Raw genomic sequence first — 72,089 nt, 5'->3', positions numbered from 1 at the left:
GTCCCGGATCAGGGTGGGGGTCCCCACTGGGGTGCCTGGCTAGCCTGGATGAGGGGATGATGGCTGTTTGCAGCTGGTCACACCCCCTTCAGGGTGGGGGTCCCCACTGGGGTGCCTGGCCAGTCTGTGTGAGGGGCTGAAGGCTGTTTTCAGAATGGGACTGGAGCTCCCAACTGCTCCTTTCTTTCTTTTATCTTTTCTTTTTTTTTATTCTGAGCCAGCTTTAGCTCTGAGGCTCCAGCTCTGAGGCCTCCGCTCCTGAAAGCAGGTATCTGGTTTGTTTCGGTTCTACAATCGAAACTCTGTATCAACTCCAGCTCTGAGATCCCAGCTTGCTGAAAGCAGGTTTCTGGGGTTTTGTTTAGCATCGATATTTGTTACAATGTTTCAAACTGCAGGCTCAGAGGCCAGCAAGGCAGGCGGGGAACGTTGCAGTCCTCCGTCACTGAAGCAAGCAAGCCTCATGTTAGTTTCAAGCTGCCTGGCTGCTGGCTGCCATCTTGGCTGGCAGTTAATTTGCATATCTCACTGATTAGCCAATGGGAAGGGTAGCGGTCGTATGCCAATTACCATGTTTCTCTTTTATTAGATAGGATTATATGGGCTTTTTATTTTTTCTTGTAGATAAAGTTTTATCCATTATCAATTCCCTTAAGATTTAGAGAATTTCCTTTAATATATTTTGTACTGTATTTTAGCTGGAAATAAATTCTCTCAGCTTCTTTTTAATCTGAAAATGCTTTGTATTTTGTACGAATTTTTAAAATGGTGTCTTCATTAGGTAAAGAATTCTTGGTGGACATATTTTTCTTTTTCACCATAAGTTTTGACTTCTATTTTTATCTATGGAATTCATAATACTGGTTTTAAGATTAACTTTTTTTAACATATGTCCCTATTATTCCCCCATTGACCACCTCCAGCCCACCCCCACACCCTGAGCCAGCCTCTGCACCTTATTTTCTGTGTCCATGGGTTATGCACATAGCATACAAAGTCTTTGGCTGATTACCTCCCACCCACCCATGCTTCCCCCACTTCCCTCCGAGATTCTGAACTCTGTTCTATGCTTCCATGTCTCTGGATCCATTCCGTTCATCAGTTTATTTGGTTAATTAGACTCCACATATGAATGAGATCATGTGGTGCTTGTCTCTGTCTTACTGACTTATTTCACTTAGCATGATACTCTCCAGGTCCCTCCATGCTGTCTCAAAGGATAAGAGATTCTACTTTTTTACTGCTGCATGGAATAGCTTTTTACCACTCATCTGATGTACCACTCATCTACAGATTGGCACTTGGACTGTTTCCAGATCTTAGCTATTGCAAATTGTGCTGCTATGAACATAGAGGTGCATACATTCTTTCTGATTGGTGTTTCAGGTTTCTTAGGATAAATTCCTAGAAGTGGAATCACTGGGTCAAATGGCAGTTCCATATATATATATTTTTTTTAAGGAAATTCTGTACTGTTTCACATAATGGCTGCACCAGTCTGCATTCCCACTAGAAGTGTATTAGGGCTCCTTTTTCTCCACATCCTCCCCAGCACTTGTCATTTGTTGATTTCATGATGGTAGTTGTTAACAAGTGTGAGGTGATACCTCATTGTCGTTTTAATTTGCATCTCTCTTATGATCAGTGACTTTGAGCATTTTTCATATGTCTCTTGCTATCTGTATGTCCACTTTGGAGAAGTGTCTATTTAGGTCCTTTGCCCATTTTTTAATTGGGTTGTTTGTCTTTATCTTGTTAAGTTGTATGAGTTACCTATATATTTTGGATATTAACCCTTTATCAGATGTATCATTGCCAAATATGTTCTCCCATATAGTGGGCTCCCTTTTCATTTTGTTGATGGTTTCTTTTGCTGTGCAGAAGCTTTTTATTTTGATGTAGTCCCATTTATTTTCTACTGTTTCCTTTGCCCTTGGAGATGTATTGGTAAATATATTGCTCCAGAGATGTCTGAGATTTTGCTGCCTATGGTTTCATATAGGATTTTTATGGTTTCAAGACTTACATTTAAGTCTTTTATGCATTTTGAGTTTATTTTTGTGTATAGTGTAAGTTGGTGGTCTAGTTTCATTTTTTGTTTGCATGTATCTGTCCAATTTTCCCAATATCATTTATTGAAGAGACTGTTTTGACTCCATTGTGTGCTCTTGCCTCCTTTGTCAAATATTAATTGAGAGTAATGGCTTGGGTCAATTTCTGGGTCTCTGTTCTGTTTCATTAATCTCTATGCCTGTTGTGCCACTACTAGGCTGTTTTGATTTTGTTGGCTTTGTAGTATCTTGATACTACAAACTTGATATCTGGTATTTTTATTCCTCCAATTTTGTTCTTCTTTCTCAAGATTGCTACAGCTATTTGGAGTCCTTTTTGGTCCAAAATATATTTTTGAAGTATTTGTTCTAGTTCTGTGAAATATGCTGTTGTTATTTTAATAGGGTTTGCATTGAATCTGTAGATTGCCTTGGGTAGTATGGACATTTTAATGATGTTGATTCTACCAATCCATGAACACGGAATATTCTTCCACTTTTATATCTTCCTCTATCTCTTTTCCCAATGTCCTGTAGTTTTCTGAGTACAAGTGTTTTACCTCCTTGATTAAGTTTATTCCTAAGTATCTTAATTTTTTGTTGCAATGGTAAATAGGATTGTATTTTTAATACATCTTTTTTTAATTGAATCTTTATTGTTCAGATTATTACATTTGTTCCTCTTCCCCCCACCCCATCCTCCCAGCTCCCACCCCACTCTCTGCCCTCACTCCCCACCCACTGTCCTCATCCATAGGTGCACAATTATTGTCCAGTCTCTTTTTGCATCTCCCACACCCCTTTCCCCCCCAAGAATAGTCAGTCCATTCCCTTTCTATGTCCCTGATTCTATTATGATCACCAGATTATTTATTCACTTGATTCTTAGATTCACTTGTTGATAGATGCATATTTGTTGTTCATAATTTTTATCTTTACCTTTTTCTTCTTCCTCTTCTTAAAGGATACCTTTCAGGATTTCATATAATGCTGGTTTGGTGGTGATGAACTCCTTTAGCTTTTTCTTATCTGTGAAGCTCTTTATCTGACCTTCCGTTCTGAATGATAGCTTTGCTGGATAAAGTAATCTTGGTTGTAGGTTCTTGCTATTCATCACTTTGAATATTTCTTGCCACTCCCTTCTGGCCTGCAAAGTTTCTGTTGAGAAATCAGCTGACAGTCGTATGGGTATTCCCTTGTAGGTAACTGAGTTTCTTTCTCTTGCTGCTTTTAAGATTCTCTCTTTGTCTTTTGCTCTTGGCATTTTAATTATGATGTGTCTTGGTGGGGTCCTCTTTGGATTCCTTTTGTTTGGGGTTCTCTGCGCTTCCTGGACCTGTAAGTCTATTTCTTTCACCAGGTGGGGGAAGTTTTCTGTCATTATTTCTTCAAATAGGTTTTCAATATCTTGCTCTCTCTCATCTTCTGGCACCCCTATAATTCTGATGTTGGTGCGCTTGAAGCTGTCCCAGAGGCTCCTTACACTATCTTTGTATTTTCGGATTCTTTTTTCATTTTGCTTTTCCGGTTGGGTGTTTTTTGCTTCTTCGAATTTCGAATCTTTGACTTGATTCTTGCGCTCCTCTGGTCTGCTGTTGGGTGTCTGTATAATATTCTTTATTTCAGTCAGTGTATGCTTAATTTCTAGTTGGTTCTTTATCACAACATCGAGGGTCTCATTAGATTTCTTGAGGATCTCACTACATTTATCGGCGGCTTCTAGACAGTTCTTAAGAGACCTTAAAAGTGTGGTTCTGAACTCAATATCCTCCAGTGACAGTTTTGTCCTGTTTCTTTGTCTCCGCATTTTTTATGCTTTCTTGGTACACCCCCAAGTGGTCTTTGTGCGCAGTCTTGTTGCCTTTAAACCTTGATTGATGTCGGCAATACCGGGGGTGATTTGACCTCCGGGCTAACTGGCTATGAGAGTCAGCTGTGTCAGTAGTGGGAGAGCTTCTGTGCTGGATCTCTCGGGCGGTGCTAATCTAGCCTTTGCCTGAGGCTATCCGGCAAATGGTTCTGCGCCAGGCTTGGGCGGGGCGGGTCCCCGGGGATCTACAGGGCGGGCGGAGCAAGCAGTTATGCCTGCTCTCAGTTCATTCCCCAGGGGCTCTGCCTCTCAGAGTCCCAGCAATGGCTGCAAACCTCGGAGAGAAAGCTGCCTTCGAGTTCCGACCGAAGCCAGACAGTCCCACTTCTCCTGTTTGAGTCTGGGTCCCCAGAGACTTGCCGGATCTGGAGCTCAGAGTCTGAAACTCCCTCCCGATTGAAAACAACAACCACGCCCTCCGCCACCAGCCCGCTCCACGCACGCACTCCGCACCTCAGTATTTCACTTCAGCACTGCGCCTCCTCTGAGTCTGGGTATGATATTCTCTTTCCTCCTAGTTGTAGAATTTCCACTCAGCCAGCCTTCCTGTGGTTCTGGATGCTGTCTGTTCTGTCCTTTAGTTATATCTCTGAAGTGGTTGTTTGAGGGCAGCAATCTCCAGCGTTAACCTATGCCGCCATCTTGGTTTCTCCAGGAAGAGTATTCTTTACAGAGCCAAGCGAAATGGTGGTAGGTGGAAGGGACTGGAACATCCTAGCAGAGTTAATTAGGACCTGAATTAAGGCAGTGATAGTGGGTTTGGACTTAATATATCTTTATGGGAATTCATTATTGGTGTATAAAAATGACATTGATATCTCGGTGTTGATTTTGGATTTTGCTTCATTACCAAATTCATTTATTAAATCTAGTAGTTTTTTTTGGCTGGAGTCTTTAGTGTTTTCTATGTACAATACCATGTCATTTGTGAAATAATGAGAGTTTTACTTCTTCCTTTTTAATTTGGATGCCTTTTATTCTTCTTCTTGTCTGATCACTGTGGTTAGAACTTCCAATACTATGTGTAATAAGAGTAGTAAAAGCAGACATCCCTGTCTTGTTCCTGTTTTTAGGGGAAAAACTTTTAGTTTTTTCCCATTGAATATGATGTTCACTGTAGATTTGTCATATATGGCCTTTATCATGTTGAGATATACTCCCTCTCTTCCCACTTTGCTGAGAGTTTTTATCAAAAATGAATGTTGGGGTTTTTTAATGCTTTTCTGCATCTAATGATATGATCATGTGATTTTTGCCTTTCAATTTGGTTATGTGATGTATCACATTTATTGATTTGCAAATATTGTACCAGCCTTGCATCTCTGGAATAAATCTCACTTGGTCATGGTGTATTATCTCTTTAATATATTGTTGGATCTGATTTGGTAATATTCTGCTGAGGATTTTAGCATCTGTTTTCATCAGGGTTATTGGCCTGTAATTTTCTTTCTTTGTAGTGCCTTTTTCTGGTTTTGGAATTAGGATATTGCTGCCCTTGGAAAATGAGCTTGGAAGTGTTTCTTCCTCTTGCATTTTTTGGAATCGTTGGAGGAGGATAGGTTTAAATTATTCTTTGAAGGTTTAGTAAAACTCACCTGTGAAGCCATATAGACCAGGGCATTTGTTTGCTGGGAGTATTTTAATTACTGCTTCAATTTCATCAGTTGTTATTGACCTATTCACATTTTTTGATTCTTTCTGATTCAATTTTGGGAGATTGTAGTTTTCTAGGAATTTTTTCATTTCATCCACATTGTCCAGCTTATTGGCATATAGTTGTTCATAGTATTTCCTTACAATCTTTTCTATTTCTGTGGTGTCAGTGGTTACTGCTCCACTTTCCTTTCTGATTTTATTTTTGGGGGCATCCTCTCTCTTTGTTTCTTTTTTCTTTTATTTTTAAAATATATTTTATTGATTTTTTACAGAGAGGAAGGGATAGAGATAGAGAGTTAGAAACATCGATGAGAGAGAAACATCGATCAGCTGCCTCCTGCACACCCATACTGGGGATGTGCCCGCAACCCAGGTACATGCCCTTGACCGGAATCGAACCTGGGACCTTTCAGTCCGCAAGCTGACGCTCTATCCACTGAGCCAAACCGGCTTTGGCTCTCTTTGTTTCTTGATTAGCATGCTATAGTTCATCAATCTTGTTTATCCTTTCAAAGATCTATCTCTTGGTTTCATTGATTTTTTTGTATTGCTTTTTTAGTCTCCATGTCATTTATTTCTGCCATGATCTTTATTATTTCCTTCCTTCTACTTACTCTGGGCTTTTCTTGTTGCTCTCTAATTCTTTAAGTTTTCAGATTAAATGCTTTATTTTTAATTTTTCTTGTTGTTTTGTTTGTTTCTTTGTTTTTTGAGGTAGGCCTGTAGTGTTATGAACTCCCCTTTCAGGACTGCTTTTGTTGTTCCATAGATTTGGGGATGTTGTATATTCATTTTCATTTGTTTCTAGGAAGTTTTTTATTTCTTTCTTGATCTCATTGGTAACCCATTCATTGTTTAATAACATGCTATTTAGCCTTCATGTGTTTGATTATTTTGTGGTGTTTTTACTGTCATTGATTGCTAATTTCATTCCACTGTGATCTGAGAAGATACGTGGTATGATTTCAATCTTCTTGAACTTGTAGAGACTTGATTTTTGTCCTAACATGTAGTCTGTCTTTGTGAAGGACCTATGTGAACTTGAGAAGAATGTCTATTCTCCATCTTTGGGGTAAAATGTTCTATAAATGTCTACAATATATATCTGATCTAGTATGTCCTTTATAGTCATTGTTTCCCTGTTAACTTTTTGTCTGAAAGATCTACCCAGTGAAGTTAGCAAGGTGTTAAAGTCCCCTAATATGATTGCATTGTTGTCAATCAGTCTTCTAGAAGGATATATATATATATATATATATATATATATATATATATATATTTTATATATATATATATATAAAATAATAAAGAAGGTAAGAAGGTTATATATATATATACATTATATATACATTATATATATATTTATATATACATAATACATTATATAATAATATGCAAATTGACTGTCATGGCCTTGCACAAGATGGCCGCCCCCATGTGGTCACAAGATGGCTGCCACAAGATGGCTGGCAGAGGAGGGAAGTTGGGGGCGACCAGACCTGCAAGGGAGGGAGGGCAGTTGGGGGGTAACAGGCTTGCAGGGGAAGGTAGTTGGGGGGTACCAGACCTGCAGGGGAGGGCAGTTGGGGGCTACTGGGCCAGCAGGGGAGCAGTTTGGGGTCGATCAGGCTGGAAGGGGAGTGGTTAGGGTGTGATCAGGCTGGCAGGCAGAAGCAGTTAGGGGCAATCAGGCAGGCAGGCAGGTGAGCAGTTAGGAGCCAACAGTCCCAGATTGTGAGGGATGTCTGACTGCCGGTTTAGGCCTGACAGGGATCGGGAGTAAACTCACAGTCAGACATCCCCCGAGGAGTCCCAGATTGGAGAGGGTGCAGGCTGGGATAAGGGACACCCCTCCCCCAGTGCCAAATTTTGTGCACCAGGCTCTAAAATACATATATATATATATATATATATATTAGAGGCCTGGTGCACAAAAATTTGTGCACTCAGGGGGCATCCCTCAGCCCAGCCTGCCCCCTCTAACAGTCTGGGAGCCCTCACAGGATGTCCTACTGATGTCCCTGTGGGAAGCAAGCCTAAGCCGCAGTCTGGCCTCCCTCTGTGGAAGGCAACTGGCCGATCAGGTATATAGATACTTTCTGAAGGCAGCACAGACTTCTTCCTTATTTCTTTCCTCTGTGGTTGGAGAATAGGGGACCAAAAGGTGGAGACAGAACTGTGGCCGGGCCTGAGGCTCTTGTAGGCAGCAGAAAGAAGGAGAGGGCTGGGGAAAGTCTAGACACGGTTTTCTTCAATTGTCCTCCCTTCCTCCGGTCCCCTCGCTCTGTTCTTTCCTTGTCGTGGTGGATGCTTGGGCCTCGGACTGACAGGAGCCCAGCAATGTTGGAGTTCAGCCCCCTCACTTCTCAGCTGAACATACAACCACCTCACATTCCGAAGTGGAGCTGTTTTCAAGTGGCTAAAGTTCTGGCAATTCATGCCTCCCAGCCTTTCCCCTCTCGGGTTTCCTCCTTGGGTCAGTTGCAAACTTCACCGAGACACCGAAGCAACTCTGCCCTGGTAGTTCTGTACCGGCCTCTGCCCAGGCCAGGCTGGGCACTCTTCCTTGAGGTCTCTGGGTCCACAGTCTGAGCTCAGGGAGGTCACCCAGAGCCCATTCCCCCATTCAGGTGGGGCAGGGGGGCTAACTTGAAGAGCTGGAGGAAGATGGCAGAGTAAGAGTTGGTATGAACCAGCGCCTGCTTAGCCAGACTTCCTAAGCTCCCCACCAGGCCCAGGCTGGGCCCCTTCCCCACACCAGAAGTATCCCACCTGAGATACCCTCCCTGCACCCAGTGCTCTCCTCCCTGTTCTACCACTGGGGGAAGGGAGCAGCTCACCTGCTCTAGACCCTGCCAATCTGGCAGGCTGAGGCACAGGCGGTGCAGCCTAGGGTGCTGGTGGCTGCGAGCCTTCTTCCCATCCCTGAAGCATGGGGTGGGGCTGTAGCAGCTCATAGCCACCCCTGGGCACCATGCATGGAGACACCGGTCTCCACTGAGCCACCGTCCGCCCAGGACCTGTGGGGTTTGGGGTGGCCTCGGGCTCCCACTGGCCCCACTGAAGCCAGACTCGGCTTGGCCAGCCACCCCCGCTGCCCGAGGGCTGTGCATGCCCCACAGGCCTCATTGCCCTCATGAATCGCCGTGGTCTGGCCATCCCATCCCAGGAAGTGGCCATCCCAATCACCATGGCTCACTCCCTGGTACAGTTGGGCCTGCCCAGAAAGCATGTAGGCAGGAGCTGGGCCTCTGATGGGAAGGAGGAGGGATGCAGGCCAGGACAGAAGTGGGGAACTTGGCGGTGTAAATACAGTGCCCCCCACGTCGTGCCCGCCACTCATGCTGCATTCCCGAACCCCTAGGTGCCCCTGCCCAGCACTGTGCTCTCGGGCCTGGGGTGGGGGTGAGGGACCTGAAGCTGCGGCCTGCAGGCAGCCCTAGCTGGCTTGGAATTGCAGTGGTCGATTAGGGAGGGATGCGGGGTGCCAAATTCTCTCTCTCTCTCTCTCTCTCTCTCTCTCTCTCTCTCTCTCTCAGAGGGCCCCATATCCCTGGTGGTTGGGCAGGGGCTCAGGTGAAGGCAAGAAATGCCGATCACCTCGCCTGAGCACCCGCCCACCCCCGGGTCACACACGGGAGTGGGCCCCATGTCTCTGGCGGGAGGGCGGGGGTCAGGCCAAGGCAAGCTATGCTGATCGCCTGGCCTGAGCCACCGCCCGCCCCCGTGGTCCTGGATGGAGATGCCCCACTCGCCATTGTATTTGCTGCCCACTCTGTTGCTGCTGAGGCAGTGATGGCAGGGGCTGCTGACCTGGCCCGGGCCCCTGCCCTGCCACCTGCGCCTGGACCCCAAGCAGCAGCGGAGCTTCCAGCAGCCAAAGCAGCAGCAGTAGCCAGCGAGCCAAGCACCCGGAGGCAGCTGGGGGGCTGCGGCAGCAGTGGCCAGAGTCCCAGCTCCCCTCTGCCACCAGCCCTGCCGGGAGTGCCCCAGCACAAAGTTCCCAGCTCCTGCCACCGGAGCCAGGGACTTCTTAGGTGCCTCTTCTTCAGCCATACTTTTTCAGCTCCTTTCTTGGGGCCGCTCATCTGGGGTGGGTGGTGGCATGGCAGGCGGAAGCTCCCCCAGCCATTGGTGCCCTCCTTCGAGTCCAAGCCACACTCGGCCCACTCCCCCTCCCACTCTGCATCCCCCGGCCACCACCTCCGCATAAACTTGTGATTCATGAAGCACGGGCAGGGGACAGGGAGAGCCCAGGTGGCTCCAGTGCTCCTGGGTCGCGTCCCGCCTTCCTGGCCCTTGGCTGGCTGGCTCCTGGTGGGTGGGCGGGGCTCATGTGAAGGCAAGTGATGCTGATCACCTCACCTGAGCCCCCGTGCCCCCCTGTGGAAGGGCCGGATGGAGGCCGGGCAGTGGCGGATTGCTGCAGTGCCACCCAGCCGCCCCCCGGGTTAACCGTGGGAGGGCCAGATGGAGGCCGTGCTGATGCCGGATCTCTGCGGTCCCACCTGGCCACCCACAGGTCCCCTGTGGGAAGGCTGGATGGAGGCCGGGTGGGCCACCTGATTGCTACTGCACCACCGGGCTGCCCCGGGTCGGGTGGCACACGGGATGCGCACTGCCTCAGGTTGCAGATAGCAGGCCCGGATGGTGGCGGAGCAGGCGGGATGGTGCTGTTCGGCCCTGCCTGCAGTATGCAAATTAGCCGCCATCTTTGTTGGCAGTAAATTTGCATATCATGCTGATTAGCCAATGGGAGGTGTAGCGAAGGTACGGTCAATTACCATGTTTGTCTATTATTAGATAGGACTAGAGGCCCGAGGCAGGAAGATTCCTGCAAGAATAGAGCTTCCTCAGGCCTATTCCTGCAAGAATAAGGCTTCCTGAGACTGGAGCGAAGCAGGAAGGGAGCGAGGCCCACTGAGGCAGGCTTCGCTCCCTTCTCCGCTGCCTTGCTCCCTCTCTTCACTGCTTAACCCTTGGCTCCCTCCCTTCTCTGCTACCTGGGCTCTCTCCCTTCTCCACCACTTTGCTCCCTCGCCAGGTCACGGATCCAAGGCCCGGATCCCCTGGGCAGCATCAGGCGCTACCGGCCCTGCCTCGCCGGGTCATAGATCCTGGGCCCGAGTCCTGCGGGCAGTGTCGCGTGCTGCCGGCCCCACCTGAAGTATGCAAATTTACTGGCCATCTTTGTTGGGATAATTTGCATACTCTTCGGATTGGCTAATGGGTGTAGTGAAGGTACAGTCAATTAGCATCTTTGTTTTTTATTAGTATACTAGAGGCCCGGTGCACAAAAATTTGTGCACTCAGGTGGGTCACTCAGCCCACCCTGTGCCCTCTCGCAATCTGGGGCCCCTTGGGAGCCCCTTCCCCTGGCTGCTGGCACCAGTTTTCCTCCAGTGCCCGGAACCCAGGCCTTCGCTCTTCGCTGGGAGGGGCCCACACGGTGGGCGAGGGGCTTAGCTCTTTTAAAAATACTTCTGAATGTTTGGTAAATAACCCTGTAGGAATCTACTTTCTGAAACATGCTGGTTGTTAAGGGCTGATTTGGGTAATCAACAAAATGTGTGTTAAAATCCTAATCCCCAGAACCTCAGAATGTACCTGTATATGGAGATAAGATCTTTAAAGAGGGGATTACATTAAATTGTGGCAGTTCCAGTGGGACCCTTAGCCCATCTCACTGAAGTCCTTATAAGAAGAGGAATGTTGGGGTCCAGCCCCAGCAGGTCCAGGGGTTCCCAAAGTAGGAATGACACAGAGGCAGCATTCAGGTTATCATCATAGCCAGGTTCTCTTTTTATTGTCCTGTTACATCTATATTTATACTATTTGATCCTATAAACATGCCTCTATAAGCTTTTTTTTTTTTTTTGCATCGGGTCCATTTATTGGGGGGTCAGTCAAAGGGGGAGCTGGCTAGGGTGGGGTAGGGCAGCAGCTTGTCTGGCCCCCGAGAAACCCAACTTAAGTCCAGAGCCTCGAGGGCTTAGAAGCCAAAGTCTTCCTCCACCTTTATCTGCACGGGGGCCAGCTCCGGAGTCAGCGGGACTCCTGCCCAGTGCCCTTCCTATGGCACTCGCCACCTCTTCCAACTGCTGGGCCCCTCGCCAGGGGCCGGGCTGCTGGCTTCTGTGGGCGCTGGCGTCCTCCTGGGCGGGGACAGCCCCTCTTCCTCTGGAGGCTCGTTCTCAGCGTTGCCTGGGTTGGGGGCGTCTCTGCCCTGGCTGCCCTCGTCCTCCAGTAAGATGGTGAACTGGCTGGCCCGGAAGTTGTCACCGTAGGGGTCCAGCACCTTCATGAGGAACCTCCGCTCCTGCTGGAGTCTCCATGTTATCCTCTATATCTGATGGAGCCTGTTCAGGACCCACTCCTTCACCTGCTCAATCTCCCTGCAGCGCCGATCCAGCGCCTGGTACTTCCTGAGATTGAGTTCCTGTTGGCGCCGCCCTTGCTGGCCTCAGGCTGCCTTCTCCTCTTCGTCTCGCTCCTGGAGGCTGGAGCTGCCCAGACCCCCAGACACGAACTCCACTTTGGTCTCAAGCTCGCTTTCCAGGATGTGACCACCTTCAGTGGAGGCAGCGCCAGCTCCCAGCCGGGAGGTGCTGAGAACTCCTCAAAGCCCACAGCTGCCATGCACCCCTCTCTCTGCTCCAGCTCCATTTCTCCCTGGCTCCCGACACAGAACTTCCAACCTTGCAAGCCTCTAGTTTAAAGCGGCTTGCGAAACTACAGCCCATCACAGCCAGGCACCCAGGCCCTGGCCGCTAAGCCTCCTGGGAGTTGTAGTTCTCTATTTCCGGCTTGCCTCCCTCGCCCCACCCCCACCCCAGTCCCAACTGAAAGGCCCTGCTGGCTGGTCTAACCCTGTGGCCAGGCATCTGAGTCACCTCGGGTCTTTATTCCTGTCCCGACACCACGCCATCTGACCATGGAGACTCTCCTCTTGCTAGGCCCCTGCGTCTCCTTCTGGGTCTCCTCAGCCCAGGTACTGGATCGCGTGCCCCAGCTGCGACGCAGCCCCAGGGCCTGGGTCTCCTCAGCCCGGGCACCGGATTGCGTGCCCCAGCGGCAAAAATAGCCCCGGCGCCTGGGTCTCCTTCTGGGTCTCCTCAGCCCAGGCACTGGATTGCGTACCACAGCTGCAACTCAGCCCCGGGCCCTGGGTCTACTTCTAGGGCCTGGCTGCGTGGCCCCCGGGGGACCGGATCGCGTGCCCCAGCGGCAACGCAGCCCCAGCGCCTGGGTCACCTTCTGGGTCTCCTTCTGGGGCCTGGCTGCGTCGCCCCTGGGGTCCAGATGGTGTCCCCAGGCAGCTATGCAGCCTGGCCTCTGGCCCCACCTCTGGGTGTTCTCCCATCACTGGTGATCAGTGATCTGAGAAGCCAGGCAGACATCCGCCTCTTCCCTGCCCCACCCAGCTTCTCCCATTACTGGCCCAGGGCCGGCAAAGGCGGCCAGGTTCTCTTATCACAGAAGCCAGCAAAGGAGGCCTGGCTTCTCCGAGCAAAGACAGCTCGGTTCTCTGGCTCTTGGCTGCCGCCTGGGTTTCCGATTGCAGTCAGCGGCAGGCAGCTTCTTCCCTCCTTCCCCTTTCGCCTCCCAGCATTGCGCCTATGTTGGCAGTTAACCGCCATCTTGGCTGACAGTTAATTTGCATATAGCCCTGATTAGCCAATGAAAAGGGTATCGTCGTACACCAATTACCATTTTTCTCTTTTATTAGATAGGACTAGAGGCCCAGTGCATGAAATTCATGCACAGGGGTTTCCCCTCAGCCCAGCCTGCACCCTCTCACAATCCGGCACCACTGCCAACCAAGATGGCAGCTGGCAGCCAGGCAGCTGAAGCGAACAGGAGGCTTGCTTACTCCAGTGATGGAGGAAGCCAAGGTTCCCTGCCTGGCGTGGCCCGGCTCTGAGCCTGAAAGCAACAATGTTTCAATTATAGAAGCTAAACAAACCCCAGATACCTGCTTTCAGCTGGCTGTGGCCTCAGAACTGGGAGCGCCAGTGATAGCAACAGTGTTTCAATTATAGAAGGTAAATAAATCCCAGAATAAAAAAAGAAAAAAGGAGAGGCTGGGAGCTTCAGTCGCTGGCCAGCCTGAAAACGGCCCTCAGCCCCTCACCCAGACTGGCCAGGCACCCCAGTGGGGACCCCCACCCTGAAGGGGGTGTGACCAGCTGCAAACAGCCATCAGCCCCTCACCCAGGCTGGCCAGGCACTCAAGCGGGACCCCCACCCTGATCTGGGACACCCTTTAGGTCAAACCAGCCAACCCCCACCAGTGCACCAGGCCTCTATCCCATATAGTAAAAGGGTAATATGCAAACTGTCCCTAACAGCAGAAACACTGGGAATGACTGGTCACTATGACACACACTCAATGCCCTCTGGTGGTCAGTGTGCTCCCACATGGGGGAGCTCTGCTCAGCCACAAGCCAGGCTGATTGCTGCAAGTACAGAAGTGGTGGTGGGAGCCTCTCCTGCTCCTCAGCAGCGCTAAGGATGTCTGACTGCAGCTTAGGTGTGCTCCCCTTTGGCAAGTGGACATCCCCCGAGGGCTGCTGGGCTGCCAGAGGGATGTCTGATTGTCATGTTAAGCCCAATTCCAGTGCACAAATTTTTGTGCACCGGGCCTCTAGTATATATATATTTATTCCCATATTTGGTGCTTATATGTTTACCAGGGTCATATCCCCTTGTTGGATCAATCCCTTTACTATTATGTAGTGACCTTTGTTGTCTCTTTTTATGGCCTTCATTTTGAAGTCTATTTTTTCACATATGAGTATTGTTACTCAAGCTTTTTTTTCCCCCCATTTGCATGGAAATTTTTTCCTCATCTCTTCACTCTCATCCTGTGTGAGTCTTTTGTTCTGAAGTGGGTTTATTATAGACAACATATAATTGGGTCATGTTTTTGTATCCATTCAGCTACACTGTCTTTTGATTGGAGCATTTAATCTGTTTACATTTAAAGTTATTAATAGGTACTCATTTATTCCCATTTTAATTCTGTATGCCTAGATTTATCTATTTCTTCTTCTCATTTTAGCAGTTCTTTTAACATTTCTTGTAATGCTGGCTGGGTGGTGATGAACTTCTTTGATCGTTTTTATTTTGGAAGCAAGCTCTTTATTTCACTGTCTATTTTGAATTATAGTCTTGCTGGATATAGTAATCTTGGTTTCAGATACTTGTGTTACATTAACTTGAGTACCATTCCCATTCATGCCATTCCCTTCTGACCTGTATGAATTTTGATGCCAAATCAGGTGTCAACCTTATGGGAGCTCCTTTGTAGGTAACAGTTTGTTGTTGTTTTTTCTCTTGCTGCCTTTAAGATTTTCTTTTGTCTTTAATTTTTGGCATTTTAATTATGATGTGTCTGGTTGTGAGCCTGTTTAGGTTCTTCTGGCTTGGAATACTCTGTTCCTCCTGAACTTGTGTGACTTTTTCCTTCACTAGGTTAGGGAAGTTTTCTGCCATTATTTCTCTATCCCTTCCTCCCTTTCTACTTCTTCTGGCACACTTACTATTTGAATATTGTTACATTTCATGTTGTTCCCACAGCTCCCTTAAGCTGTCCTCCTGTTTCTTAATTGTTTTTATTGTCTTTGGTTCTCTGACCAACTGACTTTTTTCAACCCTGTCTTCTAATTCACGGATCTGATCCTCAGCTTCCCCCAATCTGCTGTGTATTCCTTCCAATGTTTTCTTTATTTGTGCTATGTCATTCTTTTACCCGAATGTTCTTTTTTCATAGTTACTCTATTTTTTCTCATGCTGTTGAGCATCTTTACCATCATTATTCTGAACTCCATATCAGATAAATTTCTTATCTCCATTTCACTTATTTCTTCTTCTGGAGAATTCTCTTGTTCTTTCATTTGGGGGTTGTTTCTTTGTCTCCTCATTTTGGTTGCCTGTTTGGGTTTGTGACTGTTTATTAGGTTGATCTGCTATGCCTCTCAATCTCTATTGCAGGGAATTGTCAAATGCTGTTTCTCAGTAATTAGATCAGGCAAAGACTCAAAGCCTCCAGAGACTGTCTCTGTTTGCAGACTGATTAAATTCAGCCTTGAGTAGCCCTCAGGAAATCATCTGCAGGTGTGGGGAGATTTTCCAACAGGGTGGGGCTATAGCTTCTGCCTGGAAGCTAGTTACTATTCTTAGTCTCTTAATGGGCCTCAGAAATTGCACACTATGTATGAAGGTGTTTTCCAATAGCGTGAGTCAACTGTTTTCACCCCAGGTAATATTGCCTGGATAGCTATTGTCTGTCTGAGAAAGATAACCTCTGCAGTATGAAGGAATGACTCAGCACAGGAAACTGGGGTATCTGCCTTCTGAGCTCTAACCCTTGAGTCCTCAACCCTTGCTTCTGCTCACACAGGTCAAATTTACTCTGCCCTCTCTGCCAGAGCCCAAGGTGAGTCAGTGCACACAGAATTTTGTACATTGGGCTCTTACAAGGGTGCCTGGGTTTCTAGGCGTCATTCCCTGGCATTTAGCAACCCTGTTGATTTTCACAGTCAGATGTTATGTGGGCACCTTTCTCAGTCCTGGTGCTCTCTGCTGGGGAGCCAGAGTTCTCAGTGGCACCCCCCCCATAGCTGAGATATCTCTCAAATCTTCAGCTACTGTTTGTGGGAGCCCCTCCAGCACTTTCTCACCTGCAGCCTTCCTACCAGTCTCTATGAGGTCTCCACTTTCCATCCTTGATTATCAGGGTTCTCTCCAGCTAGTCTTCAGTTGATTATTCAGGATGTTTTTCTTTTCTTTTTTAAAAAATATATTTTATTGATTTTTTACAGAGAGGAAGGGAGAGGGATAGAGAGTTAGAAACATCGATGAGAGAGAAACATCTATCAGCTGCCTCCTGCACGCCCCCCACTGGGGATGTGCCCGCAACCAAGGTACATGCCTTTGACCAGAACCGAACCTGGGACCCTTCAGTCCGCAGGCCGACGCTCTATCCACTGAACCATACTGGCCAGGGCAGGACATTTTTCTATTTGAGTTGTAATTCCAGTTTGGGCCTGGGAGCATGTCTGTATAGCATCCACTTACTCTACCACCATTTTTAATCTCGATATCAAGATTTTTTTTAAAAAAGTCAGTAAAATTGCATTTTTATGTATTTAAAAAGTTCTGAAAAAGTAATATGAATATTTAAATTCCAGTTTACTCTAAACACTGCATTGAATCATTATTCTTATCTATTGCTGACATAATAATGTTTTTCAAAGAATCTTTGTAAAGCTTAAAAGAGAAAAAGCTAAGCCCCATCTTGGCAGCATTTTCAAATCTGTGTGCAGAGATTAGTACAGTCCTGGCACAGTAGGTGGTTAATAATTACTTGCTGAATATCAGAATTGAATCATTATTTAAATGAAGGCTGTTTATAATAACGTTGGAAAGAACACTTCTCTTTTGGGTCTTCCTAGTTTGCCATTTTGGTTGTTTCCCTCCTCTCTCCTGCCCCTCCAGTGTGATTATTTTTGTGTTAGACTTATTTAAACTGTTAGGTTGCCATTTTGAGGTAATAGAATTAATTTCTACAAAATTTTTTAACACAATACTTTTCCTCCAATGGGACAAATAGTACATAAAACCTTCCTTTGCTTACCAATTTTGGACAAGTTCTAGGCTTTTTGAAAACAGTGAATATGTTCATTCACCTATAAAAAGATGAAGAAAATTTCTATCTGTCACTGTTTACTTCTCTAGCTCTAGGAAAATAAACAAGGACTTACAGAAGCCCATAAGCTTTCAGACACATTAAAACTGTATCAAAAGGAAAAGTTCAACTCTTAAAAAATAAGGACAAATTTAACAGATGGGGAATTGTGGAATTAATTCTATAGTATAAACTGCTAAAATGAAGCAATGAAGAAATAATATCAGTTCTAAAAAGCTAAGGTAGTGTATGCTAAAGAATTTTTCATGAGGACAGTAAAATGGTACATGACTCCACTGCTGAATGCTAAACAATTTTGAGAACTGAGAGAACAACTTTCCTTTGGTGTTTTGTTGGTTTGTTTTTCTGGCAGATTTAAGAGAACTGAAATGTAGTGTTAAACATGACCCAGCTGGTGTGGGTAGGTGGTTGAACGTCCACCCATGAACCAGGAGGTCACGATTCTATTCTGGGTCAGGGCACCTGCCTGGGTTTCCAGCTCGGTTCCCAGTAGGTTTGCAGGAGGCAGCCAATCAATGATTCTCATCATTGATGTTTCTATCTCTCCCTCTCCCTTTCTCTCTCAGTAACCTAAAAACATAAAAAAAAATACCCACAGCCAACTAAACAAAATGGATAACAATCCTATTTCAAAAAAGAACTAACTATAATGACTCTGATTTCAAGGTACAACATGTTTGTAATGAAAATTGTTATGTAGATGAGCAGATACAAGGCTAGAGAGGACCTTGAAAGAGAAAGTACCCATTTTCTGTGTTAACATGAGAAAAAGAACAAATTCCTTAAAGAATAGAGGCATTGTGAGATTTTTTATTATTTGGATTAAGGAAATGTGCATTGACTGACTATATTAGTATGGTTATCTTCATGACCAACTAAATTGATGGACATGGGACAATCTGAACTGGGTGAAGAAGTGCTCTGAATTTTGGTCCTTCCCCTGCAGGGGCAGAAGAAAGGCAATTATGTAACAAAGCAGAGAGATGCAATTCTAAGCCTTTCTACTTTGGATACAGAGAATTCTGCAACAAGTTAAAAAAAGGAGATTATAAAAATAAGATAAAAAGAAATTATGTCAAAACCAGTTAAATCCTCTACTGTATATCAAATGCTAGAGAATTTGTCAGGAAAAAAAAAAACATATGAAAAGCTCATCAAACAATGAAAAAGATAAAAATTTAGCCTAAAGCTTGAAAGGGAAAAGAGAAGTCAAAAGAAGTTTTCAACCAAATCTAACAAAATAACAAACATCAACACTTGGAAGATGGTTCTTTTTAGGAAAAAAAATAAAGGTACATACACAAATAATTTTATTTTCCACAGACTATAACCTATCAGAGTTTATGTGGATTCCATTATATTTAGATACAAACATTTAGATATAGGGCAGGTAAATTTGATGAAAACATCACTTTATCAACATCTCAGAAAACTATGCTTAGGAAGCAAATGCTGGTATTGGTCTCTGGGAAGGAAACTTGGGAATGAGTGTATTGTCTTATACTTGAGGAGGAAGGAGAAGTACATTATAAGAGGAAGTCTTGAAATCTCTCATTTATGTTAAGAATCCATGGTGATAGATGCTGTGATAGGATGAGGAAAATAATATTCAAAGCTGAAAAATAACTAGATAAGGATGATGCAAAAGATGGATAAAAAGAAAAATAGATTTGGAATCCCATACATTGCAAATATATTTAAATGAACAGATATATAAATGCTTAGATATTCAAGCATTTGCATAAGATGAAATAGTATATATGAATATATTTTGAAAATGTATTGAACTTAAACAAATTTGGACTCCTCACAGAATAACCTGAAACTGAATTCTCTATTGAGCTAATAAGGACCAAAGATAATGTTTATTTTCTTTTATTTCCCTTTTGGTTCTTTCTCTCCTCCTTTATAATTAACATTAACATGAGGATAGTCAATTTAAAAAGCAGATAAAAATGTAGGCTAAAAATAATATAGAACTTACCCAACTATTTACTTGATATAATAGCCAAGTATGTAAAAGGGTTTTTGTTAGGACTTTGCCATTAACTTACATTCAAAACTCAAGCAAGATTTTTATAGAAAGGTTTTGCTGGCGCTGACCAGCAGCCCCTGAATGATGTATGAACAGATTACTCAGTCACAGTTTGACTATGAAAGAGAGGGCTAAGGGGCCCCTGGCTCTAGTGACGAGAGCAGCTTCTATTGCCTGCCTCCTTAGGCTTTATTGGAATGTTTATATTTAGATACAATCAGTAGGGTGAGTAATCTTGGGAGGACACATGTGTTTACATTGTACTCTAGGCAAGGGCATCCAGGATTAAGATTTAGGATTCTAATAAACACCCGGGGATCAGCACATACACAGACTTGTTTGTAAAGGTCAAGGAATAATTAGGGGCGCCGCTTTCGACACTCCCCTAAGTCTCCCCTAAGTCAGAATTCTGATAAACAGGGCAGGCATCCTCCCACACACTTCCCTTTTATCAAAATGTCTTCCTTACAAGCTTTCCAACTAAGACTCTTGTGCTCCCCAACAAGGTTTAGCATGCTTTGGGTCCGAAACTCAGACTGTTACTAAACCAGTTTAATTATATGTATTTTGTATGTTCATATAGGACTACAAGGTCTTTTCCATTGTGTTTTAAAACCTCTGGTCATAAGAATCACACTGTAGGTATATGGCAAATTTCTTTTTGAATCAACTATTAAAATGTAACATTGTATTAAATGGCATATATTTACTCTCTGCAACACTCTAAAATTTGGCAGAGACCCTCTATTAATGCAGAATAATTTATTGGATTGATCTTAGGTATCTTTCAAGCTCTACATGGGACATGCATTTGAGCCTTAGCATCTGCCTAGAAACATGATTCTCAAACTTGGCTACTCCTTAGTCTGGAGAAATTTTTAAAAATCCAGTCTTTACCCATAGGGACTCTGACTTAATTGTTCTGATGTACTAGTAGGGCCCAGAAATCAAGTATTGCTTTTAGCGATAGTATTTTAGTGGAGCCAATATATCGTCTCTCTTCTCCACCTCTCTATTACATTTATTTTCTAATTGCTGCCTGGCTTTTTCTGCTTTTGTGTTCAAATGCAGAAAATAGTTCCTGAGCCAATTGACTATGAAGAGAGGAGATGGTCATCATGTAAAACTGTGGTTGCTTCTGTAGTAACTTCTGGATAAAATGTGGTCCATGGTAGATGTCAAATTTCCAAAAAAGAAAAAGAGGCACAGAGCAGGAAATAAAATAGTGCCCAGTTATAGAGTGATTACCTAGGGCTTTTACTTCCCTTTCCCATGGTGACATGTGAAATAGGACATGTCACCAAAACTCTAATATTTATTTATTTATTTATTTATTTATTTATTTATTTATTTATTTACTTTTAGGGAGAGGAAGGGAGAGGGAAAGAGAGAGAGGCATCGATGTGAGAGGAAAACATTGATTGACTGCCTCCTGCATGCCCTCCACCTAGGATCCAGCCTGAAACCTGGGCATGTGCCCTTATGTGGAATTGAACAGGCAACCCTCTGGTGCACAGGACGATACCCAACCAACTGAGCCACACCTGCCAGGGCTATTGTTTGCTTTTTAACATTAGAACTGATGTATGCTCATTTTACATCAATATAGTTCTCATTGATAGAGTGAGGGAAAAGGGGAAAAAAAACAAACCAATCCAGAAATCATCAAACACAAAAGCCATCACATACAGTTTTGTTCTTATTGGCCTTAATCTCTGATCACCATATCAATGCCACCCACTGGTTTTCTTCCCTCCCCCACTCCACCCTCCTGGGGATTCTTTCTATTCCTTGACAAGTGGGGTAAATGATACTATCTCTTCCTGTAAATTACACATATGGAAACTGAAAGACATCTCTCCTTCCATCTTCATTGTGGACTTTACTATTAACCAATACATTCTTCATATTTCAGTTGATGCTACGTCACCATAAGGATCTTTATTTTAATGCAAAGGAAAATATGAAAAAGACTTTCCCGTGTGGGCTCATGGAGAGTCCTGTGCAGTCCTGAGCTGCTGCTGCAGCTACTACAGGCCTGAGGACAGGTCAGGAGTATGCAGTCCCCTCTGGGTGCTGGGGGAAGGGACTGGTATTTACTTCCCTTTAGAATATTTACTTGTGCTCTACAAGGCCTGAACAAGTCTTAAATAATTGGCTTGGGTAAATCAGGAGGTGACTGAGCTTCCTGCTGACAACAGAATAGTGCAAAAGTATTTTATTTTATTTTTTTCCCATCACCATTTATCCCCCCTCTTCCATGTTGCTACCCCCACTCCAACCCCTGGGAAATAACTACACTGTGGTCATGTCCAAGAGATCTTTCTCTCCCTTTTTTTTCTTTTTTGCTCAATTTCTCCACACCTGTTGCCTGCTCTTGTTGAGTAAGAGTCCCTCCACGTTCTGCATGGAGTAGGGTTCGGTATCTGAAAGAAGAGCTGCACAACAAATGAGAGAAAAAGACACGAGATAATTTTGCAATATTGGGGGACCAGGCAGGCAAGTCCCGAAGGACTTCCTCCTTGCTCAGGCCTCACCAAGCTTTTATTGATCTGGGATGCACCCATAGCATAGCCCTTAGCCAGGTGACCCCCTAGTAACAAGCAGACTAGCCCATCAGCAAGGATTTACATAATAATAAATGGGGGAGTAGTTTCAGCTACCACTGTCTGGACAAACAGAGGTGGCGCCTAGCTCCGAGCTTTGCTAGGGCTTCAAAGGCACCCAGCCTTCGGGGGGGGGGGGGGGGGGGGGGGTTTCGGGGAGTTCTCTGTCTATGCTTATCAGATAGTGAAGGCAATAAACAGTTTCCCACATGCTCTCACCCCTCACCCCCTACACCTCCAGAGATGTCATCCTGCTCTCTATGAGTCTGGCTCTATTTAGCTTGTTAGTGTAGTTTGTTCATTAGATTCCACATATAAGGGAAATCATATAGAACTTTTCTTTCTCTAACTGGCTTATTTGACTTAGAATAATGTTCTCTAGGTCCATCCATGCTATTGCAAAGGGTAAATTTTCTTCTTTTTTATAGCTGAGAATTAGTCCATTGTGTAAATGTGCCATAGGTGTTTTATTTTTTTTATTTATTTTTATTGTTGACAGTATTACAGATGTCCCCTATTTCCCTCCTTGCTCCATCCTAGGCCTTCACCATACTATCATCTGTGTCTATGGGCTATGCATATTCTATGTAATAAAATCCTAATATGCTAAATGTCTGGTCGGCTGGTCAACCAATCAAAGTGTAATATGCTTATAATATGCTAAGGCTGCTCAACCACTCACTATGAAGAGCACTGACCACCAGGGGGCAGACGCTTCAACCGGTACATAAGGTTGCTGCTGGCCTCCAGCCGATCTGGACTGAGTGAGATGGGCTAGATATGCCCTGGAGCCCTCCTGTGGTCCCTCCCCGGCCCCGATTATGCACCGTGGGGTCCCTTGCTCTAGCCTGAGCCCTCTCACAATCCGGGACCCCTCAGGGGATGTCAGAGAGCTGGTTTTGGCCTGATCCTGCAGGCCAGGCTAAGGGACACCACTGGTGCATGAATTTGTGCACTGGGCCTCTAGTATGCATATAAATTCTTTGGTTAATCTCTTCTTACCCCGCCCCTCCCCCCACTGCCCCAACCCCCTTCCCTCTGAGATATGTCAGTCTGTTCTATGCTTATATCTCTCTGGACCTATTTTGTTCATCAGTTTATTTTGTTTACCATAGCTGTTTTGTCCACTCATCTGATGAACACTTGGGTTGCTTCCAAATCTTGGCTATTGTAAATAATAGAGGTGCAATGAACATAGGGGTGCAAACATTCTTCCAAATTAGTGCTTCAGTTTTCTTAGACGAATTCCCATAAGTGGAATCACTGGGTCATAAGTCAGTTTAATTTTTAATATTTTGAGCTAATTCCATACCAATCTTCATTACCACCAACTTGTTTGTTGATTCATTGATGATAGCTATTCTGACAGGTGTGAGGTGATATTTCACTGCAGTTTTAATTTGCATTTCTCTGATGATTAGTGATATGGAGGATCTTTTCACACATCTAATGGCCATCTGAATATCCTCTTTGGAGATGTGTCTATTCAGGTCCTTGACCCATGTAAAAATAAGATTGTTTTTTTTTTGGTGTTGACTTTCATAAGTCCCTTATAAATTGTAGATATTAATCCCGTACAAAATGTGTCAGCTAAAATCACTTTGGCTCAGTGGATAGAGAGTCGGCCTGCAGACTGAAAGGTCCCAGGTTCGATTCCGGTCAGGGGCCTGTGCCTGGGTTGTGGGCACATCCCCAGTAGGAGATGTGCAGGAGGCAGCTGATCGATGTTTCTCTTTCATCAATGTTTCTAACTCTCTATCTCTCGCCCTGCCTCTCTGTAAAAAATCAATAAAATATATTTTAAAAAAAAGTGTCAGTAAATTTTGTCTCCCATTCAGTAGCTGTCTTTTCATTTTGTTGATGGTTTCCTTTCTGTGCAATAACTTTTTAGTTTGATATACTCACATTTGTTTATTTATATTTTTTGTTTTCCATGCTTGAGGAGATATATCAGAAAATATATTGGTACTGGAAATGTCTGAGATTTTACTGTCTATATTTTCTTCTAGGATTTTTATAGTTTTGAGTCTAACATTGAAGTCTTTAATCTATTTTGAGTTTATTCTTGTGTATGGTGTAAGTTTGTGGTCTAGTTTCATTTTTTTTTTTTTGCACATATCTGTATAAGTTTTCCCAACACCATTTACTATTCAATAGACTATCTTTAGCCTATTGTATGCTTTGCCTCCATTGTCAAATATTAATTGACTATAAAGGTGTGGGTTTATTTTTGGGCTGTCTATTCTGTACCATTGATCTATTTGTCTGTTTTTATGCCAGTACCATGCTGTTTTGATTACTATGACTTGTACGAGGGTTTGATATTAGGTAACATGATTCCTTCAACTTTATTTAGCATTCTCAAAATTGCTGTTATTATTCTGGTTCTTAAGTTCCATACAAATTTTTGGAATATTAATTCTGGTTCTGTGAAATACACAATTGGTATTTTGATGGGAATTGCATTGAATCTGTAGATTGTTTTGGGTACTTAGAACATTTTAATGATGTTAATTCTTTCTCTCCATGAACACAGTATATGATTCCACTTATTAGTAACTTCTTCAATTTTTTTCTTCAGTGTCTTACAATTTTTTGAGTACAGGTCTCATACATCCTTGGATAAATTTATTCCTAGGTGTTTTAATTTTTTTAGACAATTATGATTGGGATTCTTTTCTTAGTTTCCCTTTCTGATAGTTCATTATCTATAATAATAAAAGTGTAATATGCTAATTAGACTGGACAGCTGAACGTCCTTCCGGACAACCTTCCAGATGACCTTCCGGATGAAGCAGTGCCAGTGGGGGCTGAGGCAGAGGCGGTTAGGGGCAGGTGAACAGTTAGGGGTGATCAGGCAGGCAGGCAGAGTGGTTAGGGGTGATCAGGTAGGCAGGCGAGTGGTTAGGGGCAATCAGGCAGAAAGGCAGAAGCAGTTAGGGGCAATCAGGCAGGCAGACGAATGGTTAGGGGTAATCAGGCAGGCAGGCAGAGGGATTAGGGACGATCAGGCAGGCAGGCGAGTGGATAGGAGCTAGAGGTCCCAGATTGCAAGAGGGATGTCTGACTACAATGCCCGATCTTGGGCCTAAATTGGCAGTTGGACATCCTCCGAGTGGTCCCGGATTGCGAGAGGGTGCAGGCCAGGCTGAGAGACCCCTCCCCCCGTGCTATATAATAAAAGCCTAATATGCTACATGTCCGGTTGACAAGTCGGCCGTTCAACCAATCAAAGTGTAATATGCTAATGTCATGCTAAGGCCGATCAACTGCTCACTATAACGTGCACTGACCACCAGGGGGCAGACAGTTGACAGGTCGACCAGTTGCTATGATGTGCACTGACCACCCAGGGGGAAGATGCTCCAACTGGTAGGTTAGCTTGCTGCTGGGGTCCAGCCAATCAGGGCTGAGTGAGATAGGCCAGATATGCCCTGGAGCCCTCTCACGGTCCCTCCCTGGCTGCCCAACCTCCTGCATCCCTTCCCAGCCTGATCGTGCACCAGTGGAGTTGCTTGGCCTGGCTTGAGCCCTCTCACAATACAGGACCCCTCAAGGGATGTCAGAGAGCAAATTTTAGCCTGATCTTGCGAGCCAGGCTGAGGGATCCCACTGGTGCATGAATTCATGCACTGGGCCTGAAAAGCTCCCTCATTGTCAAAGCCCAGTGTTTCCACTGGGGTTCTCACCATGCCCAGATTCCCCTCTAGCTACTATAACCTTTTTTAAAAGTCTATTTTGTCATATATATATATATATATATATATATATATATATATATATATATTGCTACCCCCAACTTTTTTCCTTTTCCATTTGCATGAAATATATTTTTTACTTTTAGTCTGTGTGCATCTATTGCTCTGAGGTGAGTCTCATGAAGATAGCACAAGTATGGGTTCTGTTTTCTTATCCATTCAGCTAACCTATATCTTTTGATTGGGGTATTTAAGCCATTTACATTTAAAGTGATTATTGTTAGGTACATATTTATTGCTATTTTATTTTTTAAACTATGTCCTCTGGTTTTTTCTCTTCTTCTCCTTCTTCTTTTTCTTTCTCCTCTTCCTCCTTCTCCTCCTCCTCCTCCTATTATTTCTTCAAGAAAGTCCTTTAACATTTCTTGTAATACTGGTTTGTGGTAACAAACTCATGTAGTTTTTTTTCTTGCCTGGGAAGCTCATTATTTCTCCTTCAATTTTAAATGATAACTTTGATGGCTAAAGTATCTTGGATTTTAGATCCTTGCTTTTCATCACTTTGAATATTTCATGCCAATTACTTCTGGCCTAAAATGTTTCTGTTGAGATGTCTGCTAACAGCCTTATAGGGGCTCCCTTGTAGATAACTAATTGACTTATTCTTGTGACTTTTAATATTTTTTCTTTGTCTGTAACCTTTGACATTTTAATTATGATGTTACTTGGTGTGGGACTTTTTGGATCCATCTTGTTTGGGACTCTTTGTGCTTCCTGGACTTGTGTGTCTTTTTCTCCACCAGGTTAAGGAAGTTTTCAGTCACTATTTCTTCAAAAAGTTTCTCATTTTCTTGCTTTTTGTCTTCTCCTTCTGGTAGCCCTATAATGTGGATATTGCTACACTTCATATTGTCCCAAAGGCTTCTTAAACTATCCTCATTCTTTAAAATTATTTTTTCTTTTTGCTGCTTTGATTGGTGTTTTTTTTTCTATTTTGTCTTCCAAATCGTTAATTCGATCTTCTGCTTCATCCAACCTACTCTTTATTCCTTCCAGTGTATCCTTTATTCTAGATGTGGCATTCTTCATTTCTGACTGGTCTTTTTTATGGTTTCTATGTTTTTTCACACTATTGAGCATTCTTATAATAATTACTTGAGCTCTATATCTAATAAATTGCTTACCTCCATTTCATTTAGCTCTTCTGGAGAAGTCTCTTTTTTTTTTTCATTAGGGGCTTGTTTGCCGGAGACCAATTCCAGGATGATAGCAGGGCTGCATCTCAGAATGGCTGAAGGCATTTCCCCAAACCTGAATAGGATACATTAAATTGGTTGCTTGGCTGTCAGACAGTTAAAGGGCACCTTAATCTACATGTTATTGCCTCCTACTGGCCAAACACCTGAACAGCCATAGGCTAATTTACCCATTCTGACAATGGACTCTGTACTGAAACCCTGACCCTTTGAAGTGTATATCTCTGCCTTGCCTCAGGACAAATTCTGTTAATAAGAAGCATGGGGTTCTGGAACAAGGAGACCTTAGACCTAAGACCTGAGAATTTAGATCTTGGATCTTAGTTCCTTTAGCTAAGTATTTTAAAGCTATAAAATATATGTGTTTAAAATTAATTATAGCCGAAACCGGTTTGGCTCAGTGGATAGAGCGTCGGGCTGCGGACTGAAGGGTCCCAGGTTCGATTCCGGTCAAGGGCATGTACCTGGGTTGCGGGCACATCCCCAGTAGGAGATGTGCAGGAGGCAGCTGATTGATGTTTCTGACTCTCTATCTCTCTCCCTTTCTCTCTGTAAAAAAATCAATAAAATATATTTTTAAAAAATTAATTATAAATGAACAGCATATTGTAATGATTTAAAGGTAATATTTTATAATATTATCGTTAAATTAATAAAAACATGAGTTTTTAAACTATATCTTTGATATCCCTCATGACTTTGAAAACATCAAAATAGAAAATAAACTCCTTAATTTCAGAAGCCAAAGATTCTGGCAGCATTTTTTTCAAATCAAAGAAACTTATGTTATCTTTCTGCCCCTCTCAGCTCTATTATGCCTGATTCTCAAACTTTCAGCTGTGATAGTATTCCTGGCTAGGAGATGTTATAATACTATCACAAAGATGTCGTGTTAACATTGAAGGACCTGGGAGTGTTTGGTACACATATTTGTTTTAAGTATATAGTCTATCTCTCAACTAATTCCAAATCAAACCTCAGAAATACAAAACTCCCTGGGATACTGCATCCTGAATTCCCCTAACACCAACCTGTCCTTCTGTTCCCTCTCCTCAGGATAAACTACTTATGTGACCCATGAAGAGCCAATGTTGGGCAGCTCTCTGTTCACTGGGAAAGGGTTTCTGAGCCAGCATGTTAGTTCAAATATACTTCAAAATTAAGAACATGGATTCTGGACACAAACCACCTGGATTTGATCTCAAACTTTGTAACTTACTAACAGTAAGATATCTTTGAGGAAACCACCAAATTTCTTCTTGCCTCAGTTACTCCCACTGTAAAAAAGGAGTAATAATATTACCAGTCCTAGAGGTTTTTTGCAATATTAAATATGTTAATAAGTATAAAATGGTTGTATGAAAATCTGGTATAGATTTTATTTGGAAGCCTATATCACTGATGATATGTCTTGGAATAGGAAGGTCAAATGCTACATCACTGCTCATTACTAGATTTGTGACCTTGTATATTTCACTTCATTCATCTGACTTTATGTTTCTCATTAGTAAAATAAAACGAAATGAATTATTTCTACTCCTGTTATCTCATACTGACTTAAGGGATATTTTGCAGAGTCTTGGGCACACAGCAGCCATCATCACATAATAAGTTTCAGAAGCAGGACTATGAGTCCACTATTATTGCATTTTCCTAAAGAGGTGATTGAACTATGAAGCTAGGTGCTGACAGAGGTACTCTGTTCCCATTGCTTTCTCTTTTAAATGGGGAAAGCATAATAGTGATCTTGCTCAGGAGAATATATGCTTGGAGCTGTGATTTCAGTTTTTTTTTAAATTTTGTTTTATTGCTTAAAGTATTACAAAGAGTATTACATATGTCTCCTTTTGTCCCCTCCCCCCTACCCCCCAGTGTCTTATGTCCATTGGTTATGCTTATATGCATGCATACAAGTTCTTCGGTTGATCTCTTACCCACCCCTCCCGTCCCCCAAGCCTCCCCAGCCTTCCTGCTGTAGTTTGACAGTCTGTTCGATGCTGCTCTGCCTCTGTATATATTTTTGTTCATCAGTTTATAATGGTCTTTATTATCCATACATGAGTGAGATCATGTGGCATTTTTCTTTCATTGAATGGCTTATTTCACTTAGCATAATGCTCTCCAGTTCCATCCATGCTGTTGCAAATGGTAAGAATTCGTTCTTTTTTACAGCAGCATAGTATTCAATTGTGTAGATGTACCACAGTTTTCTAATCCATTCATCTACTGATGGGCACTTAGGCTGTTTCCAGGTCTTCGCTATGGTAAATTGCACTGATATGAACATAGCGATATATCCTTTCTGATTGTTGTTTCTCATTTCTTGGGATATATTCCTAGAAGTGGGATCAATGGGTCAAATGGGACTTCCATTCTTAACTTTTTGAGGAAACTCCATACTGTCTTCCATAGTGGCTGCACCAATCTGCATTCCCACCAGCAGTGCACAAATGTTCCTTTTTCTCCGCATCCTCTCCAGCAGTTGTCGTTTGTTGATTTGTTTATGATAGCCATTCTGACAGGTGTGAGCTGGTACCTCACTGTTGTTTTGATTTGCATCTCTCAGATGATTAGTGATGTTGAGCATGTTTTCATATGTCTCTTGGCTTTCTGAATGGCCTCTTTCGAAAGTGTCTATTTAGGTCCTTTGCCCATTTTTTGATTGGATTGTTTATCTTCCTTTTGTTAAGTTGTATGAGTTCCCTGTAAATGTTGGAGATTAAACCCTTATTGGTGATAACATTAGCAAATATGTTCTCCCTTGCAGTGGTCTTTTTTGTTGTTTTGTTGATGGTTTCTTTTGCTGTGCATAAGCTTTTTATTTTGATGTAGTCCCATTTGTTTATTTTTTCTTTAGTTTCCAATGCCCTAGGAGCTGTATCGGCAAAGAAATTGCTTCAGCATATGTCTGAGATTTTGTTGCCTTTGGATTCCTCTAGTATTTTTATGGTTCCCCCTTCTACATCTAAGTCCTTTATCCATTTTGAGTTTGTTTTTGTGTATGGTGTAAGTTGGAGGTCTAGTTTCATTTTTTTGCATGTATCTGTCCAATTTTCCCAACACCATTTATTGAAGAGACTGTCTTGACTCCATTGTATGTTCTTGACTCCTTTGTCAAATATTAATTGAGCATATTGGTTTGGGTTGATTTCTGGGTTCTCTATTCTATTTTATTGATCTATATGTCTGTTCTTGTGCCAGTACCAGGCAGTTTTGAGAACAGTGGCTTTGTAATACAGCTTGATATCTGGTATTGAGGTCCCACCTACTTTGTTCTTTTTTCTCAGGATTGCTGCAGCTATTTGGGGTCGTTTTTTATTCCAGATGAATTTTGGAGAGTTCGTTCTAGGTCTGTGAAACATGCCGTTGGCATTTTAATGGCGAGTGCATTTAATCTATAGATTGCTTTGGGTAGTATGGACATTTTAATGATGTTGATTCTACCAATCCATGAACATGGTATGTTCTTCCATCTGTTTATGTCTTCCTCTATCTCTTTTTTCAGCATCCTATAGTTTTCTGAGTAGAGGTCTTTTACCTCTTTTGTTAAGTTTATTCCTAGGTATCTTAATTTTTTTGGTGTGATGGTAAATGGGATTGCTTTTTTAGTCTCTGTTTCTGTAAGTTCACTATTGGTGTATAGAATAGATTTCTTGGCATTAATTTTGTATCCCGCTACATTGCCAAAGTCATTTATTAAGTCTAGTAGTTTTTTGATGGAGTCTTTAGGGTTTTCTATGTACAGTATCATGTCATCTGTGAATAAGGACAGTTTTACTTCTTCTTTTCCAATTTGGATGCCTTTTATTTCTTCTTCTTGTCTAATCGAATGGCTAATACTTCCAGTACTATGTCAAACAGGAGTGGTGAGAGTGGGCATCGCTGTCTTGATCTGGTATTTCTTCTGTCCATTCTGATCCATCTCTGGAAGAGGGATCTCCAGCTGCATGCCAGCGGTGCCTGGATGGCCAACAGTGTTTCACCTTTGAAGTAATTGCAGATGTCCTTATGAGTCACCTAGGAAAACCTGCTGTTGATGGCATCATCCATCACATTTCTGATGCTATGCTGCAGCCACGACATCTGCTGACCAGTTCCCTTTCCTTCAGGTCCAGGTCCTTGACCTTGATTCTGAGGTCTCTCAGTCTCTCCAGGACTTCCTTCGTGTTTCAGCCAGTGCCCACACCTTTCCACTAGATGCTGTTTTTTGATTTTTTCTCTATTAGGTGGATCCCTTCCAAGACCTTGGTGATATCATAAATTCTTCTTTTCTGCTTTACAGCCAAAGTATCTGCAGCTGTCTTGACGTCCCACACACCATCCTGAGCTTCCTACAGCAGCCACATGAACTTGGCAGTGACACATATGCTTTATTTTTAGGTGAGAGTAATGGTATTCTGGAGCTGGCTTGCATAGGCTAAAAAGAGGTAATGGTGAGCATCTCTTTTCACCTCTGCATTCAGTTACATCACATTGGTAGATTGAAATAAGCTATGACAGGAGTATGTTCACCAAGGTAATAATTTATTGCTTTAAATCAAAGCCTTTAATCCCCTGGGAAGCCAATGATTTACCATTTACCAGCACACTACTGGGCCAGGTTAAACCTAATTCCATAACTCAATAAACATGTTACAAGAAAAGAAAACTACAGACTAAAATTATATACGAACATTATCGTAGGCATCTTCAACATAATATCAACCAATATAACACTGAAAAAAAAGAAAATATCAAGTAGAATATGGAACTATGATTGACATTTTAGGAATAGAGTATTGGCCTGAAAAGTTAGTTAAATATTCCAAATCAGTCAATGTAGCTTACCAATTTACTAAAATAAGGAGAAAAACCAGGTGATGTTATCACCAGATGCAGAAAAATATTTTAATTAAATTTAAATTGATAAATATTTCAGCAATTTAGAAACATAATTAAACTTCAATTTGATTAAGAGCATCTATTAAAAACCTAGAGCTAACAACATACAGGGGTGAGGCAAAAGTAGGCTTACATTTGTGAGTATGCAATACACAGAGTTTACTCTTACATTATTATTTATTTATTAATTATTATATTATTTATACTTACTAACCTACTTTTCCCCACCCATGTATATAAAGGTAAATTATCAATAGTTTTTTCTTAAAGAAAATTGAGAAGAAAAGTAGTCCACTACCACTACTTTTATTGACCATTATAATAAACTAGAGGCCCAGTGCACAAAAATTGGTGCACTCGGGGGGTCCCTCAGCCTGGCCTTTGCCTTCTCGTAGTCTGAGACCCCTCGGGGGATGTCCACCTGCTGGCTTAGGCCCGCTTCCCAGGGGATTGGGCCTAAACTGGCAGTCAAACATCCCTCTGGCAGCCTGGGAGCCCTCGGGGGTGTCCACTTGCCAGCGGGGAGCAGGCCTAAGCTGCAGTCGGACACCCTAAGCACTCTTAAGGAGGTGGGAGAGGCTCCCACCACTACCGCTGTGATGGCAGCCATCAGCCTGGCTTGTGGCTGAGCAGAGCTCCCCCTATGGGAGCACACTGACCACCAGGGGGCAGCTCCTGCATCGAGCTTTGGCCCCTGGTGGTCAGTGTGTGTCATAGTGACCAGTCATTCCCACTCGTTCTGCTGTTAGGGTCAATTTTCATATTACCCTTTATCTATATAGGATAGAGGCCTGGTGCAAGGGAGGGATCCTGCTGGTTTGCCCTGAAGGGTGGCCCGGATCAGAGTTTTGGTCCCGCTGGGGTGCCTGGCCAGCCTGGGCAAGGGGCTGATGGCCGTTTTCAGGCTGGCCACGCCCCCTGGTGACCCAAGCTCCCAGCAGCTTTTTTTTTTTGAGGAAGTATCTGGGATTTGTTTATCTTCTATAATTGAAACTTTGTACCCAGGTCTGGCCAGGGTAGGTGGGAAGCTTGGCTTCCTCTGTCGCCTGGGCAACCCAAGCCTCCTGCTCGCTCCAGCTCCTGGCCACGGCCAGCTGGAAGCAGGTATCTGGGATTAATTTATCTTCCATAATTGAAACTTTGTAGCCTTGAGCGGAGCTGAGGGCTGGCCAGGGCAGGTGGGAAGCTTGACTTCCTCCATTGCCAGGGGCAACCCAAGCCTCCTGCTCGCTCTAGCTCTGTGGCCTCTGCCATCTTTGTGATGGAGTGATGGTTAATTTGCATATTATGCTTTTATTAGATAAGATGTTCTATCCAATTCAAAAAAGCAAGAAAAAGAAAGCAAACATATTAAGATTAGAAAGTAAAATGTAATTTTTTTATTGATTTCAGAGAGAGGGAAGGAGAGAGACAGAGAAAGATAGAAACATCAATGATGAGAGAATCATTAATGGGTTGCCTCCGGCATGCCCCCTACTGGGCATGTGCCTTTGATTGTAATCAAACCCAGGACCTTTCAGTCTACAGGCCGACACTCTATCCACTGAGCCAAACCGGCTAGGGCAAATGTAATTTTTTTATTAGCAAATTATGATTACACACAAAAATTCAAAAGACTCTATAAATAACTGCCAGAACTAATACATAAGCTTGGCAATGTAATAGTAGCTAAGTCAATATACACAAAATCAATAGTATTTCCAAATACTAGAAACAAAAATTAGAAAATATAATTTAAATGATGCATGTACAACAGCATCAAAGCATTAAATATCTAGTTAAAAAAAGTTGATAGCCCTAACTGGTTTGGATCAGTGGATAGAGCGTCAGCTTGTGGACTGAAGGATCCCAAGTTTGACTCCAGTCAAGGGCATGTACCTTGGTTGTGGGCACATCCCCAATAGGAGGTGTGCAAGAGGCAGCTGATCAATGTTTCTCTCTCATCGATGTTTCTAACTCTTTATCCCTCTCCCTTCCTCTATGTAAAAAATCAATATCTATCTATCTATCTATCTATCTATCTATCTATCTATCTGTCTGTCTGTCTGTCTGTCTATCTATCTATCTATCTATCTATCTATCTATCTATCTATGTATCTATAGATAGACATCTAGTGTGTTAACTAAGATACTTAGATGACAGAAATTAAAGAAGACCTACATAAAAGAGAGAGATACCATTCTGTCATCTTGGATGCTTCAATATTTTTTAAATGTCAGATCTCAATAAAATTCCAAACAAAAATCCCAGCAAGGCCCTCGCTGGTTGAACTCAATGGATAGAACGTTGGCCTTGGGACTGAAGGATCCCAGGTTGAGTTCCGGTCCAGGGCACATGCCTGGGTTGCGGACTCGATCCCCAGTAGGGGGCGTGCAGGAGCAGCCGATTGATGATTTTCTCTCATCATTGATATTTCTATCTCTCTCTCCCTCTCCCTTCCTCTCTGAAATTAAATATATATATATATAATTTTTTTAAAATCCCAGCAAGATTTTTGTTAGTTTGTTTGTTTTGTGGAAAATGGGTGGAGGGGAATAGCCAAAGACTCCTAAGTTTTTCAGCTATGTTTAGCTTTTTAAGACTATTCACATGCTATTCATTGATAATAAAAAATTAATGTAAAACTTCTTGATGTGCCCTACATTTTTTATGCCATGTGACAAGCTAGATAGTTCAGAAGAGAACCTGAGATACAAACTTTACAAACATCAACTTTATTTTATTATATTTTACTTTATTTTTCAACCACAATTTACATTCAATACCATTTCACACCAGTTTCAGATCTACAGCAAAGTGGCCAGAAAACCATTCACTCTACAGGTGGGTGCTGCCCCTGCCCCAAGCACCCACCTAGCCCCATATTCAGTTATCTCAACATTATTGACTGTATTTTCCATGCTGCAAAATGCATCTCTGTGGTTTTTCTGCAACTATCAATTTGTACTGCTTAATCCCTTAACTTTTCTCACCCAGCCTCCCAAATCTCCTCTCCTCTGACAGCTGTCAGTCTATTCTCTGTTTCTATGAGTTTTGTTATTTAGTTTATTTTGCTCATTAGACTCCACATATAAGTAAAATCATATGTTATTTGTCTTTCTCTGACTGGCTTATTTTACTTAGCTTAATGCTCTCCAGGTCCATCCATGCTATCACAAAAGGTAAGATTTTCTTCTATTTTACAGCTGGGTAGTATTCCACTGTGTAAAGGTATCACTCATCTACTCATAAGGGATGGGCACAGGAGAAAATCCAATAGAGACTGAGTGGGAAGAAGTGGGAATCAATCTCAGAGAATGGGTATCTAGAAACCAGAGAAAGAAGAGTTCAGAAAAGAATTTGTCAACATCACCAAATGCCCTAGTAAAGTCAAGTAAGATAAGGTTTAAAAGGATTTCTTGGTGAAAATAAGGGAATGGTGGAAGTGCAGGAGAAACCACAGTGAACTGGATGGTAAGTAGGTGAAGAATTGGAGAAAGAAAGAAAAAAAAATCAAGCTTCAATATGAAAGAGGAACAACAAAAGATAGAAGTAGATATATGATAGAAGGATATTTGATTAAAAATAATAGAATCCAGAGCACATCTAAATACTGAGAAAAATATTCTTGTGATTGGTTCCTAAACTTGTTTGCACATGAGAACAACTTGGATAATTTAGAAAATTCCAGGTCCTGTGTGTACATGGGGGCAAAGGGCATATGGGAAATCTCTGAGCCGTGAACCTAAAACTACTTTTAAAATAAGTCTATTTTTAAAATTTTTGTGTTAATTGCAGTTTTACTAGTAATAGCTAAGATGTGAAAGTAACCCAGATGTTCAAAACATGAATAGTTTATATATATATATATATATATATATATATATATATATATATATATTATTCAACAATTCTAAAGAATGAAATCTTTCCATTTATGACAACATGGACGGACCGATAGGGTATTATGCTCAATAAAGTACATCAGATAAATACTGTATGAAAAAAGACAAATACCATATGCTTACACTGATATATGGAATTCAAAACAAAACAAAACAAATGCACAGTAAAACAAAATAGAAACAGACCCAGAGATACAGAGAACAGCTTATACTGGCAAAGGGGAGTGGGGTAGGAGGGTGGTAATAAAATAAATCAATAAAATACACTAAAATCAAACACAGTGGCTCAAAAAGAAAAAAAATCCAGTGCCCAGGTAATAACTAATTATTGAAATCAATTACTGGAGATAGGACAAAAACATCAATAGTTCTTCAAAGATTCCAGGGGATACCAATGTATAGATGCATGAGAACCACTGCACTAGTCTAGTACTTCTCACACTATAGTGACAATTAAAATTATCTTAAGAATTTGTTAAAACAGAAAAAAAAATTTAGGTGAGGGAGAAGATGGCAGCTGAATAAACAGACCTTTCTTGCAATAGAACTAAATTTGAGAACAATCACCCATAATTACCAACTGAGGTCCTGCTGAGGCGGAAAACAGAAAACACCTGGATGCTGGTAGGAAAGATGAGGTTGACCCAACTTCCACGGGTAGCAGGCCAAAAATGGAGAGGGATCTCTTGGCTATAGGAGGGTTTTTTCCCTGAGAAGATCAAGGCCCACAACCCAGGCTGGACTCCACAGCCTGGACACCAGACCTGAGAACAACAGCCCACATAACATCCAGCTGTGAAAGGCAGCAGGGAGAGACTAGAGCTGATCAGAGATAAAACCTCAAGTTTGTTTGTTTGTTTGTTTGTTTTAATAAACCAGAGCACAGGATTGTCATTCCCAGTTACTTATCTAAGGCTTCAATGGAGGAAGGGCAGTGTGGACTGAAGGTGCCAGAGAAGAGGATGGAGTGGAAAGCATTGGGGGGAGATTTAGAAAAGCAGTGGCCTGGAGACCTGCATTCATTCGTATCCCCCCAAACTGAAACGGCCATTTTGCCTGAAAGGTGCTGGCCCTTTCCAGAAGCCACAGGTAAGGAACAGGAAAATACCCCACCCTAGGTGATAGAGCCTGCCCCACCCTCAGGGGCCCTGCTTGCCACACTCTGCAAGAGAAGATTAAAATCATATCAAGCATCTTCTCAGATCACAATGGAATAAAATTAGAAACCAGCTACAATAAAAACAATGAAAAAAATCAAGCATTTGTAAGCTAAATAGCATCCTATTAAACAATGATTGGGTTACCAAAGGGATCAAAGAAGAAATTAAAAACATCCTGGAAACTAAGGACAATGATGAATAAATATAAAAGATGAATAAAACTAAGCACTAGTTCTTTGAAAGGATAAATAAGATTGATGAACCACCAGCCAGGTTCACCAAGAAGCAAAGAGAGAGGATCCAAATAAACAAAATTAGAAAAGAAAGGTTGAAGTAACAACCAACCGCACAGACATACAAAGGATCCTAAAAAAATACTATAAACAACTCTACTCCAACAAACTGGACAACTTACAATATGTAAGTATTCCTAGAAAAATCAATTTTCCAAAACTCAAACAGGAAAAGTCAAAAAATCTGAATAGGCAGATAACTATCAAGGAAATTGAAGCAGTAATCAAAGAGCTTCCAGCAAAGAAAAGCCCTGGTCCAGATGGCATCACAGGGGAGTTTTACTGAACATTCAAAGAACTAAAACCTAAACCACTCAAACTATTCCAAAAAATTCAAGAGGAAGGCACACTTTCAAGCTCTTTCTATGAATCCAACAATACCTTAATCCCCAAAACATATAAAGACACTACAAAGAAAGAGAATTACAGGCCAATATCCCTGATGAACATAGATGCTAAAATTTCTCAACAAAATTCTAGCAAATCGAATCCAGCATTACATTAGAAAGATCATACAACATGGCCAAGTGGAATTTATTCTAGGGTTGCAAGGATGGTACAATATCCACAAACCAATAAACGTGATACATCACATAAACAAACTGAGAGACAAAAGTCACATAATCATATAACTGATGCAGAAAAGGCAATTGACAAAATCCAACACCCTTTCCTGGTAAAAAGTCTCAGCAAAGTGGGACTAGAGGGGTCATACGTCAACATAATAAAAGCCTTATATGACAATCCTACAGCCAACTTCATACTCAATGGGCAAAAACTAAATCTATTTTGCCTAAGTACAGAAACAAGACAGGGATGCCCACTTTCACCAATCCTGTTCGACATAGTACTGGAAGTGCTAGCCATAGCGATCAAAGAAGAAGAATAAATAAAAGGCATCCAAATTGGAAAAGAAGTAAAATTGGCATTATTCACAGATGACATGATAATGTACATAGAAAACCCTAAAGACTTCATAAAAAAAACTACTAGACTTAATAAATGAATTTGGCAATGTAGCAGGATACAAAATTAACACCCAGAAATCTATGGCTTTTTTATACACCAATAATGAACTCATAGAAAGAGAAACTAAAAAAAAAAAAAAAAAAACAATCCTATTTAACATTGCAACAAAAAAAGTAAGATAACTAGGAATAAACTTAACCAAGGAGGTAAATGACCTGTACTCAGAAAATTACAGGATGTTGAAAAAAAGAGATAGAGAAAGACATAAACAAATGGGAGAATATGCCATGTTCATGGATTTGTAGAATCAACATTAAAATGTCCCTGCTACCCAAAGCAATCTATAAATTCAATGCAATCTCCAATAAAATACCAACGTCATATTTCACAGACCTAGAACAAACTCTCCAAAAATCTTGGAAGAATCTATAGGCAGCAAAATATCTGACATATGTCATAGCAATATCTTTACTGATATAGCTCGTAGGACAATGGATACTAAGGAGAAAATAAACAAATGGGACTACATCAAAATAAAAAGCTTCTGCACAGCAAAAGAAAGCATCAATAAAACAATAAGAGAGCCCACTACATGAAAGAACATATTTGCCAATGTTATATTCAATAAGGATTTAATTTCCAAAATTTATAGTGAACTCATATAACTTTACTAAAGGAAAATAAACAATCCAATAAAAAAAAATTGGAAAATAACCTAAATCAACACTTTTTGAAAGTGGATATACAGATGGCCAAGAGGCATATAAAAAATTCTCAAAGTCACTAATCATAAGAAACATGCAAATTAAAATGAAAATGAGGTATCATGTCACAGCTGCCAGAATGGCTAGCATCAAGAAATCAACAAACAAGTGTTGGTGAGGATGTGGAGAAACAGGAACCCTCGTATACTGATGGTAGGAATGCAGACTGGCACATCCACTGTGGAAAACAGTGTGGAGGTTCCTAAAAAAATTAAAAATGGATTTGCCATTTGACTCAACAATTCCACTTCTGGGTATATATCCTAAAAATCCCCAAATGCCAATCAGAAAGAATATATGCACCCCTATATTCATAGCAGCATTATTTGCAGCAGCTAAAATCTGGAAACAGCTCAAGTGTTCATCATTAGATGAGTGGATAAAAAAGGTGTGGAATACTATGCAGCTGTAAAAAAGAGAGCTCTCTTACCCTTTGAGACAGCATGGATGGACCTGGGGAGTATTATGCTAACTGAAATAAGTCAGTTAGATTAAGACAAATATCACATGAACTCACATATAAGTGGAAGCTAAAGAACAAAATAAACTGATGAAGAAAATAGGGCCAGAGGTCTGGATGCATGGAACAGTATAGCAGACCTCAGCTGGGATGGGGAAGCAGTTGGGAGAAGGGGACAGAAAGTGATTAACCAATGAATATATATGAATATATGCAAAACCCATGGACATGGACAATGGCATGGGGAAGACCTAGGATGGTTGGATGGAGAGGGCAAAAGGGAGAACATGGAGGCATCTTTAATTCTGTGAACTATTTTTAAAAATCCTGGGTAAATAAGCACAAAATATAGAAATTACAAAAGACATGAATTCAAATATATAGGTAACAGGTAATGAAAACCAATGAAAATGAATTAGACTGTAATTAAAAGACCAATATAAAGCTTGTTAAAACACAGATTGCTGGACCCAGCCTCTGAGTTTCTGACTTAGTTCGAAAGTTCCCAGTTTATGTTAGTTTTTTTTAAAAAAGCTTCCAGTTTATGTTAATGTTGTTGGCTCAAAGGTCACAGTAATTCTCTGCTCTAGGGAGAGAGACTGAAGATAAAGGAAAGGTGCTTTCGGAGGATGGAAACATCTAGAAACAGTGGTTTGGTTTCCCTTTCAATAGGCGGAAAGGCAGGTGCTTCTTCCTTTGTGACAAAGAGGAAAAAAAGGAAGTATAAATCTATCTATCTATATAAAAGCCTAAGGGACCATTATGACCAAATGACTGGAACGACTGGAACAACTGGTCAACTAGTCGCTATGATGTGCACTGATCACCAGGGAGCAGACACTCAATGCAGGAGCTGCCTCCTGGTGGTCAGTGCGCTCCCACTGTCAATCTCCCTCGACCAGCCAACCTCCCAGTGTCTCTCCCCCTGGCCGGTCCCTCCCCCTCGTTGGTCGGCCAAACTCCTGTGGTTCCTCGCCCCCTCCACCCGCATTCCCTCCCCTGGCTAGCTGCCCTGATCAGCCCAACTGGGTCAGCTGGCCAACCTCCCGTGTCTCTCCCCCTGTCTTTCCCCCTGGCCGGTAGGCCCCAATTGGCCCAGCCCCCATTGGCCTGGCCCTGATGGGGACTGAGAAAGATGGCCCCAATTGGTCCTGATCACCAGCCAGGCCTAGGGACCCCACCCATGCATGAATTTGTACACCAGGCCTCTAGTAATCAAATAAGCTTGTTGGTGGATTTGCAGGAAATTAAGGAAGGTCTGCTTTGATGACTTCAAGCATTTTGAACTGGTACTGGTAGTGTAGAATTGTCACATGCATCTGACATATACATAGTAATGAAGTAATAATCTACAACACTTATGTGATTGCAAAATTGATTTCCAGGCAGCGACATCCAGGTTACATTGATATGTATAACCAGGACATACTATCTAGTTGTAACTTTATTGATTGTAGAATATGTGTGCTCTCATGAAAACTAAAAAAAATGCTGCACTACCAGTGTTTTCAGTATCTGCATAATAGCAAAGGTGACTCTTCTGCTTTGAAGTAGGAATTATCTTTGGACAGTCATTCCATAGACTCTGGGCTATAGAATCCAATCTAAACCAAACTAATCCAAACCAAAAACTTCTCTCATCATCCACTAGTTTGAATACTAATAATTGTCGCAAATAATTCTGCAGGCTTTGAAACAGGCACCGACAAATCCAATTGCATTGCTAGTTCACTGAGAATTATGATTCCTACAGATGGTTCTAAAGAAATGTTCTACAGTACCAGTACCAGTCCCTTCAAGGGCAGAAAGAGTTAGTAAAGTAGTCATCCGGCAAGAACATTCAAAGGCAATAAATACCAAAGTTCTTAATAGAGATGGGGAAGTTCCCATTGGCAGATCCTGTGAGCTATCATAATTGTTATGATTATATCAAAGCAACAATATGTTCGGTAGATGTACCTGAAGATCCCCAATCATGATGTTTGAAGATGGGACAATTCGGATGATTTTGGTGATCTTAAAAATTTTAATAAGCCTTCATTATTTGCTCAATAGGTCCCTTCAACACGTCTCAGAATTCTGGCTAAAATCTGGGAATTTATTCCAGTACTGAGGTTCTCAAAGTGTAGTTCTGATCAGCAGTAACAGTAGCTTCACCTGGGAAATTGTTAGAACTGCAAATTATCAGGATCCACCCTATACCTATTGAATCATATACTCTGGAGATGGGGTGCAGCAATCTATGTTTTAAAAATTCCTCCAGGGGATTCTGATGCATGCTAAAGTTTAAATACTACCATTTTAGTTAATGGCCAAAAATTAATAACCAGGAACCCTGGAGTTTCCAAAAAATGTCAGCGCCCATCTGTCAGTGAATTATTTTGGTGGATGACTTGGAAAATATTTTCTAGCATAATCTATTTTTCTTAGAGAGTGACACGGTGTCATATTTACATACATAGCTGGTGAGACTAATGTAATATATTTTTACTAGTAGCCCGGTGCACAAAAATTTGTGCACTCAGGGGTGAGGGTGAGGGGTGGGGCCAGACCCCTCAGCCTGACCTGCACCCTCTGTCATGTTCCTGGACCCTGGCCACTCCTGGCCTAGGCACAGGCCTACAGGCTTGGGGCGGCCTGGCTCCCGAGGCCCCATTTTATCAAGAGAACAAAGTCGGCGTTAGTTACAGCCCTCACCGAACTCAGTACACTGCATCTGTGCATACAACTGCCTTGTTCATGTGCCTGGTTCACCCTACTGAATTACAAACATCTTGAGGACATAGCTCTGTCTTATCCTGCTTCACCTTCAGTGCCTGGCCTGGTGCCAGGGACCTGAGAGGGTTTGCTGAGTGAGTGAATAAAGAGTGAGTGAATGAGTGAATGAATGAGGGAGTAAGTGAATGAGTAAGCAGCTAAGGGGCGGGAACTTCTGCCCCATTGCCATGGCAACACAGCAGATGTTCCAGCCCCACTCCCGGCTGCCTGAAGCCCACCCTGGGAAAGTTCCTGCCCTGCTCCCAGCAGCCTGGTGCCCCTCTCCTGGCTGCATAGTTTGCACTCTGCTCTTGGCTGCCTGACGCAAACCCCGGGCAGTTCCCGCCCTGCTCCCAGTGGCCCCATTCCCCTCTCCCAGCTGCATAGTTTGCACAGGGCAAAGGCAGCCTGGGTGTGCGTGTTGGCAGATCGGTGCATTAGCACCTGCCAGCCTCGGATCCCCTCGGGAGGGCCGTTTGTGGTCATGGCCAGTGGCGGATCGGTGCATTAGCACCCACAAACCCGGGATCCCCAAGGGAGGGCTGTTTGTGGGTGTGGCCGGTGGCGGATCGCTGTGGTCCCGCCTGCCAGCCCTGGGTCGGGTCCCATACGGGCTGCCTGCCGCCGGGTTGCAGATAGCAGGTCTGGATGGCAGCAGGGCAGGTAGAATGGCACTGTCCTGCCCTGCCTGCAGTATGCAAATTAGCCACCATCTTTGTTGGTGGTTAACCGCCATCTTGGTTGGCAGTTAATTTGCATATCGTCCTGATTAGCCAATGGGAAGCATATCAAAGGTACGGTTAATTACCCTATTTGTCTTTTATTAGATAAGATGTAGAATAATATCTTATTTTTGAAGTACATTTAAAAATTTCAGTTAGCTTGCTCTAAAATTCTATTGGTTCAGTTCTGTAAGGCAATTTAAATCTCATTTTCTCCCTATCAAATGAATTCCCTACCTGATAATTTTGGGAGTAATAATTATGGGATTCACATATGCACATATTCAATATCTACAAAAAAGAGGCCCCAAAATTAATGCTGTTTCTTCGTAGTTCCACATTCAGGAAACAAAACACAAAACAGCAAAACCCACTCCAGTTCCTGTAGCTAAGTTATCTTACCTAATAATAGACAAACATGTAAATTGACCACCCCTCCGCTATGCTCACCAGCCAATCAGGAGAGTATGCAAATTAACCTAACAAAGATGGCGGTTAATTTGCATACATAGGCACCCAGGTCACTCCAAGGTAGGTCCCATGTGGGCCCTGAGCAGCATAGGAAGGGCATGAGCCAGGGGGCTCCTGGGCAGGGGCAGAGCTGACCATCGGAGCTCTGGGGGGCCCCTGCTCAAGCCTAAAGCCTCGGCCAGAGGCATTAGGCCTGGACAGGGGGCAGAGCCGGAAATCTAGGGGAGACGGGGGTCCTCTGCCTAGGCCTGACGCCTTGGCCAGAGGTGTCAGGCCTGGGTGAGAGGCCGATCCAGCGATCAGAGGGTGATGGGGGTCAACGCCTCTGGCCGAGGCATCAGGCCTGGGTGGGGGGTTGAGCCAGCGATTGGTGTGAACTACAGAGGAAACACCTTTTCTGACGGCTCATTGGCTAAGCTCCCTGTATGCCACTGGTAATATTCTTAGTAACTTGGGTAATAAGAATGCAAAAAGGTGATCTAGGGATTTTCACCACACTCCTAGTGAAAAAAACAAAGGTCTGCTGCTTGAGGGCTAAGAAATGTCATGTCCTGCCCTAGCTGGTTTGGCTCAGTGGATAATGCCTCGGCCTGCTGACGGCAGGGTCTGGGTTCAATTCTGACCAAGGGCATGTACCTAGGTTGCAGGCTCCTCCCTGGCCAGGGCCCAGGTCAGGGATCATGCAGAAGGCAACTAATCAAAGTGTTCCTCTCACTTTGATTTTTCTCTCTGTCTTTCCCTTTCTCTTCCACATTCTCTAAAAATCAATGGAAACATATCCTCAGGTGAGGATAAGAAAAGTAATAAAAAAATATCATATCCTATGAAAGACACATCTTGAAAATGCCTAAAGAAAGTTGTCATTTTTTCATGGTGAAGGGACTGGAGTCTGTGTTGGTGAAAAACCTTGGTGGCTGCAGTGACTGGCAGTGGCTGCAGCAGAGGGATGATGGGGCTGGTGCCTTCCCCTGGTCAACCTGGTTGCCTCCCACAAAGGGAGGGCAGAATGCGGCTTAGGCCCACTCTGCAAGGGGAGCATGGAGCAGGCCTAAGCCATCACTTGTACATCCCCTGAGGGCTCCCAGTATGTGAGAGGGGGCAGGCTGGGCTGAGGGACCCTCCCCCGCAGAGCACGAATTTTGTGCACTGGGCCCCTAGTCATTAATAACTGTTAGAAATCAAATACTCCTTAGAGTATTAATGACAACAACAACCATAATAACTTAACACAAATACCTACTGGCTCAATAGCTCCCTATTAGGTATTAGCAAGGCCCCCTATTCTCCCAGCATCACTCATAATTTTACCATGTCATACCAGAAAGTATACTTCAAAGGCATTTCATTTCAAGTGATTTCAAAACCTAGTCTATCTGTGTTAGTCACCCATTGTATGCTGTTCTTTGCTTCCTGTGCTCTTGCTTTCACTTATCCATCTCCAATAACATCTGAAGAAACCTCAACTGTGCTATGACCTGTTATGAGAAACTTTATACCTAAGACATTGGGTGTAGGTGCTGTCAAAGCTTCCAACCATCCATGTGCTAGATGAGCATCAAGTCATCTATAGAGGTAGGACTAAATGTTGTCCCTAAAACAATTTCACCTGGTTTACATGATTTCTTCTTGATCAACTTTACCAGCTTCTGGTCCACAATGCCCAAACCACAAAGGATGAGACTGGAGACACCAGAACTTACACTTCATCTTTCTCTTCCTCCTGTAACCATTTTATTGCAGGAGATGTATTTGACAAGCTGTGAGCTGAAGACAAGTTTAACATAACCCATGTATCCCAAGTTTAGTACCTTGTTCTGGAATGTGAGCATTGACATCTTAATATTTTTACTTAGCCTTTGGAAGCCTGACCAAAACAAAAGCAGAAAATATTCAAGTTTTACATCCTATCAACAATTTCAAACAAAACTCCTTTCTCCTCTAAAAATGTGTTGATACATGTATAATTAGAGGCAAACAAGCAAGATACCAGTGTACGAACAAGTTTTAACTTTCTTCCATTGTGGGTACGTGAATATCTGAACTATCAATATTCAATATATATGGCTGTAACAACACTGCCTAATGTATGCTAAGCATTCAGTATGTACTATGTACTATGCTAATTTTATGCTCCAAACAAAGCTTTAAGTAGGTACTGTTACCATATGCAAAGTTTAGAGGGGCTGAGTACCTTGTACCAATGGTGCCAAGCCCTGATTTAATCAGACCAGATGGAGAAAGAAAAGTGGATGTGTCTTCCAGAGGTTGTAGGCAGATAGTTTCATAGAAGGAACTGTGAATAAGACAGATGATTTAGAAATGAAATAGCTTCCCAAAATTTGGCATAGCTTTCCCAAAAAATGACGTTATGAATTTTTTCTTTAGTTTACTTTGGTTCCAAGTTTCTTCTCACCAATGTGGTAAGATATTTAGTCTCATATGTTTTATAGGGTTTGTGGTGTCTTCCTACTAAAGGGTCATAAAAGACTCCTAAGGAATGTTACAAAGCATAGGAAATTCAAGAGAGTCCCATAGTCCTTTAGAGGGCAGGAGCCTCTACTTCCTCCTGACTAGGCTAGAACATGTTTTCTTAATGTGAATTTCCCAGGCCATAGCACCCCAAAAACACCTTTAGGCATATGTGGGGGTCTATCTATCTCTGGACTTGTTGTTTACTTCCAATGCCTATCCCCTGGCAATATATCCCTCAAGTCTACCCCTCTTTCCTTAGATAAGCGACTTCTGATTCCTTCAATTATTTATTCACTAAAGGCCCCGGTGGACGAAAATTCATGCACTGGGGGTGGGGGGGAAAGGTTTCTCAGCTCAGCCTGCGCCCTCTCAAGGGATGTCCACCTAAGCCACAGTCGGACATCCTTAGTGCTGCTGCAGAGGCGGAAAAGGCTCCCTCCACTGCTGCTGTTCTGGCCAGCCATGAGCCGGCTTCTGGCTGAGCGGCACTCCCCCTGTAGAAGCGCACTGACCACCAGGGGACAGTTCCTGTGTTGAGTGTCTGCCTCCTGGTGGTCAGTGCGCATCATAGCAACTGGTCATTCCTGGTAGTTCTAGGGTCAATTTGCATATTACCCTTTTATTATATAGGATTTATTTACTCCTCTCCTGAGGACATTTTCATTGGAGAGAGAGAGAGAGAGAGAGAGAGAGAGAGAGAGAGAGAGAGAGAGAGAGAGAGAGATATTACCTGCCTTCTGCACAAGCCCTGATTGGGGCGGGGATAAATTTCGAAACCAGGTATGTGCCGACTGGAAATCAAATCTGTGACCATTCAGTCCATTCAGTATATGGGATGATGCTCCTACCAACTGAGCCTGACTCTACATTTTTATTTTATTTTATCTTTCTAGTATGTTCTAGGTCGTTTGCATTCCAAGCATGAGCTTTTGCAAAGAAAACCCTGCTATTTTCTTCTGTGGACAGAAATCCCTACTACCAGGACAAGATTTATCCAAAACATGAAATGACACTCCTTGTATATTGCTGGGGTCCAACCCCAGCAGGTCCAGGGGTCCCCAAAGGTGTGGACGGAGTTGGCGAAGAAGGAATGACACGGAGATAGCGTTCAGTTGATCAGCAGCAAGGATCTCCAGCCAAGTTCTGGTCTGGATCTCCAGGGAGGTTCTGCTTAGGATCTCCAGCCAGGTTCTGTGTCCATGTTCTCTTGCTAGGTTCTCCAGGTTCTCCAGCCTTGTTCTGTAGCCATGTTCCCTCACTAGGTTCTGTCCAGGTTCTCCAGCCAGGTTCGGTAGCCAGGTCCTGTCCAGGATCTTTTGCCAGGTTCAGTCACCAGGTTCTAGTCAGGTTCTCTTGCCATGTTCTATAGTCAGGTTCAGTCCAGAATCTTTTGCCATGTTCTCTCGCTAGGTTCTGTCTCTAGGTTCTGTTGCCAGTTTCTGTCCAGTTTCTTTTGCCATGTTCTCTCCAGCGAAGTTCTTCTGTCTCTAGGTTCTGTGTAGGTTCTGTCTTCTTAGTTCTGTCTTGTTACATCTGTATTTATACCAGTTGATTCCAATCCTATCAATCTCTATTCCAAAGGTTAGGGCGTTTCTTATCTCCATTCCAGGGAGTAAAGATTATGTAGCTTAAGCATGATTGTTTGTAGTTAAAGTGATTAATTACCCGCCTGGCACTTAGTTGAGGGGTTTTACTCCCTCCCTAACTTCAGGGGAAAATCCCTACCTGGGGAAACAACCTTTCTCAGAGAGGAGACCTTGGTTAAAACACATAGTGCCAAGAAGGTGAGCAAACATTTTAAGAACAGTATGCCATATATGCCAGGTCCTTTGAAACAGCAAGGATGGACCGGCTCCCGGCAGTATATCAAGGGCTGCTCTATCCAGACAATTTGTAGGAGGGAAGAGAAGCCTTTGTGTGGAAGTACTCCGGCCTTGTTTTATTATAGTTAACTAGAGGCCCGATGCATGAAATTCATGCAAGAGTAGGCCTTCCTTCTCCCAGCTGCTGGCACCAGCTTTCCTCTGGGACCCAGGACCTGGGCTTCCCTCACAGCCCCAGCTTCATCTGGAAGATTCTTCAGAAGGACGTCCAGAGTAATTAGCATATTACCCTTGTATTATTACAGATTATTTTTTTGTTCTCTTAGGACAGTGTCTGTAGTTCTGGTGTAGGATGAACCATTCTTTGGAACTTAGTTATCTTTGAAACAAACATATCTAAGAATCTTCACAAGTAATTTTCAGTTACTTATGCAATGAGGTAAAGTTGAAAAACAAAATCACACGTTAAAACTATTTCATAGAAAACACTGCCTAATCAGCTTGCTATGACAGAATAGCATAGATTGAGTGGCTTATCAATAATGGACATTTATTCCTCCTAGTTCTGAAAGCCGAGAAGCCCAAGATCAACATGCTGGCAGATTCAGTGCCTGGTGAGAATCCACCTCCTGATTGTAGTTGGTCCTCTTTTTGCTAACTGCATGTGGTGAAAGGGAAAGGGAACAGTCTGGGGCATCTTTTGTAAGGATATACAACCTATTCCTGAGGGCCCCACTGTCATGACTTAATCACCTCCCAAAGGCCCTACCTTCAAATATTATCACAATGGATATTAGATTAAAACACATGAATTTTGGGGGACACAAACATTCAGTCTTTTGCAAATACAAATAAAGAAAACCACCTTTAATCAATCTGGTAGACTGTGAAAAAATGTCCACAATATTTTATAGCACCTCCCATCAAGGAATAGAATCTCTTACAATATCCCCTGAATGTGGATTTAGCCAAGTGACTTGGATTGCCCAATCGGACATAAAAAACTTGACGCAAGCAGAGGATTGAAAGTGCTTGTGCATGAGGATGTATTTTCTGGCTGCTTTTGGAAGGTAGACATCATACAAACAAGCTAGGCTAGCTCTGAGTAAGTCCAAGGCAGAAGCCCATCTTGAAAACAAGAGTGGTTTTTCAAAAATGAAGTGGACTTCTGTCTCTAACTTTAAGCTACTAAGCTAAAAAATATGGCCATTTCATTTAGAAAACATAAATGGCAGAGCCATGGACAACAACGGGATAGATAGCAACTGCCAGAAGTCAGAATATTCTCTGTCCCCAGAGTAAGTGGAACTGGAAACATGTGTTAATTTCAGTTCTGAAATTGCTGTTGACCAGTGACTATTAGGAGGATTCCATTTATTTATTGTGGTTATTTTGACCTTGGCTCACTATTGTGTTTGGTGTGTCTTTTTATTTCTGAAATCTCTGAATCAAGTGGAGTTTCATCCAAGTATCCTAACTCACTCACAAAAGATGAAGATCATGTGACACTGGGTTCAAGCCTGTTGCATAATTGAAAAAGAGGTTTTTGGGAGTCCTCCAGGGTTGAAGATGTTTTGCATGTGGGAAGAATAATTGTGACCAGAGGTAGACAGTGGTTGATTGGAGGAGGAGGGGGAAAAAGGCCATAATATTTGCAGCAATTCCCATAAACAAATTGAGTCTATTTTTCCACTCCTTGAATCTGGACTTGGCTATGTGATTTGCCTTGGCCAAAGGGACATCCTATCTAATAAAAGAGAAATATGGTAATTACCATACGTCTGCTACCCTTCCCATTGGCTAATCAGGGCGATATGCAAATTAACTGCCAGCCAAGATGGCGGCCGGCAGCCAGGCAGCTTGAAGCTAACATGAGGCTTGCTTGCCTTGGTGACAGAGGACTCCAACATTCCCTCCTGCCTTGCCGGCCTCTGAGCTTGCAGTTTGAAACATTGTTACAAAAATAGAAGCTAAACAAAACCCCAGAAACCTGCTTTCAGTCAGACGGGATCTCAGAGCTGGAGTTGATACGGTGTTTCGATTATAGAACCCAAACAAACCAGATACTTGTTTTCAGCAGCAGAGGCCTCAGAGCTGGAGCCAGAGCTAAAGCTGGCCCAGAATTTAAAAAAAAAGAAAAAAAGGAGAGGTTGGGAGCTTCAGTCACCCGCCAGGCTGAAAACAGCCCTCAGCCCCTCACCCAGACTGGCCAGGCACCCCAGTGGGGACCCCCACCCTGAAGGATGTGTGACCAGCTGCAAACAGCCATCATCCCCTCACCCAGGCTGGCCAGGCACCCCAGTGGGGACCCCCACCCTGATCCAGGACACCCTCAGGGCAAACCAGCTGGCCACCACCCATGCACCAGGCCTCTACCCTATATAATAAAAGGGTAATATGCCTCCCAGCACCGGGATCAGTGGAGCCATGAGGCCTCCCAGCACCAGGATCAGCGTGACAGGGGGCAGCGCCCAAACCCCATGATCGCCCTGCGGCTCTGTGTGTGACAGGAGGCGGGGCCACAACCTCCCTATCCGCCCTGCTCTGTTCATGACAGGGGAAGGCGCCCCAACCCCCTGATCAGCCTTGCTCTGTGCCTGATAGGGGGAGCTCCCCAACCCCCTGATCGCCCTGCGGCTCTGTGTGTGACAGGGTGTGGCGCCCCAACCCCCTGATCGGCCCTGCTCTGTGTGTGACAGGGTGTGGCACCCCAAACCCCCCCCCCCACACACACACACAGGCCCTGCTCTGTGTGTGATGGGGTAGAGCCATAACCCCCCCATCGGCCCTGCCCTGAGTGTGAGAGTGGCGGCGCCCCAACCCCCTGATCGGCCCTGCTCTGTGGGTGATAGAGGGCGGCGCCCCAACCCCCCCCCCACGGGCCCTGCTCTGTGTGTGATGGGGTAGAGCCATAACCTCCCCATTGGCCCTGCCCTGAGTGTGACAGTGGTGGCGCCCCAGCCCCCTGATCCGTCCTGCTCTGTGTGTGACAGGGGGTGGTGTCCCAACTCCTCTATTGGCCCTACTCTGTGAGTGACGGGGGGAGCTCCCCAACCCCCTGATGGGCCCTGCTCTGTGCGTGACACGGGGTGGCGCTGCAACCTCTCCATTGACCCTGCCTTGAGTGTGACAGGGGGTGGTGCCCCAATCCCCAATCGGCCCTACCCTGAGCTTGAATATTTGAGCTTGCCTTCTTGCTGCTTTGTTACATAGCCATCATGTGTAAAAACTTTGGCTAGCCTCCTAGATAATGAAAGATATGTGGCCTGTTGTCCCAGTGCCTCAGACAGTAGCCGTCAATGAATGAGGCCATTTGGGATGACTCAGTCCCCAGCAAATCCATTAATTGACTACACATGCATGAGTGAGCCAGGTCTTGACCAGGAGAACTATACAGCAAAATATCGATCTAAATAAAATGATCATTTTAGTTCCTAAAGTTTGGTGTGCTTTATTATGAAGAAAAAAAATCATACAAATAATTTTGTTGAAATAAAACTTTATTTCGATATTTTCAGTAAAAGTTGTTTAATTCTGCTTAGAGCTGGCAAAACATAATCCAAGTTACCTCTGGCACACTTTTTCAGGCTGATTCTTATTACCAGAGTTCAAAATATATGTCGTCCTAGAATGGAAATGTTTAATAAATGTAATTAGGTTTTTGCCTGATAGTAGAAATAGGTACAAAATGTAGATATGAGAGTGCTTTTTGCATCTTGTTTATAATAATCTTATATAATAAAAGCCTAATATGCAAATTGTCCCCTCAACCGGGAGTTCCACTGGGAGTTTGACTAGGGGGTGGGGCCAGCCAGCGAACCGCCCATGGCCCCTCCCCCTAGCTGGCCCCACCCCCAACCAGCCCTCCCCACCCTGATCTGGGCAGGTCTGCCAGACCCCACCCATGCATGAATTTGTGCACCAGGCCTTTAGTAAGATTATAAAATATTAAAATAGAATTCCAAGGATCAGCTCTATAAATATCAAACCTCTAAGGATATAAGAATGATGGTTTTACTACTTTTATATGTACCTAAATACCAAGTTTGAATATAAAGTCTCTTAGAGAACAGAAAGTAATTCCACTGCATTTTATTTTTTCTACTAGGGGCCCAGTGCATGAATTTGTGTACCTTGAAAGGAACTGTGGGCCACAAGGCTGTGGTGGGCATAAGGGTGGGTCTTGGCCTATCCTTCCCGCCCCCGCCTGGCCCCTCCTGCCATGCCCTAGGTCCCCTGTCTGCTAGCAGCCCCACTCTCATTGCCACCCCTCCCATGTGCTGATGGCGTTGGCCCCACTGATGGTGTGGAGCAATTGGGGCTGGTGTCATCAGTGGATGCAAGCAGCAGTGGCTGCCCTGATCGCCTCTCAGGAGCAGGGGAAGGTGGAGAAGCCTTTAGGAGCAATTTGGGCCAGCAGCCCCCACTAGCACCAGCTGACAGCGCCAGGAAATTGGGTGCCGGCAACAGGTGCGAGCAACGGCTCTAGTGCCAGCAGTGGGTATGAATGCTGGGCGGGACTATGGCACATGGGAGCAAAGAATTTTCATTAACCACTAGATGCTTTCCCCGATGACAGTGACCGGGACCTGCCTTGGTCTGGCACGTTTGTTCACCTGCTCCACCATCCCGCTGTGGCCGATGCCTGCCGTGTTCTGTGTGCGCCCCCTGGTGGTCAGTGCATGTCATAGCAACCAGTTCAGTTCGGTTGTTCAGTTGTTCCAGCATTTGGTCTATTTGCATATTGGGTTTTATATAGATAGATAGATATTTTATATTCATATAGAAAAGTGTAGGAATAGAGAAGGAAAAAAGTTCTATTTTCAACCACGTAAAAATCTACCATTAATATTTTGGTTTAAAGTCCTTACACATACACACACACACACACACACACACACACACACATTATAACATACCTGCTGTTTTCCCTGCATTATGTATCCTGAGTATCCATTTCATCATTTTATCAAATTTCACTTGTTGAACATTTGAGCTTTAAACATTCTTTTTTAGATATATCTCATAATGTGTTTAATATATTTCAAACACTAAATTTTAGGTTGTTTCAACTTTCTTCTATTTATTACAGTGAAATTTGCTATATAGACTATACACTGCTATTTAATGTATTATACAAAATAATTTGTCTGCATCTCCGTTAATTTTTGGAAGAAACTAATACATAAGAGAATGTGAACATTAAACTTATTATTGTTTTTTTTAAAAAATAATTTATTGGGGGTGACATAGGTTAATGAAATTATATAATCTTCAGGTGTACAATTCTATGAAACATAATTTGTATATTGTATTCATGACCCCAAGTCAAGTTTCCTTCCATCACCATTTATCCACCATTTAAAATCTTCTACCACTGCCCACTCCTCTTCCCTCTGGTAATCACCATATTGTTGTCTGTGTCCATGAGTTTATTATTATTACTAGAAACCCGTTGACCGAAGATTTGTGCAATAGGCATTCCTACCCCTGGCTGCTGGCACCAGTTTTCCTCCCGTACCCGGGACCCAGGCCTTTGGTCTGGCCGCAGTGGATAAGCCAAGCCTCGAGGCTTGGCTGCTCCCCTCCGGTTTCAGCGAGGCTTGGCTTCTCTGCTGCGGCCCCAGCTAGACTTGTCTGGGCAGGGGACCCCTAGCACCCTCCGATCGCTGGATCTGCCCCTGCCCAGGCCTAAGGCCTCTGGCTGAGGCTTTAATCCTGGGTAGGAGACCCTAGTCCCCTCTGATCACTGGCTCCACCCCTGCCAAGGCCTTAGGCCTGGGCAGGGGACCCCCAGCCCCCTCTGATCACCAGCACTGCCCCTGCCCCCTCCAATCGCTATCTCCACCCCTGCCAAGGCCTAAGGCCTCTGGCTGAGGCCTTAATCCTGGGCAGGGGACCCCAGTCCCCTCTGATCACAAGCTCTTCCCTTTCCAAGGCCTTATGCCTGGGCAGGAGACCCCCAGACCCCTCCGATCACTGGCTCCACCCCAACCCCCTTCGATTGCCAGCTCCATCCTTGCCCCCTCTGATCACTGGCTCCGCCCCTGCCCCCTCCAATGGCCAGTTCTGCCCCTACCCAGGCCTAAGGCCTCTGGCTGAGGCCTTAGTCTTGGTGAGGGGACCCCAGCGCACTCCGATCACTGGCTCCACCCCTGCTGAGGCCTTAGGCCTGGGCAGGGGACCCCTAGCCCCCTCCAATCGCTGGCTCCACCCCTGCCCCCTCCGATTTCCTGCTCCTCCCTTTGCTCCCCCTGTCTCCCCCGCCACCTGCCTTGTCAACAGGCCTGGACACTTCAGCGGTGGGGCTGAGGGGACTGGGCACCACCATCTTGTGGCTACGGGCACCATCATCTTTGTGACAGAGTGACAGAGTGATGGTTAATTTGCATACTACTCTTTTATTAGATTGGATTTTTTATTTCTGGAGATTTCACTTTGCTCTTTTCTTTTTTTAATTTTGTATATATATATTTATTTATTTCAAAGAGAAAGGGAGAGCAAAAGAAAGATAGAAGCATCAATGATGAGAAAGAACCATTGATTGGCTGCCTCCGGAAAGCCCCCCCAAATTGGGATCAAGCCAGCAACCTGGGCATATGCCTTTGACTGGAATTGAACCCGGGACTCTTCAGTCCACTGAGCCAAACCAGCTAGACACACTTTTCTCTTTTCTATATCTTCGATTGATCTCCTTATGTTCATGCTTTCTTTTAAATTCCTCAACGTTTTTATAATAGCTGTCTAAAATTCTTGTCTGCTTTCAATCATTATTGTTTTTTTAGTCTATTTATATTTCCTGATTTGGGTTCCCACTTTTCTGCTTCTTCCCAGTAATTGCTAAGTGCCTAATTTTTTTCTTCTTTTAAAGAGCAGCTTTACTTGCAAGACAGTTAAATTGCCTGCAGATCAGCTTTCAAGACTTGAATTTAAGCTCTGTTGGTATGTACTTATGGCGGCCTTTAATCTAGGGCTATTTAGCCTTAATATGAAGGCATGGCCCTTCTGGGGTCTCTATTAACTGTACTGGATATTCAAAAAGGTCTCATTACTGTGTGGGGTCAGAACTCTACCATTTCTCAATTCTTTGTTAGTGCTAGTACTTGTTTAGCTTATAGCTTCCTAGTAGTTTGTTCTGTTCTCAGTAATTGTTCTCTGACCAACCAATTAAAATCTCATTCTAAGTATGCAGGGTGCAGTATTCAGCTAGAGACTCAATGAGACCCCATGCAGATATTTGGGGCTCTTTATCTGGGCAATGCCCTTCTCTCTGATACACTGGCCCACAAAGTCCAGCCACTGCAGCCTCCCTGATCCCCGATCTGTTTCTCCAACTCAGTGAGACCACCATGCTTTGTTTAGAATCCCCTTCCATGTACTATGTATGATCCAGAAAGTTTCTCCAGGCAGAAAATCAGAGTCATACATATTAGGGCTCTCTCTCTTTATTTCCCTTCTCTCAGTGATCAAAATTCTGCATTGCCAGTTGTCCAATGTTTGCAAACAGATGTTTCATAGAATTTGTCCAATTCTTTATTTATAATGAAGACAGGTACCCGGGACCCAGGCTTCCCTCACAGCCCCAGGTTTGTCCAGTCTAATTAGCATATTACACTTTTATTATTATAGATTATTATTTTGGTTTAACCACTTCACCTTTCACCAAGTCCTCCACCACCCTCCCCTCCAACAGTTGTCAGTCTGTTCTCTGTATCTATGAGTCTTTCAATTTTGGTGTTTTTTATTTTTTTCATTAAATTTCACATATAAGTAAAATCATATGGTACTTGTCTTTCTCTGACTGGCTTATTTCACTTAGTGTAATGCTTTCCAGGTCCATTCATGATGTCATAAAAGGTAAGACTTTATTTTTTAACAGCTGAGTAGTTTTCTATTGTGTAAATCCACCATGGCTTATGGACTTACCAACTGACGAGAGGCCTGGTGCACAAAAATTTGTGCGCTCAGGGGGTCCCTCAGACTGACCTATGCCCTCTTGCAGTCTGGGACCCCTCTGAGGATGTCCACCTGCTGGTTTAGGCCTGCTACCTGGGGGATCGACATCCCTGGCAGTCAGACATCCCTCTGGAAGCCCACCAGCCCTTGGGGGATGTCCACTTGCCAGCGGGGAGCAGGCCTAAACTGCAGTTGGACACCCTTAGTGCTGCTGAGGAGGTGGGAGAGGCTCCCACCACCACCACTGTACTGGCCGCCATCAGCCTGGCTTGTGGCTGAGCAGAGCTCCCCCTGTGGGAGCGCACTGACCACCAGGTGGAAGCTCCTGCATTAAGCGCCTGCCCACTGGTGGTCAGTGTGTGTCACAGTGACCAGTCATTCCTAGTCATTCTGTTGTTAGGGTCAGTTTGCATATTACCCTTTTATTATATAGGATAGGGGCCTGGTGCATGGGTGGGGGCCGGCTGGTTTGCTCTGAAGGGTGTCCTGGATCAGGGTGGGGGTCCCCGCTGGGGCGCCTGGCCAGCCTGCGTAAGGGGCTGATGGGTGTTTGCAGCTGGTCACACCCCCTTCAGGGTGGGGGTCCCCACTGGGGTGCCTGGCCAGCCTGGGTGAGGGGCTGATGGGTGTTTGCAGGCTGGTCAACCCCCCCCCCCAGTGGGGACCCTCAACCCATGGAGGTTTGGCCAGCCTGGGTGAGGGGTTGATGGCTGTTTTCAGGTTGGCCATACCCCCTTTAGGGTGGGGGGGGTCCCAACTGGGGTGCCTGGCCAGTCTGGGTGAGGGGCTGAGGGCCGTTTTCAGGCTGGCCAAGCCCCCAGGTGACGGAAGCTCCCAGCCTCTCCTTTCTTTTTTCTTTTTTAATTCTGGGATTTATTTACCTTCTATAATTGAAACTTTGTAGCCTTGAGAGAAGCTCAGAGCTGGCCAGGGTGGGCGGGAGGGAAGCCTCCTGTTCGCTCCAGGTACGTGGCCACAGCCGGCTGAAAGCAGGTATCTGGGGTTTATTTATTTTCTATAATTGAAACTTTGTTGCTTTGAGTGGAGCTCAGAGCCCGCCGCGGCAAGCAGGAAGCTTGGTTTCCTCCATCATTGGGGCAGCCAAGCCTCCTGCTTGCTCCAGCTCTGTGGCTGCTGGCCGCCATCTTGGTTGGGTTAATTTGCATATAGTCGCTCTGATTGGCTGGTGGGCGTGGCTTAAGGCATAACAAAGGTACAGTCAATTTGCATGTTTGTCTTTTATTAGTGTAGATGGACACTTGGGCTGCACCCAAATCTTGGTTATTGTAAATAACACTGCAGAGAACATGGGGATGGAAATATTCTTTCAAATTAGTTTTTCAGGTATCTTTAAATATAATCCCAGAATTGAAATCTCTAGGTCACAAGGCAGCTCCATTTTTACTTTTAAAAAAATGCTTTTGTTTAAAGTATTACATATAGTACTAATTATGTCTCCCTTTTCCTCCATTGACCTCTTCCTGGCCACCCTAAGCCCCCAGGACATGTCCTCACAACCTAGTGCCTGTGTCCATTGCATGCATACAAATATTTTGGTTGATCTCTTACCACCCCCACTCCCCTGCCTACCCTCTGAAGTTTGACAGTCTGTTCGATGCTTCTCTGTCTCTGGATCTATTTTTGTTATCAATTTATGTTGTTCATTATATTCCACAAATGAATGAGAGCATGCGATATTTAACTTTCTCTGACTGGCTTATTTCACTTAGCATAATGCTCTGCAGTTCCATCCATGCTGTTGCAAATGGTAAGAGTTCCTTCTTTTTTACAGCAGCACAGTACTCCATTGTGTAGATGTATGAAAGTTTTTAATCCACTCATCTGCTGATGGGCACTTAGGCTGTTTTCAAATCTTAGCTATTGTAAATTGTGCTGGTATGAACATAGGCGTGCATATATCCTTTCTGATTGGTGTTCCTTATTTCTTGGGATATATTCCTAGAAGTGGGATTCAAATGGAAGTTCCATTTTTAATTTTTTGAGGAAACTCCATACTGTTTTCCACAGTGACTGCACCAGTCTGCATTCCTAACATCCTTGCCAGCACTTGTTGTTTATTGATGTGTTGATGATAGCCATTCTGACATGTGTGAGATGGTATCTCATTGACATTTTGATTTTCATCACTCTTATCATTAGTGACTTTGAACATGTTTTCATATGCCTCTTGACCTTCTGAATGTCCACATTCTAAAAGTGTCTATTTAAGTCTTTTGCCCATTTTTTGATTGGATTGTTTATCTTCCTTTTGTTAAGATGTATTAACTACCTATAAATTTTGGAGATTAGCCCTTATCAGATATAACATTGGCAAATATGTTCCATGATATATGTCATTGGTATCTTCATAGGAATTGCATTGAATCTATAGATTGCTTTAGGTGGTATGGTAATTTTAATGTTGTTAATTCTTCCAATCCATGAACACAATATATCCTTCCACTTATTTGTATATTCTTCAATTTTTTTTCAGTGTCTTATAATTTTTTGTTTACAGAAATTTTACAACCTTGGTTAAATTTATTACTAGATTTTTTTGATGCTATTGTAAATGAGATAGTTTTCTTAGTTTCCCTTTCTGGAGTTCATTATTGGTGCAAAAAAGTGCAACTTGGTGGGAGGGAAGATGGTGGCCAGAGGGACAGCATTGAGGGTGAGAGTGTGAGTTAGTGAGGGAGTGAAAGTGGAGTGTGTAGTCATGCGTGGTGTGTGTGTGTGTGTGTGTGTGTGTGAGTGAGGAACAGTTAGATCATTCAGGGAATGGCAGACTAGGCTCTCCTGGAGGGGGAACCACTGTTACTGCTGCAAGCATTCCCGTGGCGACTGGCTTTAGCAAAGAAACCATGCCACCTTGAAAGGGCGAGCTTCTGTGACTAGGAGACCATCCTCACCACCACCAAGAATGTCCTCAGACACCATTTGGATCCTGAAGCCACTCCTACCAAAGACCAGCTACAGACCCCTGGCCACAGGCTCTTGTGAGCCTGGAGTGACTGCCCCTCCTGCCAAGTCTGCATTGCTTTAGCTGCAGACCCCACATAACTTGGCATGTGGATACCTTGCTAAGTCTCAGAGTGTGCGCCTCTCTTGACAAACTCACTGCTTCAGCCACAGACCCCGAGCGACTCGGCTCCTGGACACCTTGGTGAGTCTCACAATGCATACCCCTTCTGCCAAGTCTGCTGCTTCAGCCTCAGACCCCATGCAACTTGGTGCCTGGACACCTTGATGAGTCTCAGAGTGTGCCTCTATGGCCAAGCCCACTGCTTCAGCTGCTAATCTTGTGCAACTCATTCCCTGGCCACCTCAGCAAGTCTCAGGGTGCATGCCTCTCCTACCAATCCCACTGCTTCAGCACCCACACCAACCCCAATATTCTGAACAGGACAACTGAGGAAGCAGAACCAGAGTAGAGCAGGGTACAACTCAGAGCAGAGACAATAAAGGTGTGAAACACAAGGAAAACCCAGCTTCTGGTCTGGTAAGTCCTGGATCATTGAACTGCTAGGGGATTAAACACCTATGCCCCAAGCAGGGAGCCCAGGGTCAGAAAGAGACAACAAAAATGGGGAGACAAAAAAACAAGCCCCCAAGAAAAGGAGGAATCCCATGAAAAAGAACAAAATGAAATGGAGGCAAGCATATGTCAGACAAATAATTCAGAGTAAAATTTCCTAAACCATTTGGATAAGACAATTATCAACATATGTAAGAATCAAGAGGAAATGAAGATTGAATAGCTACAATAAAAAAAGCACAATGGGAGAAGCTGTGTGTGAAGCCTCCCCACACCAGCCAGAGGAGCCACCACAGCAGTGAACAGCACCCACCACAGAAGCTGCTCCCAACTGAGGAGCAGCTGCTACCACAACCGCCTGAGGAGCAACCGCAGCCCGAGGAGCCACTGTCACCCAAGGAGCAGCCACTTAATGACTCAACATCTAGATATGTTGGTGAGATCAAACATGGGTAGACAAAGAAACCTGCAAAGGAAAGAAAAGGAGGACTTGCCGGAAAAGCAGCTAAGTGAAACTGAGGCATGCATCATGACAGAAAAAAAATTCCTATTAAGGGTCCTAGAATGCATAAACTGGATGGAGGAAAAAATCAACAACTTATGCAAGATGCAGAAGAAACAGATGAAAAAAATCAATAACTTATGTAAGAACCAAGAAGAAATGAAGAGTGATATAGCTGGAATAAGAAACACCATTGAAAGTTTCAACAGTAGACTAGGAGAAGCGGAGGACCGAATTAGAAGACAGGGAAACAAAACACACCCAAACTAAACAGCAATGGGAGAAAAAAATTAAAAGACAAGAGGAGAGCCTAAGGGAACTATGGGACAACATGAAACGAAACAACATACAAATAATAGGGGGTGCCTGAACAACAGAAAGAGGAACAAGACTTAGAAAACCTATTTGAAGAAATAATACGAGAAAACATCCCTGAGGTGGGAAAGAAAAAAGTCACACAAGTGCAGAGAGTCCCAAACAAGGTGAACCCAAAAAGACCAACACCAAGACACATCATATTACCATGGCAAATGTTCAGGACAAAGAGAGAATCTTAAAGGCTGCAAGAGAGAGACAGAAAGTTACATACAAGCGATCTCCCATTAGATTATCACATGATTTCTCAACAGAAACACATCAGGCCAGAAAAGAATGGACAGAAATTTACAACGTGATGCAAAGCAAAGGACTGAATCCAAGAATACTCTATCCAGCAAGGCTATCATTCAAAATTGAAGGGGAAATAAAAAGCTTCACAGACAAAAAAAAAAGCTAAGGGAGTTTATCGCTACCAAGCCAGCAACGCAAGGAATGCTAAAGGGACTGGTATAAAAAGGAGAAATAAAAAGCTCAGAAAGAAAATAGCCACAAAAAATAGAAATGGCTACAAACTCGTACCTTACAATAATAACTTTAAACGTAAATGGACTAAATGGTCCAATCAAAAGACATTGAGTGGCTGAATAGATAAAAAAACATGACCCATATATTTGCTGTTTATAAGAGACCCACCTCATTAGAAGGGACTCACACAGACTGAAAGTGAAGGGATCGAAAAATATCTTTCAGGCAAATGGAAATGAAAAAAAAGGTGGGGTAGCAATACTTATATCAGACTAAATAGACATCAAAGTGAAGGCCATAACAAGAGATAAGGAAGGCCACTTCATAATACTAAAGGGATCAATACAACAGGAGGATATAACCCTGATAAACATATATGCACCCAATGAAGAAGCACCCAAACACATTAAAAACTCCTGGAAGATATCAAGGGAGAAATCTACAACAATACAATCATAGTAGGGGACTTTAATACACCACTGACATCACTGGATAAATCCTCTAGACAAAAAATTGGCAAAGAAACAGCAATCCTAAATGACTCACTAGACCAAATGGATTTAATTCACATCTTCAGAACACTTCACCCCAAAGCCACAAAATATACGTTCTTCTCAAGTGCTCATGGGACATCTTCAAAAATAGGCCACATATTGGGTCACAAACAAAGTCTCCCCAAATTCAAGAAGATTGAAATCATACAAAGCATCTTCTCAGACCACAAGTGTATAATATTAGAAATACAATACAATAAAAACAACTCAAAATACTCAAACACTTGGAAGCTGAATCGCATGCTATTAAATATTGATTGGGTTACCAATGAGATCAAAGAAGAAATTAAAAACATCATGGAAACTAATGACAATAAAAACACAACAATCCAAAACCTGTGGGACACAATGAAAGCAGTCCTGAGAGGGAAGTTTATAGCTTTACAGGCCTATCTCAAAAAACAAGAAAAAATGGTAGTAAATCATCTAACTCTATAACTCAAGGAATTAGAAAGAGAGCAACAAGAAAAGCCCAAGGAAGGAGATAATAAAGATCAGAGCAGAAATAAATGACATAGAGACAAAAAAAAACAATACATAAAATCAATGAAACCAAGAGGTGGTTTTTTGAAAGGATAAACAAGATTGATGACCTCTATCCAGTCTCACCAAGAAACAAAGAGAGAGGACCCAAATAAACAAAATCAGAAATGATAGAGATGAAATAACAACAGACCTCACAGAAATACAAATGATTGTTAAAAAATACTATGGACAACTCTACTCCAACAAACTAGACAACCTGGAGGAAATGGGCATATTCCTAGAAAAATACAACATTCCAAAACTTAATCAGGAAGAATCTAAAAATCTCAACAGGCCAATAACTATGGAAGAAATTGAAGCAGCCATCAAAAAGCTTCCAGCAAACAAAAGCCTAGGACCAGTTGGCTTCAAAGGGGAGTTTTACCAAACATTCAAGGAAGAACTAAAACCTATCCTCCTCAGACTACTACAAAAAATTCAAGAGGAAGGAACACTTCCAAGCTCATTCTATGAAGCCAGCACCACCCTAATACCAAAATCAGATAAAGACAACACAGTGAAACAGAATTACAGGCCAATATCCCTCATGAACATAGATGCCAAAATCCTCAACAAAATCTTAGCAAATCGAATCCAGCAGTACATCAGAAAGATCATACACCATGACCAAGTAGGATTTATCCCAGGGATGCAAGGATGGTACAATATCCGAATGTCAATAAACACGATACATAACATTAATAAATTGACAGCAAAAAACCACATAGTCTTGTCAATTGATGCAGAAAAAACGTTTGACCAAATTCAACACCCATTTTTGATAAAACCTCTCAGATGGGTGGGAATAGAAAGATCATACCTCAACATAATAAAAGCCACATATGTCAAACCACAGCCAACATCATACTCAATGGACAAAAACTAACACCATTTTCCCTAAGAACAGAAACAAGACAGGGATGCCCACTCTCACCACTCCTGTTCCACATAGTACTGGAAGTATTAGCCATTGCAATTAGACAAGAAGAAGAAATAAAAGGCATCCAAATTGGATAAGAACGAATATGCTCAGTGAATATTTCACAAAGGAAGCAAGAACATACAATGTAGTCAAGATAGTCTTTTCAATAAATGGTGTTGGGAAAATTGGACAGATACATGCAAGAAAATGAAACTAGACCACCAACTTACACCATACACAAAAATAAACTCAAAATGGACAAAGGACTCAAATATATGACCGGAATCCATAAAAATACTAGAAGAATCCAAAGGCAACAAAATCTCAGACGTATGCCAAAGCAATTTCTTCACCGATACAGCTCCTAGGGCATTGGAAACTAAAGGAAAAATAAACAAATGGGACTACATCAAAATAAAAAGCTTCTGTACAGCAAAAGAAACCATCAACAAAACAACAAGAAAGCCCGCTACATGGGAGAACATATTTGCCACTGTTATCACTGATAAGGGTTTAATCTCCAACATTTATAGGGAACTCATACAACTCAACAAAAGGAAGATAAACAATCCAATCAAAAAATGGGCAAAGGACCTAAATAGACACTTTTCAAAAGAGGACATTCAGAAAGCCAAGAGACATATGAAAACATGCTCAATGTCACTAATCATCCGAGATATGCAAATCAAAACAACAATGAGATACCATCTCACAGCTGTCAGAATAGCTATCATCAACAAATCAACATACGACAAGTGCTGGAGAGGATGTGGAGAAAAAGAAACATTCGTGCACTGCTGGTGGGAATGCAGACTGGTGCAGCCACTATGGAAGACAGTATGGAGTTTCCTCAAAAAACTCATAATGGAAGTCCCGTTTGACCTTGTGATCCCACTCCTAGGAATATATCCAAAGAAACCAGAAACACCAATCAGAAAGGATATATGCACCCCTATATTCATAGCAGCACAATTCACCATAGCTAAGATGTGGAAACAGCCTAAGTGCCCATCAGTAGATAAATGGATTAGAAAGCTGTGGTACATCTACACGATGTAATACTATGCTGCTGTAAAAAAGAAGGTACTCTTACCATTTGCAACAGCTTGTATGGAACTGGAGAGCATTATGCTAAGTGAAATAAGCCAGTCAATAAAGGAAAAATACCACATGATCTCACTCATTTCTGGATAATAAAGACCATTATAAACTGATGAACAAAAATAGATACAGAGGCAGAGCTGCCTCAAACAGACTGTCAAACTACACCTGGAAGGCTGGGTAGGGTTGGGGGACAGGATGTGGGGGGGTGGTAAGTGATCAACCAAAGGACTTGTATGCATGCATATAAGCATAACCAATGGACATAAGACACTGGGTGGTAGGGGAGGCCAAGGGATTGTCAAACAAAAGGAGACATATGTAATACTCTTTGTAATACTTTAAGCAATGAAAAAAAAAAACACAATGGAAGGTTTCCACAGTAGACTAGAAGAAATGGAGGACCAAATTAGAGAGTTAAAAAGCAGGGTAAAAATATACACAATCTGAACAGCAATTAGAGAAAAAAAAATAGAAAGGAGGAGGAGAGTGTGAGGGAGATTTGGGACAAAATGAAATGAAGTAACATCCATATAGTAGAGTGCCAGAAGAACAAGAAGAGGAGCAAGGAGTAGAAAACATCTTTAAAGAAAAAGTGACAGAAAACTTCCCTGATTTTGTAAAGAAAAAAAAAGCCACACAATCACCGAGAGTCCCAAACAAGATAAACCCAAAAAGAACCACACCAAGATACATTGTATTTATAATGGCAATGTTAATGACAAAGAGAGAATATTAAGGGCTGCAAGAGAGAGACAGAAATTCACCGACAAGGCATCTCCTATTAAATTATCAAGTGATTTCTAAAAAGAAACACATCAGGCTGGAGGTGAATGAAATGAAGTATACAAAGTGATGCAAGCGAGGGACTGAATCCAAGAATGTTCTATCCAGCAAGGCTATCAGTCAAAATTGAAGGGGAAATCAGGAACTTTACAGACAAAAAAGGCTAAGGGAGTTTATTACTACCAAACCAGCAATGCAAGAAATGCTAAAGGAACTATTGTAAAAAGAAGGAATATAAAGTGAAGCAGGAACACAGGCATAAAGAATAAAAATGGCTGCAAACAAGTACTTATCAATAATAACCTTAAACATAAATGGACTAAATAAATACTCCAATCAAAAGACATCAGTGACTGAATGGATAAAAAAAAAATTACCCATATAAATTTTGTCTACAGAAAGACCCACCTGAGAAGAAGGGACTCACACAGATTGAAAGTGAAGGGATGGAAAAATATTTTTCAGGGAAATGGAAATGAAAAAAAAAAAACTGATGTAGCAATATGTACATCTGACATAAGTGTCCTCAAAGTTAAAGTGATAACAAGAGATAAGGAAGGCCACTTCATAAAACTAAAGGGATCAATATAACAAGAGGATATAACTCTGGTAAACATAAATTTCCCAATGCAGGAGCACCCAAATACATAAAAAAAAGCTACTGAAAGCAATCAAGGATATGATAGACAGCAATACAATAATAGTAAAGGACTTTAATATCCCTTTGACATCACTGGGTAAATCTTCTAGACAAAAGATCAACAAAGAAACAGTAATCCTAAATGACTCACTGGATCAGATGGACTTTCTGGACATCTTCAGAATTCAACGGAATATACATTCTTCTCAAGTGTACATCAGACATTTTCAAAGAAAGACCACATCTTAGGACACAAGATAAGTCTCTACAAAGTATACAAGATGAAAATCATATCAAGCACCTTCTTAGACCACAATGGCATAAAATTAGTAAACAACAACCATAAAAACAATAAAAAAATCAAACTCTTGGAGGCTACAAGGCATGTTATTAAACAATGATTGGGTTACCAATGATATCAAAGAAGAAATAAAAAACATCCTGGAAACAAATGACAATGAACACACAACAATTAAAAATCTATGGGACAAAGTGAAAGCAGCCCTGAGAGGGAAGTTCATAGAATTATAGGCCTACCTCAAAACAAAACAAAACAAACAAACGAAAAAGAAAACAAAGCAAGGAAAACTGGTAATAAGTTATCTAACCCTGTAACTTAACCCCTAGAGTGCCAAGGAGCGCTATTGCTCTCCTCCTGTCTTTCGCCAAAAGTGCCAGGAGCACTATCGTGCTCCTCCTGCAGTGTCACTATTAGATGCTAGTAGTCCACTCTTTATTTACAGATGGCACCTAAGTGCAGATTACTTATGATGCCGAATGTTTGTAGTTCTAAAATTGATCACTGGCATTTATCTGCCTAATTTTTTACAGGTACTACGATTTTATGAAGTTTACTCAGATTTTGTAGCCCTAAGCTTCGAAATGGCATCCAGTTCTAAGTCTGATTTTATTAGTGATGATGATATTGCTAAATATGTCAATTCTTGCTGTGAAGATGACGATATTATGGAAGATATTGGAGAAGGGCGTCCCTCTATTTTAACATTATATGTTTTGTTCAAATTTTTTCCTACTAGTATTTTACAATACAATTAGCAAACAATATATGTCAAAGATGAAAACAAATGTATTAAAGGTTTCCTTAAGTTTTTGAATATGTAACTTCATTCACTTGCAATTTATAATTTTTTTCCCTAAACTTCTGTAAAATCAGCAAAAATGCCTTGGCAATTTTAGCATAGTTCCTAGGATATTGGTTGCCACTCAAAGGGTTAAAGAATTAGAAAGAAAGCCACAAGAAAATCCCATAGTAAGCAGGAGAAAGGAAATAATGAAGATCAGAGAAGAAAAATGACATTAAGACAAAAACAAAACAAAACACAAAACAAAACAAAACCAAAGATCATTAAAACCAAGAGCTGGTTCTTTGAAAGAATAAAAAAGATTGACAAACCTCTAGCCAGGCTCACCAAGAAGCAAAGAGTGAGGACCCAATTAACAAAATCAGAAATGAAAGAAGTGAAGTAACACCCGATCCCACGGAACTACAAATGATTTAAAAAAATGCTATGAACAACTCTACTACAACGAACTGGTCAACCTAGAAGACATGGATATATTCCTAGAAAAACCAATCTTCTAAAAATCAATCAAGAAGTATAAAAAAATTGGAATAGGCTGATAAACTGTGCAAGAAATTGAAGCAGTGATCAAAAAACTTCCAGCAAAGAACACCCATGTCCGGACAGCTTCACAGGAGAGTTTTACCAAACATTCAAAGAACTAAACCTATCCTCCTCAGACTAACCAAAAAATTCAAGAGGAAGGAACACTTCCAAGCACTTTCTATGAAGCCAGCATTGCTCTAATCCCAAAACCAGATGAAGACATTACAAAGAAAGATAATTACAGGCCAATATCCCTGATGAACATATGATAAAGTCCTCAACAACATTCCAGCAAGTTGGATCCAGCCTTACATTAGAAAGATCATACACCATGACCAATTTGGGTTTATTCCAGGGATGCAAGGATGTTATAATATCCACAAATTAATAAATGTGACACATCACATAAACAAATTGAGAGACAACAATCACATAATCATATCAATTGATGCAGAAAAAGCATTTGACAAAATCCAACAAGCTTTCTTGATAAAAATTATCAGCAAAGTGGGAATAGAGGATCATACGTCAACATAATAAAAGCCTTATATGACAAATATACAGCCAATATCATATTAAATAAGCAAAACCTAAAACCATTTACCCTAAGAACAGAAACAAGACAGCAATGCCCACTTTCACCAATCCTGTTCGACATAGTATTGAAAGTGTTAGCCATAGCAATCAGACAAGAAGAAGAAATAAAGGGCATCCAAATTTGAAAAGAAGTAAAACTGTCATTATTTGCAGATGACATGATATTGTACATAGAAATCATTGAAGACTCCATCAAAAACTGACTAGACTTAATAGATGAATTTGGCAATGTAGCAGGATAAAAAAGTAATATCTAGAAATCTACAGCTTTTTTATAGAGTAATAATAAACTCACAGAAAGAAAAACTAAAAAAAATATCCCATTTACCATTGAAAAAAATTAAGATATGTAGGAATAAACTTAACTAAGAAGATAAAAGATCTATACTTGGAAAACTACAGCACATTAAAAATAGAGATAGAGGAAGACATAAGCAAATGGAAGAACATATCGTGTACATGGATTGGTAGAATCAACATCATTAAAATGTCCATACTACCCAAAGCTATCTATAGATTCAATGTAATCCTAATTAAAACCCCAATGGCATATTTCACAGACTGAGAACAAACTCTCCAAAAATTCTAATGGAATAAAAAAAGACCCTTAATAGCTGCAACAATCCTGAGGAAGAAGAACAAAGTTGGAGGGATCACAAGACCAGATATCAAGTATATTACAAAGCCACTGTTCTCAAAACTGCCTGATACTGGCACAAGAACAGATATATAGACCAATGGAACAGAACAGTGAACCAAGAAATCGACCCAAGCCATTATCCTCAATTAATATTTGACAATGGAGGCAAGAGCATACAATGGAGTCAAGATAGTGTCTTCAATAAATGGTGCTGGGAAAATTGGACAGATCTATGCAAAGAAATGAAACAACAACTTACACCATACACAAAAATAAACTCCAAATGGATAAATGACTTAAATGCAAGATGGGACTTTTGCTGCTGCATCACTGATGACAGAGATTTTATATCAGGTTTATATTTCGTGACCTTCAGAGATATGCACGAGCTACTACTTTCATCCGTCAGGCTACTCCTATTATGAAACTTAACAAAATTCATCACTGAGAACAAAGATTCACAAGCATATGTGGATTAAACCAAAACACTGGTCGGATCTAGGAAGGCAGGGAGAGTTAAGGCAGAGGCATAGAAATTGCTCTTCCCCTCTCTCATCAATCCATGTCTATGGTCTTTAAAATAACTTAGGTAAAATTATTTATTTATGTAAGATGCACCTACACTGAATTTATCTGAAAATAAAAAAGTCTATATTAAGAAAAAAATTGTAAATGGAAGATTATAAGAGAGGGTTTCACGTGTCAGCAAAAGTTACTGGCGTGCCATGTTTGGCACGCGTGCCAGGGGTTGCCCACCCCTGTCCTAGGACAATGGAAACTAAGGAGAATATAAACAAATGGGACTGAATCAAAATAAAAAGCTTCTGGACAGCAAAAGAAACCATCAACAAAACAACAAGAAAGCCCACTCCATGGGAGAACATATTTGCCAATGTTATATCTGATAAGGGTTTAATCTCTGAAATTTATAGGGAACTAATGCATCTTAACCAAAGGAAGATAAACAATCCAATAAAAAATGGGCAAAGGACTTAAATAGACACTTTTTTAAAGTGGACACATAGAAAGCTAAGAGGCATATGAAAAAATGCTCAAATTCACTAATCATCTGAGAGATGCAAATCAAAGTGGCAATGAGGTATCATCTCACACCTGTCCGAATGGCTACCATCAACAAATCAACAAACGACAAGTGCTGGTGAGGATGTGGAGAAAAAGGAACCCTCTTACACTGGTTGTGGGAATGCCTACTGGTGCAGCCCACTGTGGAAAACAGTGTGGAATTTCTTCAAAAACTTTAAAATGGAACTCCCATTTGACCCAGTAATCCCACTTCTAGGAATATATCCCAATAATTCAGAAACACCAAACAGAAAGAATATATGCACCCTTTGTTCGTAACAGCACAATTTGCAATAGCTAAGATTTGGAATAACCTAAGTGCCCATCAGCAGGAGTGTATTAAAAAACTTTCGTACATCTACACAATGGAATACTGTGGTGCTATAAAAAGAAAGAACTCTTATTATTTGCAACAGCATAGATGGACCTGGAGAACATTATGCTAAGCGAAATAAGCCAGTCAGAGAAAGATAAATATCACATGATCTCACTCATTTGTGGAATATATTAAACAACATATACTGGTGAACAAAAATAGATCCAGAGACAGAGAAGCATCAAACCTCAGAAGGAAGTCAGGAGAGGCTCGGAGGGGTGTTAAGAGATCAACCAAAGGGCTTATGTGCATGCATATAAGCATAATCAATGGAAGCAGACAGTAGGTGTTGGGGTGGGTGGAAGTGGTTGGGGAGAGGTCAATAGGGGGAAAAGGAGACATGTTATACTTTAAATAATAAAGAGTTTTTAAAAAAAGTGAAACTCATTTCTGGATATTTATTTTGTATCCTGCTACTTTACTGAATTAATTTATCTGCTCTAATAGGTTTATGTTGGAATCTTTAGGGTTCTTTATAATAATATCATGTCATCTGCAAATCATGACTGTTTTACTTCTTACTTACCAATTTGAATGCCTTCTACTTTTTCTTCTTGTCTAATTGCTGCGGCTAGGCCTTCCAGTATCATGTTGAATAAGAGTGGTGAAAGTGGACATCTTAAAGGAAAGGATTGTAGTTTTTGCCCATTGAGTATGATTGTTGACTGTGGGTTTGTCATATGTGGCCTTTATTACATTAAGTTATGTTCCCTCTATTCTAATTTTGCTGAGGTGTTTAATCATAAATCAGAGCTGGATTTTATCAAATGCTTTTTCTGCATCTATTGATATGATTATGTGATTTTTATACTTCATTTTTGTTTATGTGTTGTTTCATATTCAGTCATTGTTTCAACCTTGTATCTCCAAAATAAATCCCATTTGATCATGGTATATGATCTTTTTAATGTATTTCTGAATTCAATTCGTAATATTTTGTTGAGGATTTTAGCACCTGTGTTTATCAGGGATATTGGCCAATCATTTTCTTTCTTTGTATTTTTTTTTCTTTTAATCTTCAACTGAGTATATTTTTCCATTGATTTTTAGAGAGATTGAAAGAGAGAGGGAAAAACAAAAAGAAACATCAATGTGAGAGAGACACATCAATTGGCTGCCTCCTGCATGTGTCCTGACCAGGACCAGGGCTGGGGAGGAAGGAGCCCATAACCGCAGTACATGCCCTTGACTGGAATCAAACCTGGGACCCTTTGGTCCACAGGCTGACGGTCCATCCATTGGGCCAAACCAGCTAGGGCTATAGTTTCTTTAACTGGTATTGGCACCAGAATAATGCTGACCTGGTAACACAAGCTTGGGAGTCTATAAATTTTTCTGGAATAGTTTGAGAAAATTGGCGTTAGTTCTTCTCTGAATGTTTGGTAAAGTTCTTTTTTTTTGTTGGGAGTTTTTTCATTACTGCTTCAATTTCACTAGTTGTAATCTGTCTTTCCCAATTCTCTAATTCTTTATGATTTAGTTTTAAAGATTTTATGTTCCTAAGAATTTATCCATTTTGTTCAGATTGTCCAGTTTGTTGGCATATAGCTGTTCATAATATTGTCTTACAATGCTTTGTATTTCTTTGGTGTCTGTTGTTACTTGTCCTCTTTCATTTCTGATTTTATTTCTTTGGGTCCCCTCTCTTTTGTCTTGATGAGTTGCTATATGTTTTGCAATATTGTTTATCTTTTCCAAGAACCAGCTCTTGATTTCATTAATCTTTTGTATTGTTTTTAGACTCTATTCATTTATTTCTGCTCTAATCTTTATTATTTCCTTCCTTCTACTCACTTGGAGCTTTGCTTGTCCTTTAAGTGTAAGGTTAGATTATTTATTTGAGATTTTTTTTTTATTTATTGAGATAGGCTTATAATCCTATAAATTTCTCTCTTAGGAGTGCTTTAGCTCAGTCCCATAGATTTTGGGTTATTGTGTTCTCATTTTCATTTGGTTCAAGCATCTTTTTATTTCTTTCTTAGTCTCATTGTTAACCCATTCATTGTTTAATAATGTGCTATTTAGTCTCCATGTCTGTGTGTTTTTCAGATATTTTTTTCTTGTGATTGATTTCCTGTTTTATACCCATTATGGTCAGAGAAGATGCTTGACATAATTTCAATCTTCTTAAACTTACGGATATTTGTTTTGTGTCCTAACTTGTTATTTACCATAGGAAATGTTCCGTATGCAGTTGCAGTTGAACAGAATGTATATTCTGCCGCTTTGGGGTGAAATTTTCAGAAGGTGTTAATTAAATCCATTTGATCTAATTTGTCCTTTAAAACCACTGTTTGCTTATTGATTTTCTGTCTGGAAGATCTATCTAGTGACGTCAATGTGGTGTTAAATTCCTCTACTATGAATATGTTACTACTAGAGGCCCAGTGCACAAAATTTGTGCACGGAGCGGGGGAAGGGCCCTCAGCCAAGCCTGTGCCCATTCACAGTCTGGGAGCCCTCAGGGGCTGTCCGATTACATTTTAAGAAAATCACCCTGTACTTAATTTTCCTACTAACTCTTCCTTTTAAACTCCCCTCACTCTCACATTCTGTTTCTTCTTTTTATTTAACTACTAGAGTCCTGGTGCACAAAATTTGTGCATGGGGGGGTGCCCTCAGCCCATCCTGTACCCTCTCCAATTTGGAACCCCTTGGGGGATGTCTGACTGCTGGTTTAGGTCAGATCCCAGGGATCAGGCCTAAACTGGCAGTCGGATATCCCTCTCACAATTCTGGACTGCTGGGTCCTAATCGCTCACCTGCCTACCTGCCTGGTTGCCCATAACTGCCCCCCTGCTGGCCTGATCACCCCTCACTGCCTCTGTGTGCTGGCCTGATCGCCCCTAATTGCCC

The 72,089-nt window shown here is 42.4% G+C and overlaps 1 pseudogene; it reads right to left on the bottom strand.

The window, feature by feature from the left end:
* Positions 1 to 28,153: 28,153 nt before the first annotated feature.
* LOC132231882 (transcription factor E2F5-like) lies at positions 28,154 to 34,667 on the bottom strand (annotated as a pseudogene).
* Between the last annotated feature and the right edge of the window lie 37,422 nt (positions 34,668 to 72,089).

Source organism: Myotis daubentonii, chromosome 3 (genome assembly GCF_963259705.1).
Source record: "Myotis daubentonii chromosome 3, mMyoDau2.1, whole genome shotgun sequence".
NCBI classification, from domain to species: domain Eukaryota; kingdom Metazoa; phylum Chordata; class Mammalia; order Chiroptera; family Vespertilionidae; genus Myotis; species Myotis daubentonii.
Note: the sequence above shows the minus strand (reverse complement) of the source record. Positions and strands in the feature narration are given on the sequence as shown.